The sequence below is a fragment of the Malus sylvestris genome, chromosome 9 (genome assembly GCF_916048215.2).
Source record: "Malus sylvestris chromosome 9, drMalSylv7.2, whole genome shotgun sequence".
Taxonomy (NCBI): Eukaryota; Viridiplantae; Streptophyta; class Magnoliopsida; order Rosales; family Rosaceae; genus Malus; species Malus sylvestris.
The window spans coordinates 33,878,488-33,947,514 of record NC_062268.1 but is presented as its reverse complement, the minus strand read 5'-3'; the positions used below and the strand labels follow the sequence as shown (position 1 = coordinate 33,947,514).

Sequence of the window (69,027 nt, the reverse complement as noted above, 5' to 3'; positions counted from 1 at the left end):
CGTGAAAACAAAAAAAAAAAAAAAGGTGCATCAGGCACCATGTGCAAAGAAAAAAATAATAATATAATATATATATATATATAAAGGGATGGTGCATCTGGCACCATGTGCCAGCAAAAAGAAAAAAAGGTGGGTGTGAGCACCGCCGAAAGAAACAAAAAAATAAAAGAAAATTTTGATGGTGCATCTGGCACCATGGAAAAGAAAAGAAAAAAAGAAAAAAATGATTAAAAGGGAAGTGATGGTGCATCTGGTGCATCTGGCACCATGAGAAACATATATATATATATATATATATATATATATATATATATATATATATATATAAAATCAAATCAAATCAAATTTACAAGAGGGGATCTTCAAGGACGATCAGGCGACGCCTCACCACTCGGCATATCTCCAGAAATGAGAGGCGCCAGAGGGTGACTGTTTGAAGCCACACCACTCGGCGGAACTCCAGGAAGAAGAGGAGCCAAAGGTTGATCATCTGGAGCTTCATTACGCGGTACAGCCCCAGAAGACGAAGGCAAATGCTGCTGGAACAAACCCACAAACCTCCGATGATCAAGTAAAATCTGACCATCAGATTCCTGCATCTGGTCAATTTTCCTCTTCATGTTTGTGGCATAGTTGTGTGCGAGCTTGTGCAACTGTTTATTCTCATGCTTGAGCCCTCTAATCTCCTGTTTGAGACTCATCACTTCAGCCGCCAACGATTCAACTTGACGGGTTTGAGCAAATAGGCGTTGGGCCATGTTGGACACAGAACCCGCACACTGCACACTAAGAGCCAGAGACTCCTTAACAGCCAATTCATCAGACCGCCTGGAAAGTAGTATGTTATCTTTGGGAATGACAAGGTTCCGGGCCACCACCGCAGCGGTCATATCATTCTTCATCACCGAATCCCCAACGGTAAGGGGACCAGTATGGTATATGAAGGATGGGCGCCATATGTTATCTGGAGAAGACGGGACTACCTCTTCACCAAGGTTCAAATCAAAACGACGGTCGGAGGGTCCAGACATTTTCAAAGGTGTTGAAGAAACAAGAAGTCGGACAAAATCAAGATCTTAGAAGTGCACAAAGGGAGTTTCTAAAAGCGAAAATTCAAGTGAGCTTTGAAACGAACTGCGTGCCTCTATAAAAAATCAACACTCGACGGGATTTCAGAGATCGAAGAGGCGAGCTCAGAATTCGAAGAGGCCAATTCAAAAATCGAAGAGGCAAGCTCAGAAATCGAAGAAGCATCTTGCTTTTCCAGACGCGTCAGCACCCGTCACGCGTAAATTCAGCTTTGTGGAAATCACGGGCAAGTTGTCGAAGCGCCGATCCCAGATATCGAAGAGGCGCCAGTCTTTTTCAGCCTCGTCAGCACCCATCACGCGCAAACTCAGCTTTGCGGAAATCACGGGCAATTTGTCGAAGCGCCGATCCCAGATATCGAAGAGGCGCCAGTCTTTTTTCAGCCTCGTCAACACCTGTCACATGCACACTCAGCTTGACGAAAATTACGGACAATTTGTCGAAGATTTCTGATAAAGAAGAAAGCACGTGAAGCCATACTAATCAATCACGCATTGGTTGCCGACACGAGTAAAAGAATAGTACCTCTACAGGTACTAAAGAATTTCCTATAACTGTCCACCTTCACCCTTCATAGAAAGGCAGACATACGTAACCTTTCTTCATCTCCGAGAATGCCTTCCCAACAAAGCCTCTCGAGTCACTCAGTGTTTCTTATTCCTTGGGGTACCTCTGCAAACAAATGACACCAAAGCAAAAGTATCTCATATCACCAGGGTGGAAAGCAAGAGTATCTCATATCATGCGTTCTCCCTGTCCTTTCCTTTGTCATTGTTCTTACCTACAAAGACAAGGATAAAGAAAACAATATGCCGGAACCTCCACTCAAATAAGAAGCTGCCACATTTGCCTGAAGAACAGATAAGACAACTGAAAATGATACCTTGCAGTACGTGGAGACAACGTGCAGAAGAAACAAGCAGAGAAGAATACAGCATGCACAGTCAACTCAGCAGAAGGAGTCTGAGATGAGGAACTCGAGAAGATGCCACATCTGCCTGAGGAACAAATAAAGGAAATGAAAATGATACCTTGAAGCATGTGGAGACAAGTGCAACAAAGCACGTTCTGAGTCATCCGCTACTTCTTCAAAATCAAAAGTATCTCATATCATCAGTGTTGCAATCATTATGGACGGTGAATTCGTTTTAACCCTCAAATTCTTGGGTCGGCTTACTAGGCGTTGTGAGCTGCACGTGTCGATTCACCACCCTTGAATCAAATCCTTAAAGATCAAGTCACCAACTGGAAGAAGAGCCCATCAATCTTGAAGATCATACCGTTGACCAAACTGCTCAGGTGTGAATTAGAAAGATTGAACAGAGCAACAAGTCGTCACCTTCACCTCGTACCTGCTTGTCATGTGTTCGAGTCAACCTTCAAGAATCAAGCCTCAACGGCCTTTAAAGAAGTTTCCAGCCAAATTCAAGATCAAGCCTTGACGGCCCTTGAGGAAATCACAAGTCTGATTCAAGATCAAGTGTCTACCACTCTTAAATCAAAACCTAGTTCAAGAATAAGCTGTGGAAAATCAACAATTGGAGGAATCCAGAAAATCCTCCAACCTAGTTCAAGATCAAAGCTGTGGAAAGTCAACAAAGCGCAAAAAAAAAAAAACGTACCGATTCATCCACTACCAAAGCCAAAGATCATCTACCACATGAAGCTCCTTATGGTCCAATTTCAACCTTCAAGATCAAGCCTCAAACGGCCCTTGAAGAAATCTCAAACAAAGTCCAAGAACAAGCCTCAACGGCCTTTGAAGAAGTCTCCAGCCCAATTCAAGATCAAGCCTCGACGGCCCTTGGATCGACATCTACATTAAGGGACTTCAAAACGCATCTCCTACACGCGACAAGCACATGTATACGACGCGCCTTGAAGTGGGGGCATTTGTAGACATCGAAATTTCGGTAAATAAATGTTGATCGATAAATCAAAGTTTCAACGCTCATGTATTACATAAATTTTACACGTAGCGTGTGACTCGACGAAAAATTGAAATGAGTTGGAAAAGTCATCAAACAGGACACGTGTCAACACTTGGCAGAAACGACTTATTTCATCTGGAATATTATATTCAAAATTAGGCCTTGGAAATTTCTATAAATAGAAGGCTAATTCATTCATTTAGGGGGGGAGAACCAAAATCATTAGGCAAAATTCTTGAAGTTCTGAAGCTCTGAAACTCCGAAGCTCTCAAGCATCCAGGTTCCCGAAAAATCAAGAAAGCTCTCTTCGTTCTTCGTTTTTCGTTCATCGTTCTTCCAAGATCAAGCCCCAACGGCCCTTTGAATCAATAATCATCCACCGTTCTTCCAAGATCAAGCCCCGATGGCCCTTGAAGAAAGTGTTCTTCGTTCACTGTTCATCCTAAGATCAAGCCCCAACGACCCTTTTGGATCAACAATCATCCACCAATTCAAGATCAAGCCCCGACGGCCCTTGAAGAAAGTGTTCTTCGTTCTTCGTTCTTCTAAGATCAAGCCCCGACGGCCCTTGGATCAACAATCCACCAATTCAAGATCAAGCCCCAAAGGCCCTTGAAGAACTTCCACCAATTCAAGATCAAGCCCCGACGGCCCTTAAAGAAAGCACCATCGTTCATCATCCGTTCATCCTAAGATCAAGCCCCAACGGCCCTTTGGATCAACAAACGTCGACAAATCCATACATCCAACCGTTCTTCAAGATCAAGCCCAAAAGCCCTTGAAGATCCATTCATCACCGTTTTTCAAGATCAAACCTTAACGGCCCTTGAAGAAACACTCATCCTCAAGATGAAGCCCCAACGGCTCCTTGAAGATCCGCTCAAATCCACCTTCAAAGATCAAGCCCACGGCCCCTTGAAGAAACTTCCAACAGTTCATTCAAGATCAAGCCTCGACGGCCCTTGGATCAACGAAACATCCACAAATCAACACCTTACGGAGATCGAATCAAATGATCAAATTTGAGAGAGATTGTAACCCAAAATCATCAAACACAAATATTTGTTTGTGCACGTTGTTCTTGTCTCTTTCGTTTCAGGAATTTTCCGTGTTCACAGTATCATTGTTGCATGCCTTGAGAAAATTACAGAAACTAATCAAATCTCTAAAATAATAATAATCAATTAATGTAATCTCTCAAAATTCAATAAAAATAAATGTTTCATAGTTTTGGATGATAATCAGTTGCCATAAACGAAGAAATCAAATAATGAGAAAATAGTTTTTTCTAGTAAATAAAACAAGCATAAATTGAGAAATGATTCAATTTTTTGCCGCTTAGTACAATTTAGTGGTATTTTTTTTAGTGGTCTTAGGTTCGAATATTGTGAATAACAAGTTTGATATCAATTGCTTCTCCCACCATTTAGTGTAAATATATCACATAGAAATTAAATTAGGTTAAGTGCAGATAACTATCCAACCTTTGAAGGTGGTTCCAAATTGGTCATAACATTTTAAAACATATCAAATAACTACCTAACATTTTGAAAATTGCATATATGTCAGATTCACTAGCGTTAAGTGATGACATGGACAAATATTAAAGTGAAATTTAACTCTCACTTTGAATTTCCAAATGGACACATAGCCAAACAAATTTACAGTTTAACTTGACCAAAAGGAGTCGATTTGGGAATTTGGAGCTCCAAAGAAAACGATTAATTAAAACAAGCTTAAGAATTTGTTCATCTTATCATTTAATGCTAGCAAAATCATCACTTAATATTTATGATGTCTTCACTTAACGTTAGTAACTTAACGAATGTTTAATTTTTTAAAAGTTAGGTGAAATTGTTTGAAATACTTTAAAGCTAAAAATTAAAAACAGGTTAGAAGGATGGGGTTGTTGTAAAATCGACGGTGGGTGCAGTGGAATAAATAAACAAGACACAAAATTTACGAGGTTCCTCTACAGTCAGTGTGACTGGAGTACATCCTCGGGGCAGCAGTGATGCTTTCACTGTAATCTGAAATAATAAGAGTACAAAGATAACTCTCTCTATTATCTCTTCTCCTCTTCTTTCCCCTCTTTCTCTACCGTGAGTCTCTCACCTTTTGAAGGCATACGTAGTGCTCTGTTTATAGAGCAACTCCGAACTAATGCATTAACTACACTTTGAAATTTACATCATCCATTTTGACAATACCATCTCCTGCATCTCCAAATTCCATTTCACTTTGCATGGACATTGAAAACTTCTGCCAAGTACTGTGGGCATTCACTACCCACCAGCATTTTCAACACTCCCCCTTGAATGCCCACATATCAACATCAGTTGCCTCTTTAAAAACCTTGCTTCGTTTTGGATGCTCCCCTTTGATGAGGATCTCCCCTTGATCTCAAGTCATTTAGGCTAATCGTTGATCATCATGCTTCAGTCTTTTAGCGAGAAGAGTTGCCGAAAGAGATGCTTTACTTGTTAACTTTCCACAAGCTTGTTCTTGAACTGACTTGGATGGCTTTCTGCTAAACTTGCTTCAAAAGTCTGAATTTACTCCTTTTATCTGGAGCTGAATTTTATTCAAGGGTGGTGGACACTTGATCTTGAATCGGACTTGTGATTTCTTCAAGGACCTTCGAGGCTTGATCTTGAATGAAATTGGACCATGAGGAGGTACACATGACAAGTGATCTTCGGTTTTGTCAGGGATGAATCAACACGTGTTTGTTGCGCTTGTCTCCACATGCTTCAATGTATCATTTTCACTTTCCTTACTTGCTCCTATTGCTTAAGTAGTATTTTCCCTGGGTTTCCCCCATGCATATGTGGCATATTCTCCTGCAGTATTTGCCCTCTGATGCAGGAGTGGAATGCAACCCTTGCATTTGGATGATTCATTACTTCTTGGTGACTGGAGACCCAGCTCCAACAACAGTTGAAGATGACTACTCGAGAGCTAAGCAAGCAATCAGGAAAGGTTCCAGGCAGTCGGTTCCTTACCAGGAGTTTGAGTGGAGGTTGCGACATATTGCTTTCTTTATCCTTGTCTTTGCAGGTAAGAACAAGGACAAAGGAAATGACAGGGAGATTGCATGATATGAAATACTCTTGCTCTCATCCCTGAAGATATGAGATACTCTTGCTCTGGTGTGACTTGTTTAAAGAGGTATTCTCAGAGAGGAATAAAACTGAGTATGTTGAGACGTTTGGTTGCAGATGCATCTTCGACAATGAGAGAGAAAGTTAGGAGTTTTGGATGCGTGCCTTGCCATGGAGGATAAAAGTCGACATATATAGGGATTTCCCCAATAGCAGGTAGTGGTGTGGATGTGACTTTGTCATCCACGCTTGTCGGCAACAGTATTGTAGTTGGAATAGTGAAATTCACGCGTTTTCAATTTTATCAGATATCTTTGACAAAGTTGTACGTGATATCCAAAAGCTGAGATTGCGTATGAAAAATGCCAACAAACTTTATTCAGGAAAATCTGGCTTTTGGAATTCAGAGAGCTGTGCTTCTTCGATCTCTGAACAAGTGACTCTGTTGCCTCTTCTTTTATAGAGATATTGATTGTATTCAAATTTGCACACTTTGAAGATTTCCCACTTGTGAAAATTGTCTATGCTATATTTCTGAGATTTCACTATATCCAACCTTTTTCTTTCATCAACTTCTGAAAATGGCTTGCCCATCTAACATTTACTTAGATTTGAGTCTTAGTACTAATACAGGCGAGCCCCATCATATGGCGCCCGTCTATCTTATCTTCAAATGGTCCTCTTACGGTTGGGGACTCTGTGACGAAGAATGACCTAACCGCTACAGTGGTAGCTAGGAATCTTCTCACTCCCAAGGATAACATAATCCTTTCAAACTGATCTAATGAGACTGTCGTTGAAGACTCTTTGGCTCTCAGTATTCAATGTGCAAGCTCTGTATCCAATATGGGGCCAACACCTACTTGCTCAAACTCGCCAAGTTGAATCATTGATGGCTGAGGTGGCAAGTCTTAAACAAGAGATTAGAGGGCTCAAGCACGAGAATAAAGTGTTACACATGCTTGCAAATAATTATTCAACGAGCATGAAAAGAAAGCTTGATCAGCTACTGGAATCCGAAGGTCGGACGCAAAGTGACAATCAAGGGTTCATGTCTTTATTCCAAAGACACCCATTGTCTCAACCGTCTAGAGTTTCACCAAGTACTAAGGTTTGAAATAATCAATCTCTAGTGCCTCCCCCTTCTGGAGTACTTCTGAGTACTGAGGCTTCACATTAGCAACCTTTGTGAAAGTTCCCTCATGTTTTCATGTGTATGTCTGTAATTTTTTGGAGATATCAATAGATAAGTTTTATTTCATTCAATGTATTGTGTCAAATACAATAAAGCATATATTGCACAAATATGTGGTACTTCTGGACCAAATATCAATTCAACTTTTCCCTCACGAAGATGAATGATTTTTCTTAGTGTCTAAATATTTGAGTATTCAACTCATAATCTTCAATCCATATGGTTCTTTAATATCATAAACATCATGGATAAGATTTGTGTTGGCATATTGTTCGATCTGCAGTTCGAGACAATATTTCTCTTAACACTTTATAATCTTTCTTGACTCTTCAGGAGTCCTAATTTAACATCATCAACTCTTCAGGAGTTCTAATTTAATGTCATCGATTCTTGCAAGAGATTTTAGTATGTTGCAACAATATCATAATGATAGTACTCACTAAGGCAATTATACCATCCATTGGTATTGAGTACATATTTTATGCTTTACCCTTCGGGGCTTACTTCAAGCAAGTTGAATCCTTCAGGGATTTTCTACACTTCATGACACATTTTCCTTTGGAATTTATGCAGAGCAACTTGCTCCCATGTATAATTGAAGGATTTACTTATGGAGATATGATGTGGGCGACTCACAACCCTTCGTATATAATTCTCCATTCATATGAACTCGTTTACAACCTTGTGTCATATCATGTGAGTGTAGTTCACTGTATTACAAATGCCCAATGTAACCTCCTTGGTTCAACATCTTTTGGCTATTTGTATTATATTCAAATATATAGGTCCGTTTTTTCACGTTCTTACAAATTTGTAATGGAATTGCCCTTCTCCATCTTTGTTTTTCATTGAAAAGAACGAGACTCAATATCAACATAGCTCATTGATGATTTTAGTAGCTACTTGTAAGAACCAAAATTACCATTGGTTATCATCAATCTATGATCCCATATTATCATGTGCATGCACATGCATAAAAGCTTTTTAGTTCTTTGGATATCCATTGTCTCTTTAAGGGCATTACACTATCTCTTCCAGGATAGTCGTAATTTAGAGAATGCGGATCATAACCTCTTCTTGAGCGATATAGAGCTTGGATCTTAATCTCCACTTCCGGGAGTTGAGTCATTGGAACCTATACGTCTATCATGCTTCATGCATGAGACATCAACATTCCCATGTTCGCGGATTGTTCTTTCTGGGATGTGTATCCATGCAGCAACTGTCATGCTTCTGTCATGCAACAATTATGCTTCGGGAATGTAATAATTCAGTAATGTCATATTCTACTTCTTTCAAAAGACTGAATCTTCTAAGTCTAAGGGTTTGTCACGCTTCAGGCGTGTAACATATAACTCATTTACTGCCTCATTATTTTTTCCAAACAGGGACATCAATTCTTGTAGGCACATTTGCAACAAGTATATGTGATTTCATCATTTTCGTTGCATCATTAAATGCATCTGGCATTTGATTGACACATCATTGCATCATTCAATTATTCTTACTTCATTTGATTGCTTCGTGAATCAAAATAAGACAAATTCTCTTCGTTCTTTTGGAACGATTCTTTATTGTCATTCTTCTGGAATGATATTTTCTCCCCCTAACGGTGGGAAAATTGTCGTATCAAAATGATAGTCCACAAACCATGCAATAAATATATCCCCAATCAAGGGTTCTAAATATTGAATGATAGATGGTGTTCAACATCAATGCACATTTCAATACGTTGTGGCACTGCAATAGGCACATAGATAACACAACCAAAAACTCGTAAATGTATAATGTTTGGCTAGTGCCCAAACACGAGTTGTACTGAGGAATTGATGGTTGGCAACTAGTCTCAACCGAACTTAATAATGCGTCATGTAAAATGACATATCCCCATGTAGAAAACTAGCAATTTTGTTTTCATGAGCAAAGCGCGGGTAATCAATTTCATCCGCTTAATAAATGCTTCTGCTAAACCATTTTGAGTATGGACATAAGGAACTTTTGGTCCTTATTTAATAGTCTGTAGAATGAGACTTTTATGGCTTTTATTACAATTAAGTTGAGGCACTGTGGTACTTCAAACTTACGGTACTTATCAAGGAACTTTATGTCTTGATCTTAAGGATCAAGGGACTTCATGCTCAATCCTTTTTGTATGATGAAACTTCGGGTCCAATCATTTTTATATGATGAGGATCAAGAAACTGTAAGTTCTAATCTAATCAAGGAACTCTGGGTCCTTGTTATACTCATCATAACAAAAGATAAGTACAATAAATAAATTAAAGCAATAGGCGGTAATTCCAACCATAGTAAATAAATTGCATTTAAGTAGATAAAGCTTGTAATAAGGGCTTTAATTTAGCACCATTCACATAAATCAAAACTTAAAGCAGTAGGCAGTAAAACCGTCCATGATAAATAATTTGCTTTAAAGTAAGTAGATATTGTGAAAGGGTTTTAAACCAACACCAATTCACATAAATAAATATATATTTTTTCTTCTTTCTTTTCAGATGGTATGACACCATCCAAAAAGTCTTCACCCTTTTGGTTTTTTTTTTCTTAGTTTCCACATGGTGTCTGACACACCATCATTTTTCTTTTTATTTTATTATTTTGTCTTATGCTTTTCAAAAGGTGTTGATGCACCATTTCATTGCTTTTGCCTTTTTTTTCTCTGCAAAAACCCACAGATCGTTACTTTTTCCATGGGAGAGGCCAATTAAGATATACCATTTCCCATCCCCGTGTTTTCTTCAATTTTTCTTGCATGGCCTAGAGAACATGACATCGTGAAGCAAGAACTTCCATACAGGAACATAGATGACAACGAGGTTGATGGAGGTACAAGAGAAGGAGGCCTATGTGGAGTCAGTCTTGCCATCACCATCTCAGACAACCGAGTATTCATGGGAGTTCTCGAGATCCATCGAAAACGACGCGATCTGGGTTTCCAAATTTGATGAGATTCTTCTGGATCTCTGGAAACCAGTTGTCAGGTACGAGTTTTCTTATCTCGTGATGACTACAGGTCATTGTAAATTTCAATTCTCACCGGAATTCGGTGGGGCGCTTCTGGCGCGGTGGGAGATACAGAAAATGGACATACCTTTTATTCTGTGAGATTTTTGGCTAGCAGAGGTGGGAGGTAGGTAATGTTTCTCCGAATTTATGGCATTGTGCTTTCCACTGACATGAGAGCTTCTCGTGCTGATAACGTGTTGTAAAATCGACGATGGGTGCAATGGAATAAATAAACAACACACAAAATTTACGAGGTTCCTCTACAGTCAGTGTGACTGGAGTACATCATCGGGGCAGCAGTGATGCTTTCATTGTAATCTGAAATAATAAGAGTACAAAGATAACTCTCTCTATTATCTCCTCTCCTCTTCTTTCCTCTCTCTCTCTACCTCTCACCTTTTGAAAGCATACGTAGTGCTCTATTTATAGAGCAACTCCGAACTAATGCATTAACTGCACTTTGATATTTACATCATCCATTTTGACAATACCATCTCCTGCATCTCCAAATTCCATTTCACTTTGCATAGACATTGAAAACTTCTGCAAAGTACTGTGGGCATTCACTGCCCACCAGCATTTTCAACAGAGGCATCCTAATGATTGGGTTTTTTTCTATAAAAAGAAAAGAAAAAATGGAAAAAAAGGTGAAGAAAAACTTTTTTGTTTTGAAGGATTGGGAAAAAAGGAAGAGAGAGAGAGTCAGCTGATTAGTCTACTCTACGTAGTATTTACCGCATACGCATAAGCTGTCACTCTCACTCAATCTCTAAAACCCTTTCGCTTTCTCTCTCTGTTATCTCCGCCATATCCATCCAAATGCCTTCCTCCTCACCTCCTCCCTCTTTCTTTTTTTCCTCTCCCTCACCAAACTCTACCTAAACCTCCATTAGGAAAATCTCTCTCTTTCTCTCACCCCCCTCAGTATATACATCTCTCTCTCTCTCTCTCTCTCTCTCTCTCTCTCTATACATATCAAAAATGGCTTCAACGCCGCCGCACTGTTCAATCACGGCGACTAAGCCTTACCAGAGCCACCAATACCCCCAAAACCAGCGCCTAAAATCTCAGCGCAACGCCCGCCAACCCAATCAATGGACGACCCAACAAGTCTCCCTCCCAAAGCCTCTGCCTTTACCTTCCCAACCACCGCGCTCCGCCCCAAGGCCGCCGCTTCCCGCCCCCACCTCCTCCTTTTCATCCCTCCCTTCTCTCCCTCCTCCAAAATCTGATCTTGTCACCGCCTTCTCGGGCCGCCGCTCCACCCGATTCGTCTCCAAAATGCACCTGGGCCGCCCCAAGACCACCGTGGGCTCCCGCCACTCGGCGCTGGCAGAGGAGGCCCTGCACCACGCCGTCCAATACGGTAAGAATGATCTGGCTCTTGATGATGTTTTGCTTAGTTTTGAGACTAGGCTTGGTGGGTCTGATGATTACACGTTTTTGCTAAGAGAGCTTGGGAATAGGGGTGAGTGTTGGAAGGCAATTCGATGTTTCGAGTTTGCGGTGAGGAGGGAGAGGAGGAGAACTGAGCAGGGGAAATTAGCTAGTTCTATGATTAGTACTCTTGGCAGGTTAGGAAAGGTTGAGCTTGCTAAGAATGTGTTTCAAACTGCTGTTGATGACGGCTACGGAAAGACCGTTTATACGTATTCTGCGTTGATTAGTGCTTATGGGCGAAGTGGGTATTGTGAGGAGGCTATAAGAGTTCTTGAGTCAATGAAAGATGCGGGCTTGAAACCGAATTTGGTTACTTACAATGCGGTAATTGATGCGTGTGGAAAAGGGGGAGTGGAATTTAAGAGGGTAGTGGAGATTTTCAATGAGATGCTGAGAAATGGGGTTCAGCCAGATCGAATTACTTATAATTCACTCCTTGCGGTTTGTAGTCGAGGGGGATTGTGGGAGGCAGCTCAAAACCTATTTAGTGAGATGGTGGATAGAGGAATTGATCAGGATATTTACACGTACAATACGCTTCTGGATGCGATTTGTAAAGGTGGGCAGATGGATTTGGCATATCAGATGATGTCGGAGATGCCTTCAAAGAATATTTTGCCCAATGTGGTTACTTATAGTACTATTATCGATGGATATGCTAAGGCTGGTAGATTAGAAGATGCACTCAGTTTATTTAATGAAATGAAGTTTTTGGTCATCAGTCTGGACAGAGTTCTGTATAACACATTGCTTTCACTATATGGGAAGCTTGGTAGGTTTGAGGACGCCTTGAATGTTTGCAAGGAGATGGAGAGTGTTGGGATTGCGAAGGATGTTGTGTCTTATAATGCACTTCTTGGTGGGTATGGGAAGCAAGGGAAGTATGATGAAGTTAAAAGAATGTACAATGAGATGATAGAAGAACATGTATCACCAAACATATTAACTTATTCAACATTGATCGATCTGTATTCAAAGGGTGGTTTGTATGCAGAGGCAATGAGGGTTTTTAGAGAGTTTAAGCATGCAGGGTTGAAGGCTGATGTTGTGCTTTATAGTGAACTTATCAATGCTCTGTGCAAAAATGGACTGGTGGAATCTGCTCTTTCGTTGCTTGATGAGATGACCAAGGAAGGGATTCGACCTAATGTTGTCACTTATAATTCAATAATTGATGCCTTTGGTCGGTCAGCAGCTACAGAATGTGCAGTGGATGCTGCTCCAGGAGGCATTATGCTACAGACCGGATCTTCATCTACAGTTTCTGAAAGGAAGGTCTTTGAAATTCAGGTGGGAGATAGGGACGATAACAGATTTCTGAAGATGTTTGGGCAACTTGCAGCTGAGAAAGCAGGTTATGCAATAAAAGATAGGAAGGTTAGACAAGAAATCTTGTGCATTCTGGGAATCTTTCAGAAGATGCATGAGCTAGACATCAAGCCGAATGTTGTCACATTTTCTGCCATTTTAAACGCGTGCAGGTACTTCTCTTTACCTTTCGTATATGGTGTATTGAGGACCTAGTTGCTTGAAGATCTGTTAAAGTCAATTTTTAAACTGTGCATTACTAGCAATTTAGATTTATTTGTACCTTACATATTTCATAGGTGTTTCAGTCTCAGTTTCTTATGGTGTTTGCCTTACATACTGTGTCATGCTTCTCAAGAGTTTGCTTTCATTTTCTCTACGGAGCAGTTGAGCTCTGTGGGTTGTGAGGCATGTCAAGAACATGGGAGTACGTGAAGTAAAATTTATGGTTATGATTCAGTTAAGAATTATATGCGCTGGAGGGTTCTTAAATATATGCACTGATATAGGCAGAGTGGAACCTCTCAAACACAACAATTGTAGACGTATGTTTTAAGGACTGTTTACTCATAGTGAGTTGTTAGTCCAGAAAAGAAGCGAATCAAGCAAAACTCTACCTACTTCACTTTGTTTCAACTCGTGGAAGGTGAAAAACAACCACTATTCATTGTAATGTAACCACTATTCATCGTAGTGTCATTGAGGTTATTATGCTACAATGTCAATGATCAGTTGGTTTGGTTAGGATGTCTAATATTGAGTATGCTGTGGATTCTTTAATCTCCGTTGCATTCCCCTAATCTCATGTTTTTAATGTAAACATAGTCCAATAGCATCCCAGAATTTATGGTTAATCTTGGTTTCAATGGCTTTTCAATGCAGCCGTTGTAATTCATTTGACGATGCTTCAATGTTATTGGAGGAACTCCGGTTGTTTGATAATCAAGTTTATGGGGTTGCCCACGGACTTCTTATGGGCTACCGGGATAATGTATGGGTTAAAGCTCAGTCTCTGTTTGATGAAGTTAAGCAGATGGACTCTTCGACTGCATCTGCATTCTATAATGCTCTGACCGACATGCTATGGCACTTCGGACAGGTAAGTTTTAGAAGATGCCACCTTTTCAGGTGTAACATGTTTTTCCCTTACCCCAAACAATTCAAGGTCTAAATTTTTTTTCCCCATATTAAGGTTCTTCATTTTTATCAACGTGTATTTTAATAGAAACAAGGGGCACAACTGGTTGTGCTTGAAGGGAAACGCCGAAATGTATGGGAAAGTGCGTGGTCTGATTCATGCTTAGATTTGCATCTAATGTCTCCTGGGGCTGCCCGGGCAATGGTTCATGCATGGTTGCTCAATATACGCACTATAGTGTTTAAAGGCCAACAATTACCGAACCTGTTAAGGTTTGCATTTTTTCTCATCAACCAAGTCCCTGTTTGCATAATATTTGTTAGAATGTTGAGTTTATTTGTCGGACTCCCTGCAGCATTCTAACAGGATGGGGGAAGCACAGCAAAGTAGTAGGTGACAGTACCTTACGACGAGCTATTGAGGCACTTCTTACTAGCATGGGTGCACCCTTTCACATTGCCAAGTGTAACTTGGGTAGGTTTATATCGACGGGCTCTGTGGCCGCTGCCTGGTTAAAAGAATCTGGGACACTGGAGGTGCTCGTTCTTCACGATGACAGGACTTACCCAAAAGGTGCACATTTGGACCAAATCTCCAATTTTCAAGCGCTAGCCTTGTAGTTGTTTGTAACATATGCAAATTTTTTGTATTCTTGTAAACATGTTAACGAAATGTAATATATTTGTATCATAAGTTGTTGCATAGCGTTTTAGACGGCGCTTTCTCTCATCAGCTATTTGGGACAAGGTTGATGCTCCCTTTTCTCAATCCGAATTTGCAACTTTGCAGTGTATTTCTGCAGTAGCGGTTGTAGGCTTTTCGGTGAAAGTAAAAAGTAGACATTTATGCTACTGATACACAAGTGACTAAAGTTGTTTCCTTGAATTCATATGGGCTTCCCAACAAATGAATGCAGTATTTTGCCTTAACCTTTGTTCCTTTTACAATCAACATTAAAGAAGGTGAGTGAGAGGTGCAACGGTTAATGCTAAAATGTTTTTACGATGACGTCCCAATCCAGTAAATACAGTGCGCGAGGAAATATAAATTTTATGTAAGTCCTGAAGCAGGGAACGGTTTGGTTACTTTGTGATGAATATAATACTATACTAATGGATAAAAAGGGATCAATTGTGACAGTATCAAAGTCAATCACGCATGCGTTTAAACTTTTAACTTTTCCGCACCAATTGGTTTGAGAGACCACCAAAGTAGGATTTGCATTGCATGCAAGTCCTAGAAGTTTTCAGCCATACGAGTGGTCTAAAAAATCCGCATACAATTACCAATGGAGCACAAAGAAAAAAGAGTAAAATTTGGGTATGCAAATTTTATATGCCTAATTGTCAAACTGTGGTATGCAAATTTTTCCCCTATTCACCAAAGAACGAAGTTTTCATTTTTTTTCTTCTCAAGGGTTAGTGGTTTTAACTTGGGAATCAAGCAAAGCGGTCGAAAGACTGATCAAGTTATACACGACGGAGAGTCGCATACAATACAATTATAAATTTGATTGTGTTCTTAAAATTAAACACTTGGAACTTCAAGATAAATGAGAACACCGATAATGTCAATAAAACGTACTACGATGTCTAATCGTGATTTGAAAACAAGAAACATTACATAATCTGTTGTTAAGATATGTAGGTTCATAACATACATACACATGCCTGTTGTCAAGAAATGTGAGACCTTTCAGGCCCCCCAACTAAATCCTACCCTTATGAATCATCCTGTATATCACTAATTTCCATAAGTACAAGACTAGTCATCTTAAAATTCAAGACCAAAAATTAGGTCATGAAGGACCTCAACCGTGGTGGAAGTTTTTGCTATGAGAAATACAAAATTTATATCACACAACCGTACCTGCCTACATGACGCGAGGAGAAATACAGCGAGTGGCTCTAATTTTCTAAGCTCTTTTCCTAGGCTAAGCTCATCTTCAACCTCCACACAGCAAGGGCATTATCCGATTCAATATTAGATATTACCCGAGGTGCATTTCTATTTAGGCACAAACAGATATTCAGTAAGTCTTCTTTCTCAAAACAGGCCTCCGCACTTCCTTCTTTGCAGTTGTAGTGAATCCGGGTGTTGGTATTCCCACCGTGGATTGGTATAAGTCCTTCAAGCTTCATAACAAAAGTTGACAACAATTACAGCATGTTCATGAGGACAAAAAGTTCCAGAACCAGTAAGCAGCAGATGTAGTTGGAAGAAAATAATATAACAAATACCTTGGAATGGTGGCAAACAGAGCAATCACTGAGACGCCAACTATAAGAGGGAAAACTGGCGCCGGAGTCAACTCCTGTAGGTCATGGAAGTGGAAGAGGGGAAACAAATTAATATTTCGTTAGCCTAACTCTAAACTCAATTCATAGCCTCACATGCAAAAAATTGAACCATCCTAAACAAACGTAAGCACCACAATAGGTGATATGCCATTCCAGAAAGTACCATAAAATCAGAAGATTCTATGTTTACATGATTTAAGAAAATAAGGGAAGGGGTGTATAACTTTAAGGCATTGCACTCTTACAAGATTGTTAAAGAACAATTGGAAGGAGAAGTAAAACAAACCTGCTTGTGGTAATCCTCTTCAAATACATATCTGAGGGGGCCAACATGTATACGAGTATTCTGCTCTAAATCAACCTCAATAACCTCGGATTCAAACTTATGGCTGCTTGACGGAAGACTAGAACGAAGCTGCAGAAGGTGCTTACCCTTGGGTAAGTCCTTCACCTGGAAGAAGTTGGAAAGCGGAAGAGGGAAGACGGACTCCATAGAAAGGTCACTAGATGATTTGATTTCCACCAGTAGATGTGGATACAGTTCCTCTATTCTCTTTCCCTCAACATGGCAACTTAAAACAGTTGTGTCTGGCTGTTCAAAAACCAGAAAACCTAATCCTTTGATATCCTCGTGTCCAACCTACAAAATTACCAAATCCGTGAATAAATATATACACATGGGAAGCAACATTATCAGGCTTAGTTGCAATCTTCAATTTCTTTTTCGGTTTCTAAATACTGGACTGATCTTTCCACTCCATGGAAGTTCGATCTACTATATTGCAAAATTTGCTACCTGCTAACCTTGATGGGAACAGATTCTGGTGATGCACGCTCAATTTTAGCACTACCCAAACCATCCCTTTTCACTACTTTGATTACATAGGTTGTGTCAGGAAGAAGTCCTCTCAAACGATAACTTCCAGATGAATCAGTCACTGTTTCCTCGTAATAGCCTTTTGATTCTGATCTGGCCTCAACCAACACGCCTTCTTTTGGTTGGCCAGACAATAGAGTAATGACACCCATAGCACTGGAAAGAGTATAAATCAACTTAATATCTCACAGAAAGAAGCATAAATTAATAACAAATCTGTATGTTTCTAAATGGTTACACTGATAAAAAAATTTAAAGCACCATTATAAGTATATAAATGAAACAGGTTTGGTTTTAAAGATTTCAAAACTTGGACCACGCATGCACAGATAAATATGCTGCGATGTATATAATATGGATTAAAGTCATTTTGGAAAAAGAAAAAGAACACTGATTAAAAGTCAAAAACACAGTAGCATAAACTCATATTAAGATAGTTACCAAAAGTGAACAATGATGACTAAAAGGGGAAGGAAAGTAAAATCAATCGGGCAAAGTTGTACCGCACAAGAATTATATCAAGTTTCAAATCAATTTTATCAATTCTTGGCAAAGGAGAAATCTGTGGATAATGATACAATCTGGAAATAGTTTAATCCACAGATCCAACAAAATTCCTAATTACTTCCAATTTTTAAATTCCAAATTGTAATAAACATGTAGTTCAAAATTCTTAATATGAAAGAGAGAATGGTTTGTCAACATTTAAATGTGTGACGGCAATAATAAAAATAAACTTTTTACATGATCACGTTGTTGAAAAAATAAATAAAAAATTTATGCAAACCAAATACAAGAGAAGACTAATGGAAAACCTGTAAGCCACTCGAGCAGCTAAGAAAATAGCTTCTTTAGACTCCCCAGAACCAAGATCTATCGCCAGTGCTGGAGGAGAAAAGGCAAACTCCTATCGGACGTCAAAAGTCACTTGTTAGGTGGAGTGATTAATTATAGCCTTAGCATACAGATAAACCACTAAATCATGGGGTTTTAGGGGCTTCTCCGTAGCTATATCTTTTGTATCATGATCAATCTACAATGGCGGGCCAAGGATTTCATCCATATGGGGACAAACTTACACTATAAGGACTCGTTTGATGCCTAGGATCGGCTTCGCTTGGATAATCCACTGGATTCAATTTATGTTGAATAGAAATATGGATGTCAGCTTTCGTAGTTTGGTCCAAGTGAACGTAGAAGATGGAAAAGTCATGAAGAAAACTTGTCCCTCTCAATCCTACCATTTTTGTGGGGATTAGGAGAGATAAGTTTTCTTCATGATTTCTCCATCTTCTGTCTTCACTTGGACAAAATATGCAAGTCGGCATCCATATTTCCATAAAACATTCATTAAATTTAGTGAGTCGTCCAAGCCATGCCAATCGTAAACATCAAACGAAGCCTAACAGTACTAACATAATATGAGAAAAATAGAGCTAACTAGCTTGTAAATTATATAAACAAAACTCTCAATTGCAAATGTCAAAGCCATAACAAGTTTACAAACCCATTGCATGTGGTACCTGAAAGAAAAACTTACTTTTGAAAGTAGAAAATTAGAAATAAACGAGTTTTTATTTCTCTTTTGAAAGTATCTTTGAAATAGTGTAACTCTGTAAAGAACCCTAACAATATAACATAAATACATAAGATGTATACATGTCTTGCCGGTGTGTATTACAAAAACATCAGTCCTTAGGAATTATGTCATTTACACAGGCACACAACATAGATGACTGTATTATATATATGTGTATATAACTATATATACAGAATCTTTAAGATGCATACAGTAAGCTTCAACTGAAAAAATATCATTGTACTTTGGACTAGTCAAAAGATAAAAATGAGAAAAATGTCATTGTACTTTAAACTGTAAAAACAATATATATCCTACGGATTTTTGCCTAAACTAGCTTTACAGTCATTTTAATTCCAATGTTTTTTTTTAGCATGATACATGGTGGAACTGAGTTTTCTTTCAGATTCTATTTCTAAGCAAAGGTAAGCAATGCAAGTGTGACTAGTTTTGTGACCAACCATAAATATCAGATAAAAGTAACATAATTTTTTTTTAGTAGCATGATTAATGATTGTTGAACACGTCTTGTAACATCATAATGCATTCAAAATTACTTAACTCGTAGATTCTGGAGATCCAAAACAAGGAGATTAAGGAAAGAGAATGCAGGAACAGGAAGAAAAGGAGAATAACTAGCATGTATATCCCAGAAGATAATAGGAATATTGTATTCAGAATGCATATCCTCGAAGGGTACCTTTAGCAGAGGACGGAGATAGAATGTCCCTGGAAATAAGTTGTTAAATAAGAATGCGCCACCAGCTCCAGATACCGAGTTGTTTCTGTAGCCATCATCGCCACTCAAAGATAATAACACTGAAGGAATAGTCTCTTTAGCATCATCTTTAGAATGAATATTTATAGAAATTTGGCCAAGCTTCTGACAAGAAAAGGAATGAGGCCCAACTTGTTTTAAATGATACCCAGGCTGCACAAATTGGAAGACATTAGGTTGATGGCAATGTATTGCAGTTTCACGTATTTCTTGTACTCAGCTCACAAGTGAAAATAATCTTAGTTCATTCCTCTCTTAATCATTGATATTACAGTACAAAATGTGTACCAAACATTCATATGTATTATCTATCTACTTTGACCATCTTAAGCCGTAACGAATTGCAGGGTAACAAGCCAGGAAGAAAGAATCTTAATGATGGAACAAAGATCTCAACCTCTCATTTGTTCTTCATTTAATTTATCCGTAATGAGAAAAACAAAAAGATGTAAGAGTAGGCACAAATATGTCAAAAAGTTAAAAGGTTGTTGAATCACAAGTTTACCTAGGGAGGTTTATACTTACAACCTCCAGACAAAGAGAAGTAAAGTGCAAGGTCTCCAAGATTTGTACCATCTGAACTATGTATCTCTTAAATTGCTTTACTAGATTTTCTTGGTCTCCTATACAGCACGTTTTAATCCTTGTAAATTCCAAACAAATTTTACAAACCACCACCTAGAATCCAAAAAGTGCACAAAGTGCAAACAACAATAATCAAGTCATCGATGTTCAAATGCATCACCTTCAAGACGGTTAAAAAAAGTACACCATGCTGGACACTTTATTGCAGAAAGTAAATTAGGTTTTAGTAAATGTCCAAACCTTTGAAGCCTGAACATGGTATGTTACTTCATCATATAAAGGTCCCCCAACAAAAGAGCCATCCATTCCCGTGGTAGTCTCCAGTACTATTTCACCGTCCTTAAGTTGAGCAATGTGGCTATCCCCAGCAGCAAGAATCTTAATATGAACTTCAGAAAGAGGGGGAGAGACCGATCCTGTAATATATAAACCCAATCGACCAGAGAATGGAGGGATTGAAGCTTGGCAGCCATCAATTGTAATTAAGACCTGAAGGAGAAAAGTTTCAAGATTAATCTTTGATAAAAAAAACAATGGACTTTCATTTCTTCAGTTGGAAAATCCAAAACCAATACATACATGATATTGTCTGGGATAAAACAAGATCTTCCTCGTCTCATCAGTTCTGCAAAACATCATAGCTCGAGTCAGAAGCAAAAAATGGTGAAGTAATAGCAAACAGTAACACAAATGCAGGACTACACCAGGTTTTCTTTGCAAGAAAGAGAGAGTAAATCTTAAAAGGATAGAGTAACAATTCAGTGCACATAAGAAACCAAAAGGCAATATGTAGTAGACACATCTAAACATTTGAGATGTGCAAGAGCCATGACTGATCAGTTATAAAGAGAAACAATTAACTATGAACCTTGGATCCTTAGGAACAAAGGTAAGTCTTTCTCCGCGATTGGCCCATGCAGAATATTCATACACTATAGTACTTTGATCATTTCCACTGGAAGTGAGCCTAGCTGTGGTCTCATCTATAATACTGCCCCCGGCATTCAGAATATCCACAACGAAATTCTCAGGTACCTCGCCCTCAAATGAGCTTGATGAAACATTGATTTGTCCTTTAACAAGATACTTTTCTCCTTTCAGATAAATAGCCTGCAAAAATAAATAAAAGATGTGAGGGGAAGGAGATTTTACTTAAGCAAGATCACTAAAAGTGGGGAAAAAAAACAACAAAAAGATAACACTATACCGATGGGTTTAAAGTATCAATCTTAATTGATGAGCTCCCAAAGAAAATACACGAGTTGACAAATTGAAGTTCATGCACTCCAGGATATTCTACACATATATTCTGGGAACCTTTCTGCAATTCATAATGAGGAGAAAAAAAAAGAATTCAGATGCCGGTGCATATGCAACTTAGTTTAGATCAGTGGGGGCTTATTAAATAACAGAACAAACCTTAATTTTCAAATTAATGGAAGAACCATCTGGCTGAATCATATAAGCATCTACATCATGGGTGGCAATGACATTGAGCCGGTAACCTTTTTGAACAAATTCAATTCCTTTTACATCTTCCACACCAACATCCACATCAATGGAACTTTTCTCCCAACACCAATTATCTTCTACAGCTGTGGATTCTTCTGAATTGTGTTTGACCTAAAGTAACAACATACATCCAAAGAAAACAAGCATATTAACAGGAATTATACCAAATGAATGCTAATTCTGACTAAAACTTTTTTTTTATCATATGGGCAGAGACGAATGAAAGCTAATTCAATAAAATGTAATGGGCAGAGACGAATAACTGTACCTCAAATCTGTATTTCCCTGGGATGACATTTTCGAAGTGAAAATCACTACTCTCATCAGTCAAACTAATTGTCCTCTTCTCTTCATTACGTTTACCAGCTAGACCAACAAGGATAACAGAAACAGATGTGCCACACTTCTCCTTGCAGGTTACAGTTCCACGTACATTGACCAATGCCTTAATTAATGACAAAAAGAGAGAAAAATCAAAACAGAAAAATAGTGAGAAATTGAATATCTAACATAAGCAAGCACAATGTAGAATACTTCAGAGTTTTATGTTGATGAAAGAAGCGATTTTGTGTCCATCTCATTTGCGCTAATAAATCACTAGGCAAATGAATAACTAGACCAACCAAATCAATCTGAACTTATATGAAAAGGTATTCTATTCATGTTAGAACGCAGCTCTTAGTGCATATAAGTATGTGCAAGCATTGAAGACTTAAAGATAAAAAAATAAGAATAAAAAAGAAAAGGGAACTATCATTGGCACTCGAAAAATCTAATTGTGCATTCATAAAAGTATTTTTCTTTCTGACTATAGAAAGTTTGGAGTGCACAATTAGATTTTTGGAGTGTCAATAACAATTCCTAAAAAAAAAGTTATATTTAATAGGAAAACAAATATCCGTATCATTTAAGAAAAATCACCTGAGAAAACTTGACGTTCAATAATGGACCTTTGACAGCAACATTGATATAAGACGGCAAAAACATTAGGCCAGAAGCACTGTCAGGGGTAGCTGCTATAGCAGATAAACGATAGTCACCAGGTAGGACCTGGGCATAAAAGACAAAGAACAAGTAAATTGCATACGCAAAAGGGGTTAAGTTTGGATCCACAATACATAAGATAAGCCAATGAATGCATGGCTGAAAACCCACCTAAAGCAAGCAAAGCAAGCAAAAAAAAATTACAGCACAAAATTAATTTACTATATTGATAACTGCTTACACACAAAAACAAAGAAGTTGTACTTCTCCACCTTATCATACAAAGACTAAGTTGGTTCAAAGAACTTTTCTTTATAGAAAATTCTAATGCAGTTCAAGCAATCCTAGGATCAGACCTGGATTCTAAAACAGGAACATGTCAGTTCATTGACCAAACAACCTTGCATCACTTCACATATGTAGTAAGTTCACTCTTGCAGTATCAAACATGTATAAATTAAACTAAAAGGAGAAAAGAGTAATTAATTCTGGCTTCAATCATTGAGAACTGGGCCAGTTACCCGTTCTCTATCATAACCTCAATGACACGCCCAGAAACAAAAGACCACCTCCTTATTGCACATCAAACTAACATACCTCAAAGCAGAAATTTCCACTTCCATCAGTCTGTTTCACTTGCGGTTTGACATTTTCAGGGCCACGCCCACGAGTCAAAGCTACCTAAAATTTAAATATGAAAATATTATTCCTGCATATAGCATAGAAAGAAGAACATAGGGAATGTGATCTTTACCTTTGCCTTGTAACCAGCACTAACTATCTGAACCACACCACAGACATCATAGGAAACTGCTTTAATATCCATAACCGAAGCCATATTTGGTAATACCTGGATCAGCAAGCAAAGTAAGAAAGAAAAATATAACAGAGCACAATTCATTATGATGGAAACCCTAGTTAAACACAGAATACTAAACATTGAAGCTTCTAATAACACATAAGATGGTAACCTTGTTATAGAATCAATGTAAAAGTTCAGAAACAGATTCTCATAAAATACTCTACCAAATAGTTCTTCAAACTGCTGAACTTGTAATGCTCCTTTGTGGCTTCTATTGCATAGCGATTGGAAGTAACCTGCAACATTCAACAGCTAAGTAACCTAAATTCATTACCAATAACAACAACAATAGAATGTTATCTAGTTTAGAACCATCAGGGATGGACTTGTAAATCTTTTGCAAGGAGCTTGAGTGCAACTCATCTCTTTCTAATTTCATCCTGCTCCTTTGATTTGAAAGGATAAAGACCACCCAAGGTACATGTTCTATCCTAGACAATTGATCATAGAAAGGCCATCACTTGCAATATGGTTCAAAAGAGACTACTTAATACATGCCCTTCTTCCCATTGGCATATCATGTGTTGGGGTGAAGCTAAAATGTAGTTTTTTTTTTGGGGGAGGGTGAAGAAGCTAGGACAGAAGGGTAGAGTTCAAGAGAGCAAAATGCGTTTAGGAACGTGGAATATAGGAACCTTAACGGGAAAATCTATGGAAGTAGTGGAAGTTATGGTGAGGAGAAGGATAAATATTATGTGCCTACAAGAAACTAAGTGGGTTGGTAGTAAGGCAAAGGATCTAGAAAACTCAGGGTTTAAACTTTGGTATTCGGGCACAAATAGAACGAGAAACGGTGTTGGCATCATCGTGGACAAGACCTTGGTACAAGATGTTGTAGATGTCAAGAGGGTAGGAGATAGAATCATGGCAATCAAGATTGTAATAGGACAAGAACTTATCAATGTGATTAGTGCGTACGCACCTCAAGTAGGGTTGGATACGAGTTCGAAGGAGAAATTTTGGGAAGATCTTGGAGACTTGGTGCAAGGAATTGCTCAGACGGAGAAGTTATTTATAGGAGGAGATTTAAATGGACACGTGGGCAGGGAGACAGGCAACTATGGAGGTTTTCATGGTGGCCATGGTTTTGGGGAGAGAAACGAGGATGGGGAAGCTATCTTGGATTTTGCAATGGCATATGATCTCTTCTTAGCCAACACCTTCTTTAAGAAGAGAGAAGAACATGTGATCACCTACAAGAGTGGGTCGTCAAAAACACAAATAGATTTTCTTCTAATGAGGAAAGGGGATCGTATAACTTGTAAGGATTGCAAAGTTATACCAGGAGAGAGCGTGGCTAATCAACATCGCTTGTTGGTGATGGATGTACATATCAAAAGAGTAAGACAAAAGAACAAGACTTGGAAGTGCCCAAGAACTAGATGGTGGAATCTAAAAGAAGAAAAACAAGCCATTTTCAAAGAGAAGGTAATCACCCAATGTGTGTGGGATAGAGAGGGGGAAGCTAGCCAAATGTGGGATTCCATGGCTAGTTGTATCCGAAAAGTAGCAAAAGAGGTATTAGGAGAGTCCAAGGGCTTTGCCCCACACCAAAAGGAATCTTGGTGGTGGAATGAGGAGGTACAAACAAAGGTGAAGGCTAAGAAGGAATGTTGTAAAGCCTTATACAAGGAGAGGACCGATGAAAATGGTGAAAGGTATAGAAAAGCGAAGCAAGAGGCGAAGAAAGCTGTCAGAGAAGCTAAGTTAGCGGCTTACGACGATATGTATAAACGACTAGATACCAAAGAAGGAGAGTTGGATATCTATAAACTAGCTAGAGCAAGGGAAAAGAAGACAAGGGACCTAAACCAAGTGAGGTGCATCAAGGATGAGGATGGAAAGGTTCTTGCTACAGAGAACGCGGTTAAAGACAGATGGAGAGGTTATTTTCATAATCTTTTCAATGAAGGACATGAAAGGAGTGCTTCTTTAGGGGAGTTGAGTAACTCAGAAGAGTGTAGAAACTACTCCTTTTATCGTCGAATCCGGAAGGAAGAAGTGGTTGTAGCTTTGAAGAAGATGAAGCATAGAAAAGCAATAGGCCCAGACGATATACCAATCGAAGTGTGGAAAGTTTTGGGAGAGACAGGTATAACATGGCTCACTGACCTTTTCAATAGGATTTTGAAAACGAAGAAGATGCCAAATGAGTGGCGAACGAGCACTTTGGTGCCTATATACAAGAATAAGGGCGACGTACAAAATTGCATGAACTATAGGGGTATTAAGCTAATGAGTCATACAATGAAGCTCTGGGAGAGAGTCATTGAGCATAGATTGAGGCAAGAGACACGGGTTTCGGACAACCAATTCGGGTTCATGCCAGGGCGCTCAACCATGGAGGCAATTTATCTCTTACGAAGATTGATGGAAAGATATAGAGATGGGAAAAAGGATTTACACATGGTCTTTATAGATTTGGAAAAAGCGTATGATAGGGTCCCAAGAGACATTCTTTGGAGGATTTTAGAGAAGAAAGGAGTACGAGTAGCATATATCCAAGCTATAAAGGATATGTATGAAGGAGCAAAGACTGCCGTAAGAACTCATGAAGGACAAACCGAAAGCTTTCCCATAACTGTAGGATTACATCAAGGCTCATCCTTAAGTCCTTACCTTTTTGCGTTGGTAATGGATGAGTTAACAGGACATATTCAAGATGATATTCCTTGGTGTATGCTTTTCGCAGACGATATAGTGTTGATAGATGAAACTCAGGAAGGGGTAAATGCAAAGCTTAACCTTTGGAGAGAAGTGTTGGAATCTAAAGGTCTTCGCCTAAGCCGATCAAAGACAGAATATATGGAGTGCAAGTTCAGTGCAAATGGAGGCCAAAACGAGTTAGGGGTGAGGATCGGAGATCAAGAAATACCAAAGAGCGACCGTTTTCGTTACCTAGGATCTATCTTGCAAAAGAACGGAGAATTAGATGGAGATCTCAACCATAGAATACAAGCTGGATGGATGAAGTGGAAGAGTGCATCCGGCGTGTTGTGTGACCGCCGTATGCCACTGAAGCTCAAGGGAAAATTTTATAGGACGGCAATAAGGCCGGCGATGCTGTATGGCACAGAATGTTGGGCGGTGAAACATCAACACGTACACAAAATGGGTGTAGCGGAGATGAGGATGCTTCGTTGGATGTGTGGGCACACGAGAAAGGATAAGATTAGGAATGAGGATATCCGGGGTAAAGTAGGAGTAGCCGAAATTGAAGGAAAGATGAGAGAAAATCGGTTACGGTGGTTTGGACATGTGCAAAGAAGGCCTACTGACGCTCCGATTAGAAGATGCGACTATGGGACAGAGGTTCAGGGCCGAAGGGGTAGAGGAAGACCTAGGAAAACTTTGGAAGAGACTCTAAGAAAAGACTTAGAGTACTTGGATCTAACGAAGGACATGACACAGGATCGAGCACAATGGCGTTCTAAGATTCATATAGCCGATCCCACTCAGTGACTTGGATTTTCCAAGTCTCCAACCAAGAAGTTTTCCTCACTCGGGAAATTAAGGGAACACTACCCCAACCTACATGCTCCACTCAGAAAGCTTCAACATACAAGCTTCAACAAAAGAAAATTCAAAGAACTTAGCGAATAAGGCTTTGGTGTATTTAACACAATACGTTGAAATGAAGGAAAGCTTATTTATTGATATCCCCGATAAGCTACAAATATGTACATATACATGAGTCAAAATAAACACACAAGAGGGAGCCTTCACAAAGGTTGCTTAGGAGAAGTCTCAGCAGTCGGTAGAGCCCCAGAAAGAGAAGGCACCGGAGGGGGATCATTTGGAGCCTCAGTACTGGACAGAACCCTAGAAGGAGGAGGCATCAGAGGTTGATCATTTGGAGCTTCATTACGCGGTACAGCCCCAGAAGACGAAGGCAATAAATGCCTTTGGAACAAACCCACAAATCTCTGATGATCAAGTAAAACCTGACCATCAGTTTCCTTCATCTGGTCAAGCTTCCTCTTCATGTTTGTAGCATAGTCATGTGCGAGCCGGTGCAACTGTTTATTCTCATGCTTGAGCCCTCTAATCTCCTGTTTGAGACTCATCACTTCAGCCGCCAATGATTCAACTTGGCGGGTTCGAGCAAATAGGCGTTGGGCCATATTAGACACAGAACCTGCACACTGAACACTGAGAGCCAGCGAATCCTTAACAGCTAACTCATCAGACTGTTTGGAAAGTAGTCTGTTATCTTTGGGAGTAAGAAGGTTCCTGGCCACCACCGCAGCGGTCATATCATTCTTCATCACGGAATCCCCAACGGTAAGAGGACCAGTTGGGGAGACAAAGGATGGGCGCCATATGTTGTCTGGAGAAGGCGGGGCTGCCTCTTCAACAAGGTTCAAGTCAAAACGACGGTCGGAGGGGCCAGACATTTTCAAAGGTGTTGAAGAGAGAAGAGGTCGGACAAATCAAGATCTTAGAAGTGCAAGAATGAAGCTTCTACTGGTGGAGATTCAAGTGTGCTTTGGAACTTAATGCCAGCCTCTATAAAAATCTGCACTCGACGGAGCTTCAGAAATCAAAGAGGCGCCTGCTCAGAAATCGAAGAGGCGTTTGCTTTCTCAAAAGTTGGGCTGCTTAGAGATCACGAGGGTTGATCTCAGAAATCGAAGAGCCGTTTGCTTTCTCAAAAGTTGGGCTGCTCAAAGACCACGAAGGCCGATCTCAGAAATCGAAGAGGCGCTCGCTTTCTCAAAAGCTGGGCTCCCTAGAGACCACGAGGGCCGATCTCAGAAATCGAAGAGGCACCTACTTTTCCAACCTTGTCAGCACCTGTCACACGCACACTCAGCTTTGCGGAAATTATGGGCATTCTGTCAAAGACTTCTGGGGAAGTAGAAAACACATGAATCTTACTGTTCAATCACCCACTTCCCACACGCAACAATAGCTCATGGGTACCATAGATAACTTTGCCAAAGTTCTCTGCCAAAGTTGAGCACGTGAAGCTTGCAGCTTCCACTACATCGCTCTGACCAAGAAGGGTAAAAGAATAGCAAAGAAACAGCACTAACAAAGTTTAGACCCATAAATTTTGAAGGTCTAGCTACCATATTATTACCCACAAGGGTAAAGGAACAGTACCACTGCTGGATAATTGGAAAGTCCATGTATGTCAACCTCTGTGCTTCGTGGCAAGGTAGACTAGCAAACATGCCCAACCTTTACTCACATTCGAGAAAACACTCCCAATAAGATTGCTTGCTCCAAAATCGAAGAGGCACCGTCCCCCGAATCTAAAGAGCCAGACTCCCAACATGACTACTTTCTTAAAAATCGAAGAGAGGGTAAAGGAACAGTACCATTGCTGGATAATTGGAAAGTCCCTGTGTGTCAACCTCTGTGCTTCGTGGCAAGGTAGACTAGCAAACATGCCCAACCTTTACTCACATTCGAGAAAACACTCCCAACAAGATTGCTTGCTCCAAAATCGAAGAGGCACCGCCCTCCGAATCTCGAGAGCCACTCTCCCAACATGATTACTTTCTCAAAAATCGAAGAGACACTGCTCCCCGAATCTCGAGAGCCAGACCCCCAGCATGATTGCTTTCTCAAAAATCGGTGAGGCACCGTTCTCCGAATCAATCGAAGAGGCGCTCGCTTTCTCAAAAGCTGGGCTGCTCAGAGACCACGAGGGCCGATCTCAGAAATCGAAGAGGCACCTACTTTTCTAGCCTTGTCAGCACCTGTCACACGCACACTCAGCTTTGCAGAAATTATGGGCATTCTGTCGAAGACTTCTGGTGAAGTAGAAAGCACATGAATCTTACTGTTCAATCACCCACTTCCCACACGCAACAATAACTCATGGGTACCACAGATCACTTTGCCAAAGTTCTCTGCCAAAGTTGAGCACGTGAAGCTTACAGCTCCCACTACATCGCTCTGACCAAGAAAGGTAAAAGAATAGCAAAGAAACAGCACTAACAAAGTTTAGACACATAAATTTTGAAGGTCTAGCTACCATATTATTACCCACAAGGGTAAAGGAACAGTACCACTGCTGGATAATTGGAAAGTCCCTGTGTGTCAACCTCTGTGCTTCGTGGCAAGGTAGACTAGCAAACATGCCCAACCTTTACTCACATTCGAGAAAACAGTCCCAACAAGATTGCTTGCTCCAAAATCGAAGAGGCACCGTCCTCCGAATCTCGAGAGCCAGACTCCCAACATGACTACTTTCTCAAAATCGAAGAGAGGGTAAAGGAACAGTACCATTGCTGGATAATTGGAAAGTCCCTGTGTGTCAACCTTTGTGCTTCGTGGCAAGGTAGACTAGCAAACATGTCCAACCTTTACTCACATTCGAGACAACACTCCCAACAAGATTGCTTGCTCCAAAATCGAAGAGGCACCGCCTTCCGATTCTCGAGAGCCAGACTCCCAACATGATTACTTCCTCAAAAATCGAAGAGACACTGCTCTCCGAATCTCGAGAGTCAGACCCCCAGCATGATTGCTTTCTCAAAAATCGAAGAGGCATCGTTCTCCGAATCTCGAGAGCCAGATACCACAGACCACTTTTTCAAAGTGCTCTGACAGAGTTAAAACATGTGAAACTGGCAGCTCCCACTACCGTGCTATGACCAAGCAGGGTAAAGGAATAGCATTACTACTTGTTGTTAGGGAGACTCCTATATATGTCGACCTCCATCCCCAACGGACAGGCAGACCTGCAAAAATGCTCAACCCTTCATCATATCTGAGAGGGCACTCCCAACAAAGCCTTTCGAAATATTCAGCTTTCTTTCCCCCCGATAATACCTCTGCAAACAAGCTATACTAGAGCAAGAATATCTCATATCATCAGGGTTAAAAGCAAGAGTATCCCATATCATGCTTTTTCCCTGTTTTTTCTTTTGGCCTTGTTTTTACCTGCAAGACAAGGAGAAAGAGAGCAATCAGTCAGCACTTGGAATCAAGCTTCCAGCCAGGAACTGACTGCCTGGAACCCCTTACCTGATTACTTACCTGGCATTGCTCTCGAGTACTCATCTTCATCATCTTATGTTTCCAGGGAAGATTCCGCATCTGCTTGAGGAACAGATAGGGCAAGTGCAAAGGATACAAGGAAGCATGTGGAGACAAGCGTAACAGCACACGTGCCGATACATCCATTACTCTGTCAAAAGCAAAAGTATCCCATATCAGCAGGGTGGAACGTACTCTAGATTTGATGGACTTGTTTTGACCCTCAAATTCTTCAGTCGGCCTTATACTCTGGAGGAAACCAGAAAACCCTCCAGCTCAGTTCAAGAATAAGCCTGTGGAAAGTTACTTCTTCAAAAGCAAAAGTATCTCATATCATCTCTTCTCATTTTTCTTCTCTTTATCCTTCATGCTGCTGCAAGATGGGGAGAAGGTGAACAATCAGTCGGAGCTCTGATTGCTTACCTTGTCTGTCACCTCTTTCAGCAGACCCCCTAGCTCGGCGACTTGGGGGACTCCTACTACATGGTTTGTATCGCGCTTGACCAAGCCTGAAACTACAATTAAGCTTCAAGTGAAATTGATACATTACCTTGTGCATCTTCACCAGTTAAAGATACCACCCCTGGATGGAGGAAGAGTACTTCCAGAGAAGATGCCACATCTACCTATGAGACAGATAAGGCAAGTCAAGACGACACCACACTCCGATACTTAGAAGTTTCGTGATTACGAGATCATTCTCCCACAATATTTCCTAATGTTATTTGTACTAAATCATTCACTCGTACTCACTAAAGGAGAGCTTGAACCTATGTACTTGTGTAAACCCTTCACAATTAATGAGAACTCTTCTATTCCGTGGACGCAGCCAATCTGGGTGAACCACGTACATCTTGTGTTTGCTTTCCTATCTCTATCCATTTATATACTTATCCACACTAATGACCGGAGCAATCTAGCGAAGATCACAAAAAGCGACCGTTTTCGTTACCTAGGATCTATCTTGCAAGAGAACGGAGAATTAGATGGAGATCTCAACCATAGAATACGAGCTGGATGGAAAGAGTGCATCCGGCGTGTTGTGTGACCGTCGTAGGCCACTGAAGCTCAAGGGAAAATTTTATAGGACGGCAATAAGGCCAGCGATGTTGTATGGCAGAGAATGTTGGGTGGTGAAGCATCAACACGTACACAAAATGGGTGTAGCGGAGATGAGGATGCTTCGTGGGATGTGTGGGCACACGAGAAAGGATAAGATTGGGAATGAGGATATCCGAGGTAAAGTAGGAGTAGCCGAAATTGTAGGAAAGATGAGAGAAAATCGGCTCTGGTGATTTGGACATGTGCAAAGAAGGCCGACTGACGCTCCGGTTCGAAGATGTGACTACGGGACAGAGGTTCAGGGCCGAAGGGGTAGAGGAAGACCTAGGAAAACTTTGGAAGAGACTCTAAGAAAAGACTTAGAGTACTTGGATCTAACGGAGGGCATGACACAAAACCGAGCGCAATGGCGTTCTAGGATTCATATAGCCGACCCCACTTAGTGGGAAAAGGCTTTGTTGTTGTTGTTGTTGTTGTTGTTGTTTTTGTGGAGGCTTAGGAAAATAAGATTGTGTTTCCCCTGTCTCGTATAATTGTTTAAGGAACAGCCAATAGCAAACACCAAGGCACTATCGCGGTTCCTCTGGTGGAGGTGAAAAAGCCAAAATATTGGCCATTTGTTGAACTAAATGCCAGAACTTTTCAATAAAATTACCGGGCGTGAGCTTTTGGGCTTTTTCATTATTTCATTGTGTAACAAAGGAAGCTAACAGGGAGGGAAAAAGGTAGATACATACCTGGTCAAGCTTGTAATATCCTTGTTTGTCAGTGATGGACCTTTCATGACCATCAACTTTAATTTTAACACCTTCAACGCCTTCATCATTTCCATCCACAACTCGTCCCCCAACAGAAAATCCAGTGACCTACACAAAAGAAAAAATAGAAGATGAAACTGTCAAATATAAATCCAAACACAACACAAGAATAACTAATGTCAGCATACACAAATAAATTAGATAACATTTTCAAAGGGATGAAGGGGCTTCCAATTATCTAATCTAATTGAAATCAGTGTGAATAACATATCTGTAATATAACTTTATACAGGTATACATAATTGCAAATGACACTTTCACATTGATGGATGGGCAGCCAATCAATAGATTTAACCCAAACCAAATGAGGCTAAATGACTTATAGTAGTTATATACAGTTTAATCTTGTATACTTTAAGGGCCTGTTTGGTTCATGGAATGAGTTATTTGGGAATACACTTCCCATGCATATTCCTAATAGGTTGGGAATGAAATGATTTCAATCCTCTATTTGAAAATGCCAGGAAATGGTAACAAGGAAATACATTTCATTTCCATTCCAATTTTGGTTTGTGTAGTAATAGGAATTAAAGTTTTTCCTACTTCTCAATAATACCCTTATTAAAGAAAAAAAAAACACCAAGAATATTTAGACAAAGCTGTGGTTGTAGTTAATTATGAGGGTAATGTAGGGATGAGAGAGCAATAAATGCTTTCGCAAGGCAAGTAAGAAGCAAACCCAAGGGGGGCAATGAGTTTCTTTCAACTTCCCCCTTAATGGGAGTTTGAAACCCATGTGACATAAACATGATTAGAATTCACATGAGTGCACTTTCCACAATTGGGAAATTATATAGCCATTCCCAAGCTTGTAATACATGAACCAAACAGGGCCATAGAAAAAACAAAAGTATCTCCGGAAGACAGATTGTGCAACAAATATTAAAACACCAAATGTCTGAATTTTGACCTCGTAGGCCGCTATGCATCTTACCTGGAACTTCTGAGGAACTGTCACATGTTGATGCTCAACAGTTATGGACATGACAGGAGGTGAAACATCAAATACTGTGTTTTCCCCCTTGTAATAAGGTATGAGCTCATACGTTCCTGCCAATGATTCAATGAAACTGAGCACTAGGTTCAATTTGAAAGCAGTAAAATTAGTGAGATGCATATGCTGAGCATTTTCCAAGCAAGAGGGCTTCAAACCAGATGAATCTTGAAACTTCATTAACAGATTGTGGTGGCACGATAACTAAGATTTGTGACTACGTCTATGACATAAGATAGCAAGACAGTGGTTAGTGAAAAAGATCATCTGAATGTTTGTCTGAACACAAATGTTCTGCTCTTTGTCTGCACCCACTACCCCCTTTCTTTTAACTTTTAGAGGGTAAGAGGTGTCATTTTGTCTGCCAACCAGAATTTTCTGTCAAGGTTTTCCAAGAAAAAATAAGTTGTGGTTTTCTGCAGTAGTTGCAATCATCTATCCGGCGGACCTACACATTGATGTATAATGTTGTTCACTTAGTATTAAAAGAAATGCCAAATGCAGCTTCTATATAGTTTGTTGACCACAAACTCCAAAAGTATCAATCTTATATGATTTAAAATGCACCGATCAGTTAAACATCTCACTGGAACATCTACCACAAACAATCAAACTTTACGAATACATAAAGCGTAAAGAAGCAGAAGTTATAAAGTAAAGAGGACATATATGGGGAAAAGTGTAATGGAACTGCCTAAAATAAACCAAATAAACAGAAAACGTATACAATTACCACAAGGTATTGATTTAAACATGAACATCCCATGAGCATCAGATATAGCATGGCACAGTGCCTTCCTCGTTCCAGAAGAAGTTCCAGAACCTTGGGGACAATCTACCTCTAAGACGTCATCCGAGTATAAATAAACGTGAACTCCCAATATTGGATTTCCCTATCCCACACAAGAAAAAAGAAAGAAATCAGTATACAGTCCAAGTAGACAAACTAGAAGTCCAATTTAACCTGACCACCACCACATTAGGGGAACCAACATCAATTAGAAGAAAACAACTATAAATAAATCAATCCAACTCTAGTACTGATGGATGGATTTCTCAAGTCATTGGTTGCACGTATTTAAGATAGGGACTTGTAGACAAAGCAAATTGTATGATGAACAACTGTCATCTCTAAAGTAACATTTTTACCTGAGAAACAACAAATCCACGAATATCATACCCAGGGACAAAGAAAATGTCATCCACTACATCATTTCCGAACCCCAAATTCACCTGCAAGAAGTATATAATTTCCACATGAGTGTCATTTAAATTTGTAAAGGCTTATCAATGGTAACATAATATAATCTTAAGAAACCATGTAAGATCATATAATCTTAGAAAACCAAGTAACTATTATAATCTTATAAAACCAAGTAACATGTTATAATTTTATAAAATCAAGTAACCTAATATAAGATAACATACTCATATTTGGCAAGAAAGGCCCAGAGAAATCCAATGGAAGACAAACACAACACACAAGTCCAAAAGAAAAAAACAATTATGGCACAAGAAAGAATAATAAATGAACCTTTGTTGAACCTCTTATTTCAAGTTTCAAGTCAGGGTGCGAAGCACGTAATTCATAATTTCCTGCACACAAGAAGGATATTTGATAACAAAGTTATTTATCTGCTGAAAATGGACTAAATGAGAGAGACGAATACAAGGTAATCTTTCGTTAATAAAAAGGGTCTTGGAACAAAATAATGATATACAACCTGCATAGTGAAAATTGCAGTTTCACAAGGGAACCAACTAATCATAACTGTTGAAATGTACGGGACATATTGGAAACATAATCAAATTAGAATACCTTTTGAAAGGTATGTGACATACTGAAAAGATTTATGAATTGTGGTACAACATAAGCTCAAGTTTTGTACCTGGAATAATATTTTTGAACAAGTAACTCCCCCCTGCTGATGTTATAACAGAAGAAACAACACCACCAGAATCAGACAAAAGTTCAACTTCAATATTTGGAGGACCTCCATTCTGAACGGAACAACTCCCTCCACCAACCGCTCCCACTACTCTACCAGACAAGGAGAACCTACCCACATGTACCACAAGGTAGTTTATACCAAATGCCCAAGGCAAGGACAGAAATGCTTATAAGATCATGCAAACTCAAATAAGAGCAAAAGAACACACCCTGTAAACCGAAAGTTAATATCTTCACTGCCATTGCAGCCGGAATCATCAACAATAACAGGAACCTAGAAAACACTACTGTTGTCAGATTCTGACAAGCGCAAATTTTGAGTCAACGAACCACATATAGGAATAGATAGAAAGACAGAGAAAAGAAAAATTAATAAACCTTGTCTGGGTTCCATGACCATCCCTCTGGGCCGTTAATTTTAATAACAAAAGAGCCCTGCATTATCAATAAGGGCAACGAGAAGCATTGAACAAACAACAGAACGTTTCAGTCAAGTAAGCAACATCAAGTGTGTGGCTTTTCGTGATCAACTCCGATAATTTTGAAAACAACACAAATCACCACTGAAGCATGAGAGCATGTGAAATGAAAAGATGCAGCGAAATCCAAAGCCTCGAAAAAGAAGAAGAAATAATACCTTGTCATATACGGGAATGAAGTAGTAACCATTGGGAGCACATTGAGTGCTATCCTTCAAAAACCCATCAACTGTCCGAAGCTCAACCTAAAAGGTCGTACCCAGTGCACAAGGCTCCCGCTTTACGCAGGGTCTGGGAGAGGTGAATGTCGGCTAACCTTACCCCCATTTATGGAGAGGCTGCTCCCAAAATCCCAAAATCAATTTGCAACTTATTCGATATCTTGTATCTGGATTTGCATTAGTGACGAAAATTCAGTAAAATTTGTTTTACCGTGATGTGAGAAAAATCCAATTTAGCATCGGTGGGTTTCCTGGCCTTGATCAGAGAAGAGCGAGCCTGCAAGTTTACGGTGCGATTCCTTAGTCGATCAAGTAAAAGGGTAAAACCCATTAGCTCAAACAGTGAAAAAGATGAAGTTATTTAACCTCGACGAAACCGCCGCAGCCGTGGACTGAATCGGCGAAAGTGGTAGCGAGGGAAGAGATTGCGAGGAAGAAGAAAAAGAAGAGTAAGGGAGAGGCCTGGTCTTTGATGGCCATTTGGCCTCCGTCGTGTGCGTGTGTTTTGTAGTTGAGAGATTTGCGAGGGCCGAGAAAAAGATGTGTTTCTCTGAAAGCAACGACGCAGATCTGGCTAGCTTATATGATCCATCATTTAAAACAACAGAGAGAGAGAGACAGAGAGAGCGAGCTTACGAATCAGTCCGCAAGAGAGTGGAGACTCGAGTATTTCAGTACAGTGACTTGTTTTTCTTTCTTTTTTTTTTTAAGGATATTTGACTAAACCAACATAACGAGCTAGTAATGGTTGACATTGAAATTGTTAACAAGAGTGGAACTTAACACCACCTTTTTGTAAGGCCATTCACAAGTAGCCCAAAAATTAAGTTTGATTCCACTTTTGTGGCAATCAAACTCTTGTATTGAGCTGGAAAATTTGTCTTTTTGTAGTTGGTAATTTCAATTCTTGAGTTCAATATATTATACTAATTGTTGGAACTGTACATCTATCAGTATACGTGTGTTTGAAACTGCATATTCATCAATATACATGTGCTAAAAAGCTAGTGAAAAGAAGAAAAAAAAAAGGAAATTTGATGAAACATTTGTAATAATAAGAATCTCCTCCCTTCTTACAAATTTTAAAGAGTACAAAGAAATTGAAATAAGTAAGTGCAAAATAGTACAAATTCAAAAGAAACAACCTGGCCCTTTTATGAACTTGTTATAAATAAATAAATTATAATTAAGCTTTTTTAGTAAAGAATTAAAAATCCAATTGTTGATGCACAAAACCGAAGATCTTGGGACAACGTAAATCTAACCGTGAATCTGCAAGTAATGTAAATAACACAAGATGTATCGTGGTTCACCCCAAGGTTTGGGCTACGTCCACACTGATTATTGTATTTCTCTTAAAGGTGAGGGGAGTGAGAGAGAGAGCTTCTGAGAGTGAAAGAACTCTTCCCATGGCCTAAGAAAATGGTCTCCCCTAATTGTGAGGGTGATGAGTCTTTTTATAGAATAAGGGTTCATCACTTATTACATATTTGCCCCTTCCTTTATTACATAATTACATTTAAGTCCCTTGAGTATTTGTACAAAATCTAAATACGGATGCCCTAAGTATGGTACAAACAATAGTCCCCTAAGTCTTCAGTCAAGATAGTCTTTTGGCTGGAGACTTGAAATTCAGTCCATGTGTGGGTCGAAGTAACTAGATGTCGTCTAGGGCTGATACTCGATATGAGGCGGTGCTCAAAGTGAAATGATGTTCAACCAGAAGTAGCACATGTTGCGAGGCTGCTTAGCTTGTGGCTTATGCTGCCTTGGTTGGCTCGGCTTGTGGCATTGAAGGTGAGTGCGTCCCTTTTATAGATTAAGGGCTCGCTCCTCAATACATAAATGATGGGCTAGAGTTGATGTTCGCGGCGAAGCGGTTGCTCCGTAGGCGGCGATGCTCTCTAATGAAGGTGAGGGAGTCCCTTTTATAAAATAAGGGATCGCTCCTCAGTACATGAATAATGGGTTAGGAGTGATGCTCGCGGCAAGACGGTTGTTCAGCTGACGGCGATGCTCTCTAATGAAGGTAAGGGAGTCCTTTTTATAGAATAAGGGCTCGTTCCTCAATACATAAATGATGGGCTAGAGTTGATGCTCGCGGCGAGGCGGTTGCTCCGTAGGCGGCGATGCTCTCTAATGAAGGTGTGGGAGTCCCTTTTATAAAATAAGGGCTCGCTCCTCAGTACATGAATAATGGGTTAGGAGTGATGCTTGCGGCGAGACGGTTGCTCAGCTGGCGGCGATGCTCTCTAATGAAGGTGAGGGAGTCCCTTTTATAGAATAAGGGCTCGCTCCTCAATACATGAATAATTGGTGCTCTCTAATGAAAGTGAGGAAGTCCTTTTTATAGAATAAAGGTTCGCTCCTCAATACATAAATAATGGGCTAAGACCCTAAGTATTTTTCATGAGGCCTAGTTGATGCCCAATATATGGTGTATAGTGTAGTCCCCCAAGTTTTCGGTCAATAGAGTATGTTGGCTGGAAACTTCAAATTGAATCCATATATGGGCCAAAATGGCGATTGTTCGGAGTCAGTATTTGTATACACTACACTGAAGCTTTGTGGGTGAAGCTTTGTAGGTGAAGCTTTGAAGCTGGAGCTTTGTAAATGAAGATTTTGAAGATAGAGCTTTTGTAAATGAAGCTTTTGAAGCTAGAGCTCTGTAAATAAAGCTTTTGAAGCTAGAGTTTTTGTAAATGAAGCTTTTGAAGCTAGAGTTTTTGTAAATGAAACTTTTGAAGTTGGAGCTCTGTAAATGAAGCTTTTGAAGCTAGAGCTTTTGTAAATGAAGCTTTTGAAGCTAGAGCTCTGTAAATGAAGCTTTTAAAGCTAAAGCTCTGTAAATGAAGCTTTTGAAGCTGATTGACATAAGTGATGCTCATGGATGTTGACATGAGTGATGCTCATGGATGTTGACATGAGTGATGCTCATGGATGTTGACATGAGTGGTGCTCATGAATGTTTATGTATGATTGATATGAGTAATGTTCATGAATGTTTATGTATGATTTGAAGTACTGGACGTACTTTTGATCACCTGGTTGGTGATAATAACGGCGGGGTGCCGAATAATTTTTTGTAGTACTGGACGTACTTTTGGTCACCTGGTTGGTGATAATAGCGGTAGGGAGCCGAATAATTTTTTGTAGTATTGGACGTACTTTTGGTCACCTGGTTGGTGCTATTTTGGGCTCATGAGCCTTTACCCTCCACACAACATTCCAACCCATTTCTTTTGGGCTTTGCCGTTTTTTTTAACCCTCTGATGGGGTTTATACAGATGTCTCCGAAAGATAAGAAAAATAAATTACATGTTTTCAGCATGTTGATGGGCATCTTCTGGTCCAACAGAAAGTGGAGACGGGAAACCTTGGTGGGCATCTTCTTATCTTTAATCATGTTATCCCGTGGGATAGTGGAGTAGTAGAATAGTGGAGCATCTTCTTTTCGGAGAATAGTGGAGCATCTTCTTTTCGGCTTTTCCTTTTCTGCTTTCTGCTTTTCTTTCTGATTTTCTTTCTGTTTCTTGACCCTCTCTTTTTGTCTCTAAGGTGTCATGCATGTGCACCCTTGAATCTGCAGGTTGGCCACGATAGTGATGCTGTGATGGCATCGTGCCTTCTAGTAGCATCTTCGGATTGGGTTATCTTCATGCGTCGGCTTCAGCTTCTAGCTTAGAAGCTGACTCAAAACCTGGCTTTCGTTTATGCTCACATATTGGTTTGCCCAAAAGAGCTTCTGGTAGCATCTTTGAACTGTCATAGCAAACAGTTTGCTGCAATATCCTGACAGGATCAACATTCACAGCTTCAAAAAGACGTTCCAAAACATGCAATCTGAGACGGTCTTTCTGAAATTCGATCAAATCCGGAGGGTTGTCGAAGATGACGCTGTACTTGGAATTATTCTCGACCATCTTCCCTATGACCCCAGTCCATTATCCATCTCTGTAATCCACATCTACCACATCTCCCTCCTCGAAATTTCGGTCAGCGAGTTGTGGCGGCGTGGGCTTCAGGTGCTCCGAATCGACGTACTCCTTTGCTCATCTGCAGATTTGACATATGCTGCTTAGGGGAATAAAAATGAGGCAGCATGGTGAGATTGGATAGAGACCTAGCTTCTAAACAATACGTGGGATTAAGCTGCCGATGAGCTTCGAGTAGTAAGTTGAGCATTTTGGCATGGGATTAGAAGGGTTTCTTCTGGGTTTTAGATTGAAACCTGCATAAAACTCCAAATGCGTTGAAAGATATCGAAATCACAATACTGGGTTTTGATGGGTTTTTTCCGTTTTAGAGAGAGGCTAACTCTCCGAGTGAACTCGCTGAGTGGTTTCGAACTCAGAATATCACAGTCCTTTAAACCAGAGCAGCAGAAAGGAGTGAATTGTTGAGGGTACGAAAGTTGAGAGAAATCCTCGGAGTGGGACCGAGAGAGTTCCATGATCTGTTTATCTATGAACTCCGTCGTCTTCATCGTGCTAGGAATTTTCTCTGAGATTTTCTGGTACTTTCCGTCATGTTTTCTGAGAATCCAAACAGTTGATTGTGTAATGCTTAGTGGCCCGACGGAGATGCCTACGGAGAAATGACCAGAGTTTGAAGCGGAGCCGCAGAGGCTGATTCCTCCACTGTTCTTGATATGTTTGCTTTTGCTGCTGCTGGAGCTTTTTGAGGGCTAGGATTTTGGCGCTGGTTTGAACTCCGAGAAATGACTGCGGCGAAATGGAGACCTCCATTACGGCTACGTCGCCGGAAATTTTCGATTTCTTCATGTATTTCCCTATATCTCAGGCCTTTCTGGCCTCTCTGCGTTTTCTTCGAAGTTGGAATGTGGAGAGAGAGAGGTGATGACAATTGACGGAGGCGACATCTATCCGAGATAAAGGAGAGCGAGAGAGAGAAAAAAAGAGAGAAAGAAAGATCTGGATCTTTTCTGTTTCTGAGTTTTTTGTGATTTTGCAGATTCACGGTGGAGGTGAAAAATGAAAGAGAACCAACACAACTTTTCGTATCGATTCCCACAGACGACGCCAAATGTTGATGCACAAAACTGGAGGTCTTGGGACAACGTAAATCCGATCGTGAATATGCAAGTAATATAAATAACACAAGATGTATCGTGGTTCACCCTAAGGTTTGGGCTACATCCACACTGATTATTGTATTTTTCTGAGAGGTGAGGGGAGTGAGGGAGAGAGCTTCTGAGAGTGAGAGAACTCTTCCCATGGCCTAAGAAAATGGTCTCCCCTAATTGTGAGGGTGATGAGTCCTTTTATAGAATAAGGGCTCCTCACTTATTACATATTTGCCAATTCCTTTATTACATAATTACATTTAAGTCCTCCGAGTATCTGTACGAGATCTAAATACGAAGGTTCTAAGTATGGTACAAACACCAATAAAAAAATTAATAAAATACAAAGGAGCGTCATGCGCTTTAATGGGGTGGAATTGCTCTTAGACTACTAAAGATTTGTCAAGACTGCCGGAGGCCCAACCCATCAATGAGCTATCAAAAGGCCCAACCCATCTGTCAAGACTTTCGACGACAAGCACCTCCCATCTCTGCAACTTTCTCACTTTCACATTCACATTCACATGTCCCCCCACTTCAAATTCAACCTCCAAAATTCGCACTCCCCGCCACCACCTCCATATTCATCTCGCCGTCGACCACCATCATAACTCTCTCTCCTACATCTTCCACATCCACTCAACACCGGTCCCACATCCACAGTTCCACCTCGAAATCGGACCTCCCTGAAGCGTAAATCGACTCCACCTCCAGCCTAATTCAAGGTAAGATTCATGTTTGGTTCTTGGTTTTTGAAATTAGGGTTTTCTATTTGGGATTACGTTTGTTATATATTGGAGTTAGGCAGACACTAGAGATTTTTGGCTGCTAGAAGTCATATCATCTTTGTATTAGAAGAGGAAGAAAAAGAAGATGTAAATTGTTATTTGTGCAAAAATATGTGCAATTTGGGGTGTTTGGTCGTAATAATCTGAACAAACTTTTAATCTTCTACTTTTGGAGGTTTCAATGGCAATTCAAGAGGTGGAGTTTGCACATTTCTCATTTGTTTTGGCATTGGATATTTGATTTTCATGCATTTTGCATTGATATCCCTATCTGTATCACGTTTACTGTTGCATTAACAATTAGGGTTTCCAATTTGTGATTTATATTTTATATTGGGTTTTTAAAAATTTGCAGAACTGGGTTTTTGACATTTGCTTGAGGTTAGCTTCAAATTTCAATTGTGGGAATGAAACGTGTGACACCGTGAACTGAATTGTGGAGTGATTGTGTGAAATAATGAATGTGTTGAAACTTGAATCCGGTAGCTTGTTATGGATTCTGAAATGTGCCCTTTATATATTATTTGCTGATTGATGAATGTGTTGATCAATATTGTGGCTGATTATAATTTACATGCTGAACTGAAATGTGTTATGTGTTGATTAATATTTCAGCCAATATTATTAGCTGGTAGTGTTATTAGAGGTCAGTCAAATTCTCAGGAAGCACAGAGGAAGAGAAGCAATGAATGTGGTAGCAAGGAGAGCGTGGAATGTGTTGAAACGGTCCAGTCAGGGCGTGGAGTCAGTGACTCAGTTGGGGTACCATCGTCATGAGCAATTGAGAGGGATTCGGGTGAAGGTGATGAACGGGAACCTGGAGTGGGCCCTGACGGTTATGCAAAGGAAGATGACATCGAGTGGGATTGAGAGGATGATAAAGCGGGAGCAAACCCACCACCTCAAAAACTCTGAGAAACGAATCTTGGCTCGCAAGAATCTCGAGCAGAAGCTCCGGTCTCAAGACCTTGCTCGCAAGCTCAAGGCCGTCCTCCTCAAGAAAGTCAGGTACCCAGTTTCAGAACCACAAACTTCCTTTGTTTGCTCTCATTGAAATTTATTGATCAGTGATTGGGTTGCTGGATTATGATTTATGCATAAATTTTATGACAAAACCCATATGCTATCATAGCTTTATTTGCCCATTATCAATGTGAATTATTGATTAGTAATTGGGTGAAGTGAGTTGCAATGGCTGGAATAGAGATTAGGGCGTTTATTGTAGGTTTACACTACACGATTAAGAATAATGGAAGGTTTTACTGTATTTAAGCCTTTTCCCAGCATGTAGTTTTTTTTGCAGTTCAAGTGTTTGAGGTTATGCCTTGGAAAGACAACTTTTGCTTGAGTGCTTAGTTTCTTCTTGTAGTTTGTCGACTACCATTCCAAAGCGAAAAACAACTTTGAAATTTTACTCAACCATTTGATTGTTTTGTTTGCTTCACCAATGGTGGATAAACTGAAAGGGAAGAGAAAAATTTATTAAATTCTCCGACTTTCTGTTTGGTTATTACTAGATTTCTAGATTCCAGAATGTAGACAAGGATCTACGGCCCAAACCAAACAAGGGCCATCTCTTCACAAGGTTATAATGATGTCGATGGAGGTTTTTTTGTTCTTATATTTACACTTGTTGCTTACCTAGTTTGTCTTTCAAACTTCCTTCTTATGTGACTATTAACTCGTATGATGTCTTTCTTGTTTTGGATTCTTGAGTATTTTCTTTATGTCCTCTTCTCATGTTCTGAATTTATTTTTTGCAGAGGCCTGTGAGAACATCGTTCGAGCTGATTTTGGATGGTCTTCTTTTTGTTCTGGAATTTCATCTTACTGCTTGACAGCTTCCACCACCACTCTAGTTTTACAGACAAGAATAATTTACTCGGATTTTTTTTTTTAAGACAGTCATGTTACATTTGAGAAATGTTATTCCAAATGCATCAGTTTTTCATCGCTCTTCATCACATCAGCTACAAGTCGCTTGCGAGAATGCTCAATTTGTTAAAATTGTACATTTACTTTTGTGACTGATGTGTTAAGACTGCTAAATGGAAAATAAGAACAGAAACAATGTAAAGAAAAATTCAACGTTTCACGCTTCTGCTTCTTGTCGTCCGCCCCTAGTGTATTCCGAGGTCCACCACATCCGCAACACCCTGTAAGCTGTCGTAAACATCGACGATATGATAATTCCATCACTTTCGATACTTATGGGCTACCAAATCCAAGAAACTGGTCTACTAGTTTTGCAATAGAGCTCTGTGAATGCCTCTGCATATACGCATATAACATCTTCAGTACCTGATGGTCGTATAAAACATTGGCCTCTACGGTATTTAACAGCAATATAAATAGGAACAAAGAAAATCCTCAAAATTTTGTTTGTGAATTATATATCAGTAAACATGCCAATTATCGCTTTGAATCAACAGGGCCACTTATGATGCCTACCAGTTTCAGCATCGATGGCTTCTTGAATGCCGCCGGGGGGGTTGTCAGGCCACGGTTTCTGCATTTGCTGTAACAACAGCAGCTCTATCGACAACCTTGACCTGGTAATTAAGAAGAGGAAGAATTAGTTTCTGAATCGAGTATCATTATAAAACTTAAGAATGCTACGAAAACAATTACGGATAGAATAAAGAGTCCGTAACATAGAAGATGGCCAAGGACACTTGCCTTAAGCTGCCTACTGGGAAGATCCTGATAGAGCTCATTCCACCTTGACCAGCCCGTATGTTTCAGAATAGCCTCGACAAGAGGTCTCCGCTCAACGCATCCCCAACAGCCTGGTTAATCAATTCACTAACATCCAAGAGCCTCAAAGCAGCCTTATGCTGTTCTGAACCTGAAAGAAACGATCATATACTTCATTTAGATCGGTAATGGAAAGTCAAGTCAGCACTCGTGCATAAAATAAATACTGCCTGGTTTTTTTATCCCAACAAAATAAAACGCCTTGCGTGACCTTTAGCTACATGAGAAAGCTCAGCAGTCCTAGCCTCCAGCCTGGATAAGTAATGTTCCGAGAACAAGATGGTGCCATGGCCATTTGCCTCAAAGTAAATCCCGATTATCATACTCTGCAGCTTTCTCATGCAGGTATTTCACTCCTGTAGGAGTAAAAGTGACATCTAGACCTAATTGTTTGGGATAATCTGACTGTGGATGCTCCATTCGCATAAGCTGTTTGTGCGATCCAAGGCGACATTGATAACCGTTATTCCATTGACATCTACTTCCTTATTATAAATGCTTAGTTGCTCCTTGATGAATAAAGGTCGTACCCAGTGCACAAGGCTCCCGGCTACATTCACATAAGCTGTTTGTGCGATCCAAGGTGACATTGATAACGGTTATTCCATTGACATCTACTTCCTTATTATAAATGTTTAGTTGCTCCTTGATGAATATAGCAAAGAAAGATAAAATCTTGTCCCCATCAACAAGTTCAATCTTGTTGCTACTTCTAGATGGTACAATAAAATATACAAGCCGATCAGCGCCATCATCTAAACTAGCTCACCTGAAAAGCTAGAACCATACAAATACTTAATCCCCTCCTCTTATCATTTAAAGAAACATTTTACATCAACAGTAGAACAGTAATATTTTACCACAGAGAAAATTTACTGCCCAGTGGCATCCTTTGTTACCTTTTAGGGAAAACGATGTAATATAAATCAAACAAGATAATAATAATAAATCAATCACCAAAATTCATAGATTATCTCCCATCTACGTCATCAATGCAGTTTATGTATTTTACAGTATCTCTGTGATGCAGACATGTCAAATAAGCTACTTAAAGTAAATGATTCGTCTTATAATCGAAGGACGGCTGACCTTATCCCAACATCCTGTGAACCAAAACTACAAGGAGCAGCCTTCTCTTTCTGCTCATAACCTGCACTAACTCCTTCATTCAGTACACCTCCTTCTTTTCCACAGTTCCGAATCTCAATAGCCAAACCATTCAACATCGTTTACAAGATTTTGAGTTTTCCTCCACCAACACCATTTGCCCCATCCACAACCAACTTGTCATCCATGCTGCAGGCATGATTTCCACTAGGAATCAAATCTATCAAGCACCTAACCAACCACACAAAGCGCATATTCAAACAAAATATGATGGCATGAAATTCACTGGGAATCAAATCTACCAAGCAGGCAAGCACCTAACCAACCACACAAATAGAAGCCACTCAAACAAAATATGATTTTTTTTTTTCCTTTTTAGAACATATGAACTCATAAAACAAACCTCCATCTCTAACTAACCTAAACGAACTTGATAGCTGTTTGAAGTAATCACTGTCTGATACTTGCAAACCCTTATTTCTAGCACGAACCATCCAATGCAGCTGCGGTGTAGTTATAATTCCCAAGTCATGGGCAATCGCTCCTATAATTGAACTGATTCCCTGCAATAGAACAAATGCTAACCAAATAGAAGTGAAAAAATATTTTAGAAACTGCATGCTACACAATGATTATAGAGAAGATACCTGTTTAGCAGCTTCGACCAGAGATATTGGGAGTGACTTGAAATTTTGTAACCGTTGAAAGTTTTAATCTTGGGAGTGACTTTAAATTTTGTGGCTATTTTTGAAAGATGTTTATACGTATTTCAGAGTAATATTCATGCTGCAGACCAATAATTTTGAAAAATAAGCTTCATGTGTGTCTTGCAGGTCAGAGAGTTTTGATGGTGGACTTCAACTGCCTCAATCTGCTGTGGCATCTTACTGTGCAGAGCAACCTTCTGGTAAGTGGGAACTCCAAATACCAGAGAACACTGTTCTTAGAAAAACTCATCGTTCACCAATAGGCTTCGTCACCACTGGTTTTGTTAGAGGGAGGTTACTTCACAACCTCCTGCCACTTTACAACGACCATCTTTTCTTTCTATTTTGCTATGTAGTGATAATTTGCCGTGTGCTAAGTTGCATTTTATTTATATGCAGCAAGAAGCCAGTACCAGAACCATTTTGCGAGGCAGTTGAATTTGCTCGTCTCACAGAGGAACAATGGGAATCGATGCCAGCTAAGCGAAGACAAAGGAAATACATCATATATGTTCTTGTCAGGAATTTGAGATCTTCAGCTTGTAGACTTGCTCTTGCCCCATTGTTCTGAAGCATCAGGAAGAAGATGTCAAATTCTGATGTAGTTGGCTTGCATGGCACCACGAAACAACGAAATTTACATTTTTACTAAATCAAATAGTTCTAGGAGCCTTTTGTTTTTCGTGTCTCAGCAACATCTTCAAACACTTAACTGGTTTTTGTTTTCAAAGTAGTGGTAGTTGGCGATATTCGTATGATTGTTGCCACTAATCTATGTAGCAATGAATCTGTTCCCCAGTTCTCTGGAAAAATGACCTACCTGCACAACGATGCCTGTTACTATGAACAACCAAAACCTAATCAACAAATTTCCACGAAGTTCTACCATTACAGCTATTTCCCCCAAAGGCAAATGCGTGCATGTAACTACACGGGTAAGATTATATTCAGACAATGATATTACACAACGGATGAAAAAGAAAGCGGCGTTCATCTATAACGAATTTTAATATATCTGTACAGGCAGAATGTAATACAAGTATGGGATTAAAAACGTACGTTCCAATTCTCAGAGTCAATGACAAGCATGTGCATTGAAGTGCAATAAATGTTTTGATACCATAAACAGAAAAATCTATGCCTGCATACTTGCGTATCGATACAATACAGGTTGCCTCAACCTGAAAATACTGAAAGCTCGAAAGATCCCCTTATACAAGTTCAAGTACTGAATAATGTGTCAAAATTCTAGGGGCCTGCTCTACGCAGTCAATTCACTTGCGGAAACCTTTTCAAGCAAGTTCTCAAGCTCGGGGCTTATTTCAATATGATCTTCCTTCAATCTCTGACGCATCTCAGGATCTGATTTTCCTGCAGCTATGTAAGTCTTAAGCAGCACATAATACTCATTGCAACTGAGACAACCTAGACGCTTCAGAATCTGGCAAAATTTCTCAGCACCATCAACATGTTTCTCTTCCTCAAAATACTTGAGAAATGCAATTCTGGTATCTGGGAATGGATGCCATTCCTCATTCTTGCTTTCCGAAACAGCAGCTTCCAGATGGCTAACAGCCAAATCCACCTTACGGGTGTTCAAGGCGTGAACCATAAGCATTTCCCGAGCCTTCATGAAAGACCCTTTAGTCTTCTTACTGGCATTTGTAAAGACCAATTCTGCTTCGTCATGCATGCCCTGACTGAGGTACCCGCGTATAGCAACATTTGCCAACCTTATATCAAAACTAATGCAAATGGACTCCCATTCCTCAAACAAATCTTTCAACCCCTCAATATCGTTTAGCTTACAAAGGGCCTGAAGCATTACAAGATAGCTTATATTATTTGTTGCGGGGAAAGATTTCTTGAGCGTTTTCCATACCCTTTTCACCTCGCCTAGATTAGAAGTGCAGGCATAGAGGCTAATCAAAAAATGGTACGGCGCTCGTTGCTTCAGGGGTTTCATCATTTCTTCCGACTTTTTAAGGGCTTGCTCTGCCTTGTCAAAAAGTTCCGCCTTTATATAGATGGCAGCCAGGTTACTATACGTTGACCAACTGCATTTTTCTTCGTCTTGTGTTTCCATTTCCTCCAGGACTCTTTTTACTCCTTCAAAATCACTCAAGGCCGCGTAGCTCTGCATCCATATATTATAAGTAAACGTGTCCAGAGGGAGGTTTCTCTTCTTCATTTCTTGCACTAAAGGACCCACTTTCTCTGGATTCTGCTTTCTCATATGCAGAGACATGAGATTGTTAAAGACCAAAGTAGAGGAAGCAAAGTTCAACTCATCCATCGTCTCAAAATGTGCCAACGCCTTTTCTTCCATCAGTTCCTTGCAATAACAGTTCAAAAGTGCACCGTAAGTGAATCGGTCCTTTGAAGATTCTGGTAGGCCGCTGAAGTAATCCTCAGCGGCTCCTATCCCTTTGACTTTGGACATAAGATCCACGCGTATGGCATAGTCAGCTTTCGAGTAATTCATTTTCCTAAACTCCATCCATTCCATTATCTGCACTAACAAACCGAATCAAAAATCGAACATGCTACTACATACAGACTACCTTGAAATCTATGAACAAATAAGCAATGCAACAAAAACTTTGATCAAATTGCACTCGAAACATCTAAGGATCTGTTTGATAACCATTTCGTTTTTATTTTCTCCATATGTCTAAAACAAAAATAAAAACGAAATGGTTATCAAACGGTTAATAAATTTCATTATATAGATTCACATTGTCTGCAATTGAAATTTTCGAGATAAAAAGTAGCAAACAAGAAAGCGGAAGGGTAGAAGTGGAAATGGGCGTAACCTCGAGGGCATGCTGGTACTTGCGGTATTTGCGGAGCTCCTTGATGCATTTCTCGAGCTCAAACTTCCTGACCATTTTGCCCTCCATAACGTACTGGTTTAACGTCTTGGCCACGCTTTCTCCCGTCGCTCCCAAAGCCGATAACCTCCGATACAGCCTATTGGGATTTCCAGGCTGACCCGTTTTCGCGGCCGTCGCAGCCTCAACTGCCGTACAAAGCTTCCTCACCAGCCACGTTCCGGTGGATATCGAACGGTTCAGATTCATTTTCGTCGGAGTCGATTTTTATGTCTCTCAAAGCCAAAAGGGGTTTTGTTAGGGTTTAACGTTGATATGCTTTCCCATTCGAATGGGAATCGCGGATTCCGAACAGTGGGTTTTAAATCACCGTCTATTACTAATTAAACTGGGCTGAATAATGGGTTGAGGCCAGGAACCGGCCCAATTGATAATTTATTTATTTTTTTTGTGTCGAACTTGACATTTGTTTGTCCAAACGATCGGTTTTTATCATGTAGTCGTTATGTTACCATTATTTAGTTAACAAAGATTATTATGTCGTCGGTATTTGATTTCAATCAATTAAGCAACCAAAATGTCAAAAACGGATCATTTTTTAGCCACTGCCCCTTTTTTGTGGGACAATTTGAAATAAATTGAATTATACTGAAGTTCATGTAGTTTACTCATATTTTCACTTTTGTTCTTGTATATTCTTTTCTTGAATATTCACTTTTGTATTTAATCGTGTTGTCATGTTCAATCTAGTCCATCAAGTAAGAAAATGCAACAAAGGTTCTATTTGGGCGAAAGTGCAAGAAAAAAACTATGTGATCAAAAATTGAAAATTTAAATAAACTAGGAGGACTGTAAGTGCAATTTGGCCTTTCAAATAAGGTCCATGCTTCCGAGGATACAGAGTTTTAGGTGAGATTCCACAAAAAAATGAAGGCTTCGGCTGTTGTTGGCCCTCCGACCACCATTTTCTCATGCTCATCTCCGCCACCACAGTTTCAATCCCAACCCAAATCTCAGCTGCTCCGAAACCAACGCTTTCGGGTCTCATCCTCTTTGGTAAGGAGATTTATCCATCAGCGCAATCCACTGCTCGCAGTTGTGGAAGTTAATATTAAAAGTAGCTGAATCCTAATCCACAATTTTTTTTTTTTTTTTTTTTTTTTTTTCAGATAAAAGAGCCACAATCCCAATTCCGGGAGAAGCAGCAGAAGCTTGGAGTGATGGACGAATTGTTCCTCAAGGTGTTTAGAAGCAAAATGGCTGCGGAAGTTGGATGGGATTCCGAAAAGCCCGGATACGACGGACTCATTGATGTGGCGAATCGGCTAATGCTCAAAAGTCCAACCAATTCTCACGCTAAAGAAGCTGCGGTACTCACTACTTTCTTTCTCTCATTCTCTATACTTGCGTAAGTGTTATCCCCAAATTAACGAAGAACGTTGCTCTATTCCTTACCTTACCTGCAAATCACAAACTGAAACATATAGTGACGGTACGTGAAGTAACTTGTTAAATGAGAAAAAGGAAAACTTATTAATGCGTGTCAAATAGTGACTTGTCTATTTTGAGGCAGGTAATATCAATACTTAGTATGGAGAAATTTTTGAGTTTGATGTTGCCACTGTCACATGTAGTTATTAATCCGTGTGCTATATTAGTCGACTAACTTAACTGAAACTTATAATAGAGGAATTATACACAAATGTCAAATTGTGACTTGTAATACCATATAAATAGAGGCATTTTTTATAATGATGCTGACACTGTTAGATTTAGCTATTAACCCACGTGTTATACTATGGGGGGCTGACATAGTTGATATGTTGCGAGGTGTGACCCTCACACCGACAAATTATTCGCTTAGATGTAAGGAGCCAAGTATTTTTGTCAAATGACTGGATGATTCCCATAAGCGAGTGTTATGCTGAAATGGCAGGTAAGAATATTGAGATCCTTGTTCCCGCCGTTACTGTTAGACCTTTATAAGTTGCTGGTAGCACCCTTACAAGGAGGAAAAGTAGCTGCCATCATGGTTGCAAGGGTGACTGCAATTACTTGTCAATGGCTTATGGGTCCTTGCACAGTAAACTCAGTCGACTTACCAGACGGGACTTCATGGAACAGTGGGGTGAGTGAGTTCGCTGTCTTATTCTTTCATTATTCCCTTCTGAGGTCGGATAATGGTTGTCGTAATGGATGGGAGGCTTCGCCGTTGATGCAGGTGTTTGTAGAGAAATGCAAGTACTTGGAAGAAAGCAAATGCGTCGGTATATGTCTGAATACTTGTAAGCTTCCAACTCAGGTCAGTAACTCTTTCGAATTAACTCGAGTGTCGAAGTAGATGTTAACAGCCTGTTCAGTACTGTTTCTACAAAACACGAAGTATTCTTTGTCGTAGAAACCGTTTAGTAGTAATTGATCGGTTAGAAATCCATAAAAACGGTCTACAGGCTTTCATCAAAGATTATATGGGCGTTCCGTTAGTGATGGAGCCGAACTTCGTCGATTACAGCTGCCAGGTAAAACCCCAAGAACTCTACAGCTCTACTCATTTCCACACATTGACTGTCCTACAATTGACCCAACTGAACTTGAATACGGCAGTTTAAATTCGGTGTCCTCCCCCCACTTCCTGAAGATGATGCCACTCTCAAAGAACCCTGCTTAGAAATCTGCCCTAACGCCACTCGACGGAGAGAAATCGCCAGAAATATTAACGTCGAGAAATGTCCCAAGGCATGAATGACTGCAGCATTCGCTTTGCTACCGGTGGCATCACAATACTAGATTCGAAAGGAACGGTCATCGTCATAACCAACTGTTTGTGCAGGTCTTTTTGTATGTTCAAAAGTCTGCTGTAAATAACAACGAGTCCAACACAACGATCGAAACAGGTACTGCAACTCCTGTATAACATCCAACAGGGACTACAAATTCTGTAAAGCCTTCAAATGAAGTCAGAGTTCAGCGCTCACTCTCAATGTAGTGGCAAGGAAACAACCAAAGAAATTGTCATAAGCGAGCGTTTACTGGGTAGAGAGAGGTGAATGAACGAGAATGCGTTTTTCTGTTCGCCCGACATAAATTTACAATGTTATCAGACCTAAATTGTGACATAAGGGTTGTACAGAGAAATGAACAATATGTATTCTGCATCCTCCTGTACTCAACAATCTTTTTTTGAAAAAAAAAAAAGGAACCTTGGGCACACATCGAATACCGTACGATCTGCAACAGCATGAAAACGAAGAGGAGGCTTGACTAATCTGACAGAGAGTTTAACTGAAGCCATTTAATTTGAAATCAAGATTTGGCAAGCAAAAGAAGCAGAGGTTTGCTGCATGGTATCATACAAAAAGTTTCACAAGCATAAAAGATCATCCACTTTCTGCAGCAAGTCAATCAGTTTCCTAAATTATCACCTTTTTCAACTTAAATACACAATGGAGAAAGAAATTAACCAAACTGATTCATCTTTCTAGCAGTAGGGGGAATATCAAGTACAAGCATACACAAATAGGAAGCCGAAAATAAAACTTAACTTACGAAGGTCAACATAATACAGGCATATCAATAACTGTAAATAAAAGGCACTCGATCTATGACAGAAACAGAAGATTACATTTACGTGAGAGTGGTGTTGTTCAATTGTATGATTAACAGCTATAACTGTTGGATTGATCACTTCAGTTGCGTATTTCTGTATAGCATGGGTTCGCACACGTTTTTGCCTATCATTTTAAAGCAGGAAACCCACGATGGCTGTTGAGCACCAGGCTGTTGTACCAGCTGAGAATATATGCTCATCAACCCTCTGCACTGCCAGTGCTACCTGGTACGCACCCAAAGATTCATGAAAATGAGAACTTCATACGTTGTAAAATGTAAAAGTTCGAGCATGCTTGTTTCTCGAACAAGCAACCAGATTGAAAAGATAGCATTACTATATCATACGTAGTTTACAAGTATTATAATTCTTATGCCAATTTCAGAAATAACTGTTTTTCCTAGTTAGATTGCATTTCAACAATTAATTAACTTATTCGTTTTCTTTTGAAATGTGTAAAATAATATTATCACAATATCATATACGCTTTACTTGTATATCGGCGAACCTAATACCACCAACTGCAATGCAAACACTCTTGCAGCAATGTATTAACTATTAAATAATTTAAAGTAAAACCATTTACATAAACGTCTGTATTTCTTTCTAGGCAGCATTTCATAGAATGTTTCTTCCAAAATTTCTGTTTTTCTAATCACAGCTTATCACATGATGGATAACTACAACAATCTATCACTTCATCTCGAATCCATGCTCAAGTAGCTATAACACAACATTTTCCTCCCTGACTCTTAGATTAATTTTAAAACGAACCGGCAAGAAAGTTAAAATAAAAAAGTAAAAGATGGATATATCTGTTGAGTACTACCACAAAACGGAATTTGTGTATGCTTTTCGCTCACCTTTCCCACCATAAACCTACAAAATACAAACCAATTGGGCACTAAATTTCTTTAAATTTACTTACAGAAACTGATTATCCAGGCACACAATTCACTATGTCTTGAAATAAGGCATACACTAGCCAAGAATAGGTAACTGAACGTACCTGACCAAAATCACAAACTCGGTAGAATACATGATAGTCGACCAGGTTTCACAAAGAGTCGTGTGTCATCGGGATGATTGTAATGAAATGGCCTCGGAATCAGAGTCAAGCTCCCACCAGTTGCAAGCATCGTCCTTCCCCAAATTGTGATTCGCCTCACCAACAAAACCTTCGATATCGTCATCCTCGCTTTCACCATAAACCTCATCATTCCATTTATGCAAACTTTGATCCCCATCTGGCTTGTACGTCCACTCCAATCTCTTCAACACATCACGGTCTTTCCATTTCCCCACAACTGACACTGCCTCCTTTTCAGCCTTCCCAATCAAAATTTCATTCCAAGAAAAACCAGAATCCGCAGCCCTCTTCAGAGCCCCATCGCCAAAATCCCCCACAACAACCGTCTTCAGACATCTCAACTTTGCCTCCATCACAACATCCACAAAATGCGAATCATCCGACACAAGCATCAAACAGTCAACTCTCCTGTGATCCATCATGTCCACAATGTGATTTCTCAATGCGACTTTCACCCCCTGTGGCTTATCCAACACACTCCGAATCCAAAACCCTGCCTGCTCCACCTCATCCGCTAAACCACGCCCCACCTTGGTTGTCAAAACATCCCTTGCAGCTTTCTTATACTTCTCCATCTTCATGGAATACTTACCCACCAACTTCACTCTCCTACTCCCTCTAGCAGACTCAATCTGATTCAACCTCTTCACATGTTCCGTCTCATGAATCTGCTTAAAATGATTCATAAGCTTCTCATTGGTATAATATCTTCTCCCACAAACCGGACATATATTCGACTCACCATCCCTAATCACAACCCTATTCCTCTCTTTCCTTTCCCAAATAACTTGTGGAACATAGTTCAACGCATTTCGATTCGCATACGCTATCATATGCCGGACAATCCCGAAAGATGAAGCCGCAGTCTTGAGCTTGACGGCGGCTTTGTACGGTGAGACTGATTTGGGTGGTCTGGTATCCAAATCCCAGAAAATCGCAACACTGTTTTCAGAAATTTTCTTTGGTGCCAAACACGAGGAAGGATTCGAAGAATTGAAACCCGTTCTAGATTGAAAATGACAATATCTAATGAAGTGGGTAAAAGGGGTTAGGGTTTCTGGCCTGCTGGATTGAACTGTACAGAGAATGTGGCGAAATTTAAGATGTGCAAGCATTGCAGAGTGTCAGAGGTATGATGGTCTGTTTGATTTTTCAATGAATTGCCAAATGAATCAGGAATTCAAAAAACAGTAATTAGGAAAATAGATGGAATAGAAAACCTTGTGACCTTGAGAAGGAAACGAACACCGCAGCAAACTCGTCGTCACGGCGGCGCTTCAGGGCCGCGATTGGGCGGACTCGGACCCGGGTATGGGTACTAGGGTGGCAGGAACTAGGAAAGTTGGCATTTGGAGTTGGGGGTGGCCTTAAGTAACGAAAGGGATGGGATGTAAAACCAAGCCGAATACGAAATTACATGTTTTGCCCTTTAGAAGGAGTGATAGCATGCCCCTGCCCAAATGCCTCTACACCCTCCTCCTTTCCCACCATTTCTCCGCTGCAACCGCCGCCGCCGCCTCCGCCGCCGCAAGGCTCCCGAAGCTCCCCAACGTCCCCCCAAGGTACAAGTCCGAAACCATCAGCCAAGCTCAGCAGGTCCTCACCGACTACCTCCACGCCACCCGCTGCTTGTCCTTCCCCTCCGCCGAGCACATCAGCAGAAACTCCCTCTTCTCCCTAGCCAATCTCATCAAGCAGATCAAATTTTCGGCCCCGAATTTCTCCAACCGCTTCGAGAGGTTCCTCAGGTACCACCCCATCAACGAATTTGAGTTTTTCTTTGAAAGCATTGGCATACATTACAGTCAAGTTTGTGACTTTTTGCCTCCCGACAAGTACTTTTTCTCTGAGGATCCGACCCTTTTGGATGTTGCTTCGCTACTTTCCGGGTTTGGGTTTCCTTGGAATATGTTAGGGAAGTTGTATGAGGAGGAGATTTCGATTTTTAGTGAGAGTTCAGAGGTGTTGAAAGCTAGGCTTACTAGGTTGAAGAAATGTGGGTTCAGCAACCATTCTGTTGTGGGTATGTGCTTGGCTTTCCCTCATTTGCTGCTGCTGGAGGGCGAGCCGGGCGGTGATACTGCGGATTTGCTCGTTGATTTGAAAAGGGTTCTTGTGGATTTTAATTTGGAAAATTGTGTTGAGGGAAATGTGGATGCTTGGTATGGTGTTTGTAAGAAAGTTAGTGTGTTTTACGATTTGGGTTGCAAGAAAGGGAAGGTAGGGGAATTGATGGGGAGGAAGAAAGACATTTTTCTTGAATGCCCGGAAGAGGTTTTGTTGCAGAAATCAAACTACTTTCATAAATTTGGTGTTAGGATGGAACATGTCGGGATGCTGCTTCTTCAAAGTCCGGAGGTTTTAAACCTTGACCTGGAAACGCCGGAGATATCAGCATTGGGGTTGCTGAAACATTTTGGATTGAACGCGAAAGAATTGGAGGCGGTGAGTGAAAAGTACCCTCATGTGATGGGAAAGAATAGAATGGCTAATTTACCACATTTGGTAAGGGCTCTGGATCTTCATCAATGGTTCTTCACTAAGATTAAGAATGAACATAACTTATTAGCTAATTACGTAATCAGTGACTTCGATGAAGGCATTGCGAAAGAATTTAGTGAAGGATTGGAGAGGATCCAATCTACGACGACTCCCATTCATACCATGGGAAAACTGGATTTCATGCATAGAATTGGATTTGGAGAGAACCCTTTGACGCTAATGTGCTTATCCCAGTTGCATGGCAGAAGCAGCGAGTTACAAAAGCGGTTTGATATCCTTCTTTCGACGGGCATTGAATTCTCACGGCTTTGTTTAATGATAAGAATGAAACCGAAGATCTTGAATCAGAGTCCAGAATTTCTAGAAGCGAAAGTAAGCTTTCTTAGTGAGGAAATGAAATCTTCTTTGGAGTACCTCAATATTTTTCCATCATTTCTTTGTTTCAACTTGGAGAACCGGATCATGCCCAGATATAGATTTTATGTGTGGCTCAAAGAGAAGAAGGGTTTGCATTTTGAAAGCTACTCTATTGCCACCATGATTGCTACCAGTGAGAAGACATTTGTAGCGCGGGTTTCTGGAATTCATCCAGCTGCTCCGAAACACTGGTTCGAGCGTTTCTCGTACAGAAAATATTTAGGTACTTGGAGACATCTGTGACATTGACTTGAGTTTGTGGTTAGAGAAAACCAGCAAGTTAATAGATGATTTTTAAAGGTAAAATGGTTCCACTTTAACCTCAATTTTCAATTTTCCCAGACTTCCTAGTTCAGTAGTTCCTATTCTATGCACTCGATGGTTGCCTCTTTTGTTTTATTTTTCTTTTTAATTTTGTATTTAATTAAGATTGTGAAACGCCAAGTGGTCGGTCTAGTGAGAAGCGAGTAAAGCTTTGAACCCCAACCCATGGAAAATGGTAACACAAATATGCTATTTCTGAATACACAGAAAACAGAACCACAAAACAAAAACTGCACTGCAGTTCTCGCATGAGGAAAAATACCACAAGGTCGTATTACTGAGTATCATTGGAGGGCTCATGACTGGGCCACGATTCTAGAGATTGTTATCCCATCAGTCATCACGCACGATCATTTCTTATCGAGCACTGATGGGCTTATTCCTTCATCAAGATTAGGCCTTGCTAGGTGCGAGGAAAGGATTTGAGCTTTGCTAAGCCATCGAGGCCAATAACTATACTGAGTTAAGTGGCCCATGGGTTGGATGAAGTGTACCAAAACTCGCAAGTCCAGCAAAAATGCCTCCTCTACCAAGCGCGAGAAATTTTCTGTTGTGTCTAGAATACGGTGGTATACCACATGTTATTATATAAATGAAGGGAAGTTTTATTTTTTAAGTTGTTAATATTTTGAGGGATGTGACCTATGTTAGGTCTATAAGAGAGACCACAACTTTTAGTGTTTTGTGATTCACCTTTGAATAATAAGTAGGTGTCTCAGTCCAAGTGTGGTTGATCATCCGAAAAGACGATGGAATGCAAATGGATGGATGGTAGAGGGCTGCCTATGCCCAAAAGCGATGATTCACTTGTCCCCTTGTCCATAGGGACCTCGTGGCATACAAACGAAACGACTCCTGCTAAATAACCTCCCATTTCTCTCTTTTTATAACCTTATTAAATGTGAAAAGTACACGCTAAAAATGATGAATTTTGTTAAATTAGATGTTGGATTAACCAACGACGGAGGTTGAATCCACACTTTCATGCAATGGCTCAACACTTTTCTACTAGTAAATGGCCACTTGCAGAAATTTGTTGTTAAATAAGTGTATTATCTGCGTATTATGAGCTAATTTACTAAAAAGGAAAAAGTCCAAGTCTAAGGGTTTTTCAAGAATAGTTGGCCCTTTTTGCAAATACTGCAAAGTTGGATGAAATAGCAAGAAGTAGAAACACAAAGAGAAAATTACACGACGAAAGGGTTTTTGGGGGTTCAGTCCTTCCCTCTCTCTCCGTCTCCAATCTCCGCAGACACCACAAGTGCGCAACCTCCTTCTCCCTGTTGCCCTTCTCGTACCAGGTAACCCTAACCCTAACTTCTACCCCTTAATATATAAATATACATACATATATACATATACATACATACTTGTGTCCGTAAATCGATATAGCTCAACTAAATACATATCAGAAAACTCAAATAATTCTCTTTTTTTTTTGCCTTTAATTTTGTGTTTTCGACTGTGTAATCTCTGATAAGTTATGAAAACAGAAGAAATAAATTAAGTTGTTTGCTAAAGTTTTGAACTTCTTGTTGGGAAGGAAATGTATTGCATGAATTAAATTGTTTCTTCTTTTTTGTTTGTTTGTTTGTTTTCTTGTTATCAGATTTGAAGTTTTTGACATTGTTTGGTCCTCCTTAGGGCAAAAAGGACCTATGTTACTGTTATTGTGTGACTGTATGAAGCCAGCTGCAAAATCCGCCATTTTTGTTCAGTTTTTCGATTTGAAAAACCTTTTATTCAACTAATAGATAAGGGTTTGGTGTGATTATTAGGAATTTGTTTAAAATTCAAACTACGACAGTGATTTTGTTGAATTTAGAGTTGTTATGTTCGGGATTTCGTTGCAATTTGATATGGAGGCTGTAATTATCGTGAATATGTATATGCAATTTTTTTTTTATATTTTGGTTTAGCGCATTATATATTTTATCTTTAAGTGGCTGCTTCAAATTTTCGATTTTAATTTGAAAATTTTCAAAGAAATACAAGGATTGTTGCCAAAATTTGACAAACTTTTTTGCTTGGGAAGCACCAAAGTTTAGTCTAAGTTTCACTGCAGCCAAAATTGAAATCCCGGTTTTGCCAGTGCACATGGATTATTTGTTATTTACCTCAGTGTGAAGTATTTATGTAACTTGGATGTGTAGTTACAAGGAGAAACAGATAATAGGGGTTAAATGTAGTATTTGGGAAATTAGAGATGAGTTTAACTGAGGATAGCTTGAAGGAATTGGATAGTGATACTAGAATGAAAACTACGGCAATAAGCAGTTAAGCACGTGTTCAAGTTGGGAAGGCCTGGTGTTAAACTATATTGACATGAGTTTTGCATAGGATTTGAACAGCCAATTCGTATAAGTTTGACCATGTCGTTTTACTTCAGTTGAGCTGAATTCATAATACAAGGCCTAAGTAGTAGTTTCTTATAGGGTAGGGCTATCAAGGTTAACTTCCGGATTTTGGTCTAGAGTGTTCTGCTAAAATGACCATTGCATTATTGTTTTTATTAAATTTTTCATTTCTGTTTATTCATTGTAGATGGCTAGATGGGATGAGATTCTGTCCCTTCCTGTACAGAGTCCACCTGCACTGGAGTTTTCTTCTTCGGATCTTGTGTGGTCAAAGGTGGAAGGTTGGCGGGACAAGAAAGATCGAGTTGCTCTAATTCCATTTCCTCGAGTTGACGATTTTCTGAGGGGTGAATCCTCTAGTAAAGAATGTCCAACAAAATTTCATGTTGAAGCGAGGCGGCGGCGGCAGCCAAAGACGCCTTACAAACCAAAGGTTGATGGTATTCTTGAATATATTCTGTAAGTTCCGATTTCTCCCCCCGTGTCCATTTTAGCCAGCATTCCTGTATTCTATCAGCCTAAACTATCTTTTTTCAAATGTGTAGATATTGGTGTTCCTTTGGTCCTGATGACCATAGGAAGGGTGGGCTTGTACGACCCAGCAGGGTTAATATCCCAAAGAAGAAAAATGCTGGTCGACCGAACACCAAGAGAGGTTGTACCTGTCACTTTATTGTGAAACGATTAATTGCTGAACCCTCAGTGGCGCTTATTATATATAATCAGGATAAGCATGTAGATAGGAAAGGAGAGCCCTGCCATGGCCCCCAAGATAAGATGGCTGCTGGAACACGTGCTATGTTTGCCCCTTATATCTCTGAGGATCTACGTCTTCGTGTGCAATCTTTGTTATACGTGGGGGTCTCTGTGGAGACTATAATGCAGAGACACAATGAATCAGTAGAGAAACAGGGTGGTCCATCTAATCGTGATGACCTTTTAACCCATAGGTATGTTCGGAGGCAGGAGAGGGTCATTCGACGTTCTGTATATGAATTGGATGCCTATGATGTGGTTAGCATTAGCTTGTGGGTAGAAAACCATCAGAGTCATGTTTTCTTCTATGAGGATTTCTCTGATGTGGACCCTTTCACTTTGGGCATTCAAACAGAGTGGCAGTTGCAACAGATGATTCGCTTCGGCAATCGCAGCCTTATAGCTTCTGATTCAAGGTTCGGAACAACCAAATTGAAGGTCTGTTTAGTATGTTTAACCTTTTATTATTAACTACAATTGTTAATAATAATGAGAAACTGAATGTGTTCACGTTGCAACGTTATTTAGTATCCCGTGCATAGTCTCCTTGTATTTAATGAAGACAACAAGGCCATTCCGGTAGCGTGGATAGTGGCTCCAAAGTTTGAAAGTTCCAATGCCCATAAATGGATGAGAGCTCTTTACAATAGAGTTCAAACGAAAGATCCTGCATGGAAGTTAGCTGGTTTCATAGTGGATGATCCTCTAGCTGATGTGCTCACCATCAGGTTGGTTGCTCAGTTCTCGTCCAAACTTCATACTGACAATTTTAGTCACTAATGTTTTGTTTGGTAGCAAACAGTCCGTAGGTTATTTCCTACAGAAGTGGCAATGTGAAATAACTACATGATTACTGATTAACCTATTGCAATATATTCAATTTCAGTTGTTTACTTATAAATAAAATATCCAATTGTATTTTTATTATGCTAAGCGGGTGGGTTGCTCTCCTTCAAATTAATGATTCCTCTTGATCGGGCCAGACTATCTAGTTTATGCATCAGTATTGAGTGATTTGTTGTGCATGGTTTTTACAACTTGTAATTTAATTCAACTGAGTCTTGTGAATGCCAACAAATGTTTAAAATCAAAGCTGAAGGCCGGAAAATAAATCATTCTTTTTCTTTGTTTTGATATCCAATTTTATGCTATGCCTTTTTGGGGTTTGGGCCAGTGACATTACAGTCAACTATCTGACATGGAGCAAGGCAGTCTGACATGATTCATAATAGTATTTCTTCTTCATGTTATTAATGGATTAATACATGCATGAATTGATAAGTAAATATTGTTTTTTCATTATACTCAGGGATGTATTCCAGTGTTCAGTGTTGATAAGCTTTTGGCGGGTCCGTCATGCATGGCATAAAAACTTAGTAAAGAAATGTGTGGACAATGAGATGCGAGCTACAATATCAAGAAGGCTTCATCAGGCAATGGATAACATCTGTGAACAACGAGGAACTGAGCGTTTGTTTGAGGACTTAATAGAAGATTTTCTTGATGAATCAGATTTTATGGATTACTTTAAGGCAACCTGGTATCCTAGAACTGGTAAGTCACTATCATATTTAGTACAGGTATATTTTGCCTTATGATACGAAGTAACAAGTGTCCTTTAATTGGTTCTTATCATTACTAATCTACATCTATGCCTATGTATGTATCTCTTAAGACCTAACCTGCCAATTGTTATGCATAAGATTGATTTGATTGTGTGTTGCATACATACAGGTCAACATATGCACGCATACAATATGCTCATAAATTCTACAATATAAGTGGATAAATTTGTGGATGTTCACGTATATGTGTTTGTGTAATGGTATCTTCATATGCTGATACGTGAATGCTTGGCATGCGATATATTTCTCTGCGTAGATGGGAATAGGTTATGTTAACAATTGGGCTGCCGAATTTAAGGCAACCTTTATGTGGCAGAAGATCAATGTATTGTGTGGGATCAAGATAAAACTTGGTCTTGGAGATAGTGGCGTTTTTCATTTTCATTCTCCCCCTTCTCTTTAAATAGGAACCATTTCTCTTTTGCTTTATCTTGAAGAACTCATACAAGAAAAATGTCTTTTGACTTAGGGATGTGGATCTCTGCGCTACAAAATCTTCCTCTTGCTAGCCAGGAAACCTCTGCGGCAATGGAGTTCTACCACAACCAACTAAAGCTTCGGTTATTGAACGAGAAGAAACCTAGCGTGTACAAACGAGTTGATTGGTTGGTTGATAAGCTCGGTACAAAAGTGCATTCCAACTTCTGGCTTGATGAATATTCTGAGAAGGATGATTTTGCACGATATTGGAAAGATGAGTGGGCGAGTGGTTTAACATCTTGGCGTAAAGCTTTGAAGATTCCTGACCGCAATATTGTCATAGAGGGTACACGTGCAAAAGTTATTGACGAGCTCGACCAAGACAGGGTTTATGTTGTTTGGAACCCTGGTTCTCAGTTCAGTATTTGCAACTGTCGTTGGGCAGAAATGGGCAACCTGTGTGAACATATACTCAAAGTTATTAACGTTTGCCGGAAAAGGTCGTCTACACCATCTATCAGCCTTTTGCAGTACCACAAGGCCTTGATTGATATGCTGCACTGCCCACCTCATGATTCTTTGATTCGTGATCATGCTGTTTCTTTAGCAGTATTTGTACAGAAGCAATTAAGTGGACTAAATAATTTGGAAAGCAACAATACCGCAATGGATGTGGCATTTTTTGCCAATCGAGATCAAGAATTAGTAAATGAGGATCCAATAAATGAGGAAGTATTATCTCTAAATGAGAATAACTGTGGGGATGGAGATGGAGATGTAGCTGCTGAGAGAACCAAGGGTAAAGTGGCTACTGAATCGAGTAGTTTGGTAGCATGTGGAGATGACATATGTAATGAGAGTTATGGAGAAGAAATTACTTGCGATGAGATGGATGTCGACCCGTCATCCATCTGCATTTCCCCACCCGGGTTGCATTCTGTTGACGAGGTTGTGTCTAGCAGTGTCTTCCCTGAAAGCAGACAGAGGTCATTGTTTAACAGAGAGCTTGAAGACCTGCCTCCTGCTGATGATGCCCGCACAACTGGATTTGAGGATGACATCTTAAATAGAAATAGCCAAGAAAATACGATGGATGAGGACATGAATATCCCTTCCTCAACAATGGAGTTTGTGGAGCAATGCACAGTAACTCATCCTGATGATCACCACAGCCACGATATTGAACCCGCTGTTATTTGCAAGACATCTGAGGACAATACTGTGTATAAAAAGACTCCCCCATCTGCATCTATGCCTGTTGAATCACAAGTGGTCGAAGATGCTGAAGTTCCAGGTGTCATTTCAGAAAGTGATAGAATGGAAACTGAAAACAAGAATGGAAGCACGAGTAATCAGCCATCCTCCGCTGATGATGCTGCCAGTATTGACGGGCCTTGTGAGAACTTGGTAAATGATTCTGATTGTAGTCAGGACTCAAAAGCAGTTGGCAATATGATGGTTGTACAACCAGAAGCACTGAGTAAATGCTCGTCAAGATCGAGGTACAACGAGGAACAACTGCCCATTGAGAATGGAGATACCGGAACTGGACCTTCTGAGAACCCATCTTCATTTGCTGAACCTCATCTTACTAAGAGTGAAGTGTAAGAAGGGCTCTGAAAGCATTAACAGCAGCGATGAGGTGATGAAGCAGCTAGTCGTCAATGGCATCAATATATACTTGTGCTTAGGGAAACGTTTCAATGGAGACTTCTGAGGCCTTTTGACAAGTATGGCGTCCAACAAGGGAGCTAAAATATCGGCGATTCAAATAACTGTAAGGTTTTTCTTTGTGTACGTATGGATCCATTGTAGAAATTTTGTTCACTGATCTGATTTCGTGCCAATGCAAGCATTAAGCTCTCTCTCTCTCTCGAAATTTTGTTCACTCACTTGATTTATTGTGCTTGGGAGCAGCTTCTCCATAAATGGGGGTAAGGCTAGCCGACATTCACCTCTCCCAGACCCTGCGTAAAGCGGGAGCCTTGTGCACTGGGTATGACTTGATTTATGTGCCAATGCAATAGACAGAGGTAAGGAAATGGGAGAGGAAAAAAGAGGACATTTTGATTGGGCAATACGAGGTGTCAGTGGAAAGTCCTACTTTTGAGTCTTGTTAACATTTCTCGATTACTTTTTAGTCATCAATTAATTATGCATGTGACTTATGAATTATTGTAACTAAATCGATGAAGAAAATCTCAATTCTATGTTGAAAACAATGAAAGTATAAATGTTGGTATGAATCGATCAATTATTGCACATGTGAAACTTCATACTTGTGTTGTTTTTTTGCCATTTTCTAATTTCAATCGCTGTCCAATTTAAATCATCTCCAATGCACTAAAAAGTTAAAACTCATATACAGTGAAATGTTCTCGTTATCTTAAGCCACCACACCTAAAAGAGCTCTAATAATCACACGCAGAATTTAGTGCCTGGCTGCCTTTATTGGGATTTCAAGAATGCGATTATGTTTTTTGCTTTATTTTTCTTTCTTGGCTCTCATATAGATTTAGAGTTGACACATCACTCTTCAAATTTGAATGATATGTCGTGTGGATATAAGGGAACGAGGATCCTCAGAATCCTCCAATTACATCCGTTCATCGTATATCGTCTGATCAGTTTTCATCAGGTACTATTTATATTCAATTTATCTTCATCGTACATCGTATGATCAGTTTTCATCAGGTACTATTTATATTCAATTTATCTTCTAAAGAAATGAAAACAGAGTATCACTCAACCGAATGATCACATGCAACACAACATTGATATATGATGTGATCCCTCAATCATGATTATGCATGTTTCTCTTTCGAAAAACTTTTAACTTTGAACCAAGAAAATCTGCCCCGGCCCATTTCAAGCTTTTTTATTTTTATTTTTTTCCTTTTTTGAAAGAAAAGACAGTAAAATTAAAAAGAATGACCACGAGTATATCCAGGTTGCATACAATCACATAGGAGTGCTGTATGAGCAACACTAGGAATAGTTCTATCCCACACATGAAGGTTGCTAAATCTAAAACCCACATCCGTGATTGCATCTGCCAAAAAGTTGGCCTCCCTAAAGATATGGCTCCAAGAGATGTCCTCAAACCAGCTAGCCAAGATCTTGATATCTGCAATAATGATTTTTAATCTCCAAGGAATCAAGCAACGACTAAGAATAGAGTCAATCACAGGCTTCGAGTCACCCTCAATTTGGATTTTTCTGAAACCCTGGGATCTAGCCATCCAATGCGCATCTCTCAGACCAACACATTCCGCAACATTGATAGTGTTTTCTCCCAAGCTCCAACAAGAATACGGGTGCCATTTTCAACCCTCACAACAAGGCCAGCAACAGCAACATGGCTGTTAATTACAGAACTGTCAAAGTTTAGTTTAAGGTTCCCCCTTCATGGAGGAGACCATTTGATAAACAAGTTTTCTTTTACTAACTTTTTTTATTTGCATTTAAATAATCTTCACCAAATTTAGTGGCAATAACACAATTCTAAATGGGTTGATGGTATTATTTTGAAAAACAACATTGTTTCTTTCCTTTCAACTTTAACCCAATTTAAGAAATGTTCCTCAACCTTAACCCAATAGTAGCAATGGTCATTCCAACATAGCCCATTTTGACAAAATTCTGATGAAGTTGACAAATAAGACCATAACTACATGTTTTGATGAGTTGAAGAACCAATGGTAATGAATTTTTAGTTGAGGGACCATTGCTCCAATTTGATTAAAGTTGAGGGACCATTGTTTTACTCTAGGCCTTAAAATTGTGATTCCACGCCACCCTTTTGTTTTTGCATCCCTTTCTTCATTCCAAAAGAACAATAAAAATCAAGACTTTCTGTACAAAAACTTTAGTTCATTTCTTCATCTATGCAATAATCAAACATTGTTATAAATAGGTAAAAGTTAGAGAGATAACCTTTACTAGTGACATGAGCGAAGTAGGTGTAAAATATCACACTGTAACTATAACACAAGGGGATGACAAATAAAAGAGGGAGGGATAGATAATGATGTTATTGATATTTCTTGTTCTTTCTGTATATCTTGATAGTAGTCGGAGCGCTCTATTTATAGAGCAACTCCAAACAAACGTATTATTACATTTTGAAATTTACAACACACATCTTTTGAAAATACGATCTCCTTCATTTCCAAAGTCCACATTACTGTGTGGGTATTGAAAATCTGTGTGGGCATTCATTAATCTGCCAAACATTTTCAACACTGCCAATGTTTTCAACACTCCCCCTTGAATGCCCACATATCAACATCAGTTGCCTCATTAAAACATTGCTTGGAAAAACTCAGTGGAAAAAAAAACCATAGCGAAAGAAAAAAAGTACAACATGCATGTATCATGGATGCTCCTCCTGATATATATCTCCCATTGATTTCGCATTCTCCAAATTTATCTGATGGGTAAGTCGACATAATCCAATACTTTGCACTATCTTCTGAAACGTGCATTTTGGTAGAGATTTGGTGAACAAGTCTGCTAGATTTTCATTGGAACGGATTTATCTGACTTTAATAACTTTAGCCTTCTTAAGCTCATGTGCACTAAAAAACTTTAGAGATATGTGTTTAGTTTTATTGCCCTTGATGAATCATTCTTTCATTTGGGCAACATAGGTTGCATTATCTTCATAGATGACAGTTGAAGTGTCTGTCTTTGAGGGTAGATCACATGAATTCCGAATATGATGGATCATTGATCTTAACCAAGAACATTCACGACTTGCTTCATGTAAAGCAAGTATTTCTGAATGATTTAAAGATGTAGCAACTAATGTTTGCTTTGTTGAGCGCCAAGAGATTGCTGTATCTACATTCTTGAACACATATCTAGTTTGTGAGCAGGCCTTATGCGGATCAGAGAGAAAACCAGTATCTGCATATCCAACAAGGACCTTGTCATTTGTGGATTTCTTTTAGTAAAAGAGACTCATGTCTGTTGTCCCACGAAGGTATCGCAATACATTTTTGACTCCCTTCCAATGACAAATTGTTGGAGTAGAGCTATATCTTGCTAACAAGTTGACTGAAAAAACTATATCTGGTCTAGTACATTGTGCTAAATAAAATAAAGCACCTATTGCACTCAAATATGGTACTTCTGGACCAATGACCAGATCATCATCTTCTTTTGGACGGAATGGATCTTTCTTAACGTCCAAAGAACGAATGACCATTGGCGTGCTTAGTGAATAAGTCTTGTCCATGCCAAATCGTTTCAGGATTTTTTCAATGTAAGCTGATTGGTGGACCAAAATTCCACTAGCACAATGCTCGATTTGCAAGCCAAGACAATATTTTGTTTTTCCAAGGTCCTTAATTTCAAATTCACTTTTCAGATATTCAGTAGTTTTATTGAGTTCTTCAGGGGTTCAAACTAGGTTCATATCATCAACACATACTGCCACTATAACAAATCTAGAGTTGGATTTTTTAATGAACACATAAGGGCAAATGATATCGTTGGTATACCCTTCTTTGATCAAATACTCACTGAGATGATTATACCACTGTAAACACGGAAATTCCTGTGATGAATGAGACAAGAACACGTGTACAAAATAATATTTGTATTAATGATTTTGTGGTTACAATCTCTTCTACAAATTTAGCCTCTGATTCGATCTTGGTAAGGTGTTGATTTGTGGATAGGTTGTTGATCCAAAGGGTCGTCGGGGCTTGATCTTTAGGATGTATAGTTGTGTAGATTTATGGATGGGCTGCTGATCCAAAAGACCGTCGGGGCTTGATCTTTAGGATGAACAGTGGTGTACGGATGGTTTCTTCAAGGGCCGTTGGGCTTGATCTGGACGAACGGATGAATGGATCTTCAAGGACTTTTGGGCTTGATCTTGAAGAACGGATGTGTGGATTTGTTGATGTTGTTGATCCAAAGGGCCGTTGGGGTTTGATCTTAGGATGAATAGATGATGAATGATGAATACTTTGTTCAAGGGCCGTCAGGGCTTGATCTTGAATTGGTGGACGTTCTTCAAAGGCCGTTGGGGCTTGATCTTGAAGGAGGATTTGACGAAGAACGGAGGGAGCTTTTTTGATCCTTTGGGATTTGCTTAGGAGCTTTAGAGTTTCAAAGCTTCAAGGTTTTGGTGAGATGTGAATTGGTGATGAATTGGTGTCCTAAAATGAATGAAATGGCCTTGTATTTATAGAATTTTTCAAGGCCTAATTTTGAATATAATATTCAGATGAAATAATTCATTTATGCCAGGTGTTGACACGTGTCCTTATTTGATGACTTTTCTGATTTATTTTGATTTTTCGTTTAGTCACACGCTACGTGTAAAATTTATGTGACACGTGAGCGTTGAAATTGTAATTATTGGTCAACATTTATTTCACCGAAATTTCGATGTCTACAAATGCCCCC

The 69,027-nt window shown here is 39.7% G+C and overlaps 8 protein-coding genes, 1 long non-coding RNA gene and 1 pseudogene across 14 annotated transcripts; 6 read left to right on the top strand and 4 right to left on the bottom strand.

Moving 5' to 3' along the window:
- The first annotated feature begins 11,094 nt into the window (after positions 1–11,094).
- On the top strand, positions 11,095–14,922 carry LOC126582316 (pentatricopeptide repeat-containing protein GUN1, chloroplastic). 2 transcript variants are annotated; one of them, XM_050246427.1, is made up of 4 exons: positions 11,098–13,264; positions 13,974–14,190; positions 14,317–14,501; positions 14,585–14,922. In XM_050246427.1, the coding sequence occupies exons 1-4, from the start codon at positions 11,325–11,327 to the stop codon at positions 14,847–14,849; spliced, it is 2,607 nt and encodes an 868-aa protein (XP_050102384.1). In that variant the 5' UTR covers positions 11,098–11,324; the 3' UTR covers positions 14,850–14,922. The 2 variants fall into 2 exon arrangements, with proteins under 2 accessions (XP_050102385.1, XP_050102384.1); XM_050246428.1 differs by lacking the exon at positions 14,317–14,501 and having other exon boundaries at positions 11,095–13,264; positions 14,585–14,777.
- Positions 14,923–15,797: 875 nt separating this feature from the next.
- Positions 15,798–36,925, bottom strand: LOC126582315 (uncharacterized). 2 transcript variants are annotated; one of them, XM_050246425.1, is made up of 27 exons: positions 36,594–36,924; positions 36,439–36,504; positions 36,165–36,251; positions 35,906–35,962; positions 35,737–35,801; positions 35,466–35,635; positions 35,111–35,172; positions 34,726–34,809; positions 34,310–34,469; positions 33,517–33,632; positions 32,502–32,630; positions 23,871–23,942; positions 23,599–23,694; positions 23,442–23,525; positions 22,782–22,910; positions 22,129–22,305; positions 21,768–21,971; positions 21,556–21,669; positions 21,217–21,458; positions 20,928–20,973; positions 20,589–20,837; positions 19,686–19,916; positions 18,222–18,313; positions 17,334–17,562; positions 16,816–17,169; positions 16,470–16,543; positions 15,798–16,364 (listed from the first exon to the last, which is right to left on the bottom strand). In XM_050246425.1, the coding sequence occupies exons 1-27, from the start codon at positions 36,705–36,707 to the stop codon at positions 16,259–16,261; spliced, it is 3,609 nt and encodes a 1,202-aa protein (XP_050102382.1). In that variant the 5' UTR covers positions 36,708–36,924; the 3' UTR covers positions 15,798–16,258. The 2 variants fall into 2 exon arrangements, with proteins under 2 accessions (XP_050102382.1, XP_050102383.1); XM_050246426.1 differs by lacking the exons at positions 15,798–16,364; positions 16,470–16,543 and having other exon boundaries at positions 16,829–17,169; positions 17,326–17,562; positions 36,594–36,925.
- Positions 36,926–41,809: 4,884 nt separating this feature from the next.
- Positions 41,810–44,209, top strand: LOC126634571 (uncharacterized). 2 transcript variants are annotated; one of them, XM_050305094.1, is made up of 3 exons: positions 41,810–42,038; positions 42,765–43,109; positions 43,865–44,209. In XM_050305094.1, exons 2-3 carry the CDS (start codon positions 42,787–42,789, stop codon positions 43,872–43,874), a joined length of 333 nt encoding a protein of 110 aa, XP_050161051.1. In that variant the 5' UTR covers positions 41,810–42,038; positions 42,765–42,786; the 3' UTR covers positions 43,875–44,209. The 2 variants fall into 2 exon arrangements, with proteins under 2 accessions (XP_050161051.1, XP_050161050.1); XM_050305093.1 differs by having other exon boundaries at positions 41,811–42,038; positions 42,717–43,109.
- On the bottom strand, positions 44,099–46,750 carry LOC126633998 (phosphoacetylglucosamine mutase-like; annotated as a pseudogene).
- A 15-nt stretch (positions 46,751–46,765) lies between these two features.
- On the top strand, positions 46,766–47,402 carry LOC126634572 (uncharacterized). The gene is made up of 2 exons (XR_007627388.1): positions 46,766–46,872; positions 47,072–47,402. It is a non-coding gene; the product is annotated as an uncharacterized LOC126634572 (long non-coding RNA).
- A 242-nt stretch (positions 47,403–47,644) lies between these two features.
- LOC126634568 (pentatricopeptide repeat-containing protein At1g02370, mitochondrial-like) lies at positions 47,645–49,843 on the bottom strand. Its single transcript, XM_050305087.1, has 2 exons — positions 49,489–49,843; positions 47,645–49,184 (listed from the first exon to the last, which is right to left on the bottom strand). Exons 1-2 carry the CDS (start codon positions 49,753–49,755, stop codon positions 47,934–47,936), a joined length of 1,518 nt encoding a protein of 505 aa, XP_050161044.1. The 5' UTR covers positions 49,756–49,843; the 3' UTR covers positions 47,645–47,933.
- Positions 49,844–50,409: 566 nt separating this feature from the next.
- Positions 50,410–52,668, top strand: LOC126634570 (beta-carotene isomerase D27, chloroplastic). The gene is made up of 6 exons (XM_050305092.1): positions 50,410–50,562; positions 50,676–50,876; positions 51,443–51,634; positions 51,728–51,808; positions 51,957–52,025; positions 52,111–52,668. Exons 1-6 carry the CDS (start codon positions 50,434–50,436, stop codon positions 52,246–52,248), a joined length of 810 nt encoding a protein of 269 aa, XP_050161049.1. The 5' UTR covers positions 50,410–50,433; the 3' UTR covers positions 52,249–52,668.
- A 294-nt stretch (positions 52,669–52,962) lies between these two features.
- On the bottom strand, positions 52,963–55,537 carry LOC126634569 (uncharacterized). Of its 3 annotated transcripts, none has more exons than XM_050305091.1 (3): positions 54,123–55,537; positions 53,977–53,992; positions 52,963–53,338 (listed from the first exon to the last, which is right to left on the bottom strand). In XM_050305091.1, exon 1 carries the CDS (start codon positions 55,316–55,318, stop codon positions 54,188–54,190), a length of 1,131 nt encoding a protein of 376 aa, XP_050161048.1. In that variant the 5' UTR covers positions 55,319–55,537; the 3' UTR covers positions 52,963–53,338; positions 53,977–53,992; positions 54,123–54,187. The 3 variants fall into 3 exon arrangements, with proteins under 3 accessions (XP_050161048.1, XP_050161045.1, XP_050161047.1); XM_050305088.1 differs by having other exon boundaries at positions 53,943–53,992; positions 54,123–55,536; XM_050305090.1 differs by lacking the exon at positions 53,977–53,992 and having other exon boundaries at positions 54,123–55,536.
- A 32-nt stretch (positions 55,538–55,569) lies between these two features.
- Positions 55,570–57,428, top strand: LOC126634567 (transcription termination factor MTEF18, mitochondrial-like). The gene has a single exon (XM_050305086.1). It carries the CDS (start codon positions 55,587–55,589, stop codon positions 57,363–57,365), a length of 1,779 nt encoding a protein of 592 aa, XP_050161043.1. The 5' UTR covers positions 55,570–55,586; the 3' UTR covers positions 57,366–57,428.
- Positions 57,429–58,581: 1,153 nt separating this feature from the next.
- LOC126634565 (uncharacterized) lies at positions 58,582–64,483 on the top strand. The gene is made up of 6 exons (XM_050305085.1): positions 58,582–58,747; positions 59,991–60,262; positions 60,349–60,997; positions 61,088–61,287; positions 61,869–62,113; positions 62,654–64,483. Exons 2-6 carry the CDS (start codon positions 59,991–59,993, stop codon positions 64,210–64,212), a joined length of 2,925 nt encoding a protein of 974 aa, XP_050161042.1. The 5' UTR covers positions 58,582–58,747; the 3' UTR covers positions 64,213–64,483.
- The last annotated feature ends 4,544 nt before the right edge of the window (positions 64,484–69,027 follow it).

Coding starts and splice junctions, on each gene's coding strand:
- LOC126582316 (XM_050246427.1), top strand. CDS start 11,325: ATGGCTTCAACGCCGCCGCACTGTTCAATCACGGCGACTAAGCCTTAC. Junction 14,191..14,316: donor TGCTATGGCACTTCGGACAG/GTAAGTTTTAGA, acceptor GTATTTTAATAG/AAACAAGGGGCACAACTGGT. Junction 14,502..14,584: donor CAATTACCGAACCTGTTAAG/GTTTGCATTTTT, acceptor GACTCCCTGCAG/CATTCTAACAGGATGGGGGA.
- LOC126582315 (XM_050246425.1), bottom strand. CDS start 36,707: ATGGCCATCAAAGACCAGGCCTCTCCCTTACTCTTCTTTTTCTTCTTC. Junction 35,963..36,164: donor TCATTCCCGTATATGACAAG/GTATTATTTCTT, acceptor TTGATAATGCAG/GGCTCTTTTGTTATTAAAAT. Junction 33,633..34,309: donor GTTTAAATCAATACCTTGTG/GTAATTGTATAC, acceptor AATCATTGGCAG/GAACGTATGAGCTCATACCT.
- LOC126634571 (XM_050305094.1), top strand. CDS start 42,787: ATGAATGTGGTAGCAAGGAGAGCGTGGAATGTGTTGAAACGGTCCAGT.
- LOC126634568 (XM_050305087.1), bottom strand. CDS start 49,755: ATGAATCTGAACCGTTCGATATCCACCGGAACGTGGCTGGTGAGGAAG. Junction 49,185..49,488: donor AGTACCAGCATGCCCTCGAG/GTTACGCCCATT, acceptor TTGTTAGTGCAG/ATAATGGAATGGATGGAGTT.
- LOC126634570 (XM_050305092.1), top strand. CDS start 50,434: ATGAAGGCTTCGGCTGTTGTTGGCCCTCCGACCACCATTTTCTCATGC. Junction 51,809..51,956: donor CTTGTAAGCTTCCAACTCAG/GTCAGTAACTCT, acceptor AACGGTCTACAG/GCTTTCATCAAAGATTATAT. Junction 52,026..52,110: donor TCGTCGATTACAGCTGCCAG/GTAAAACCCCAA, acceptor TGAATACGGCAG/TTTAAATTCGGTGTCCTCCC.
- LOC126634569 (XM_050305091.1), bottom strand. CDS start 55,318: ATGCTTGCACATCTTAAATTTCGCCACATTCTCTGTACAGTTCAATCC.
- LOC126634567 (XM_050305086.1), top strand. CDS start 55,587: ATGGGATGTAAAACCAAGCCGAATACGAAATTACATGTTTTGCCCTTT.
- LOC126634565 (XM_050305085.1), top strand. CDS start 59,991: ATGGCTAGATGGGATGAGATTCTGTCCCTTCCTGTACAGAGTCCACCT. Junction 60,263..60,348: donor GGTATTCTTGAATATATTCT/GTAAGTTCCGAT, acceptor TCAAATGTGTAG/ATATTGGTGTTCCTTTGGTC. Junction 62,114..62,653: donor AACCTGGTATCCTAGAACTG/GTAAGTCACTAT, acceptor CTTTTGACTTAG/GGATGTGGATCTCTGCGCTA.